At 36.4% G+C, this 72,089-nt stretch overlaps 5 protein-coding genes across 5 annotated transcripts; all 5 read left to right on the plus strand.

Moving 5' to 3' along the window:
- The first annotated feature begins 9,565 nt into the window (after positions 1-9,565).
- Positions 9,566-16,606, plus strand: LOC140139125 (uncharacterized). Its single transcript, XM_072160907.1, has 5 exons — positions 9,566-9,575; positions 9,759-10,217; positions 11,541-11,789; positions 13,278-13,588; positions 16,448-16,606. The coding sequence occupies exons 1-5, from the start codon at positions 9,566-9,568 to the stop codon at positions 16,604-16,606; spliced, it is 1,188 nt and encodes a 395-aa protein (XP_072017008.1).
- A 393-nt stretch (positions 16,607-16,999) lies between these two features.
- On the plus strand, positions 17,000-20,254 carry LOC140139460 (ficolin-2-like). Its single transcript, XM_072161207.1, has 3 exons — positions 17,000-17,142; positions 18,813-19,074; positions 19,557-20,254. The coding sequence occupies exons 1-3, from the start codon at positions 17,098-17,100 to the stop codon at positions 19,814-19,816; spliced, it is 567 nt and encodes a 188-aa protein (XP_072017308.1). The 5' UTR covers positions 17,000-17,097; the 3' UTR covers positions 19,817-20,254.
- Positions 20,255-28,456: 8,202 nt separating this feature from the next.
- On the plus strand, positions 28,457-34,622 carry LOC140139126 (hyalin-like). Its single transcript, XM_072160908.1, has 5 exons — positions 28,457-28,568; positions 29,303-29,560; positions 30,961-31,218; positions 32,863-32,976; positions 34,609-34,622. Exons 1-5 carry the CDS (start codon positions 28,457-28,459, stop codon positions 34,620-34,622), a joined length of 756 nt encoding a protein of 251 aa, XP_072017009.1.
- Positions 34,623-35,656: 1,034 nt separating this feature from the next.
- Positions 35,657-37,392, plus strand: LOC140139461 (fucolectin-4-like). Its single transcript, XM_072161208.1, has 3 exons — positions 35,657-35,715; positions 35,959-36,183; positions 37,327-37,392. Exons 1-3 carry the CDS (start codon positions 35,658-35,660, stop codon positions 37,329-37,331), a joined length of 288 nt encoding a protein of 95 aa, XP_072017309.1. The 5' UTR covers position 35,657; the 3' UTR covers positions 37,332-37,392.
- Positions 37,393-38,237: 845 nt separating this feature from the next.
- LOC140139127 (uncharacterized) lies at positions 38,238-38,612 on the plus strand. The gene has a single exon (XM_072160909.1). The coding sequence runs from the start codon at positions 38,238-38,240 to the stop codon at positions 38,610-38,612; it is 375 nt and encodes a 124-aa protein (XP_072017010.1).
- Positions 38,613-72,089: the final 33,477 nt, after the last annotated feature.

The following is a 72,089-nucleotide window of genomic DNA, read 5'->3' on the forward strand; positions in this document are numbered from 1 at the left end:
TGTAAAATGTACATAACTCATTAACAACAATAAATCAAGCAAGTTTTCAAAGTATATGATTTTGTAGAATGAACTTTTGCAAAACATCAGAGTGTTATTTTTCAATAATACATTGAGTTAGGTAATGAAAATCGAATTTGGTTTTGAAATGAGCAACATTTTCAGTTACACCTTTTCACTGTAAAATTAATTTTCTCGGCCAAATGAAAAGCAACAATTTTCATTTATTCAGTAAAATGTCAGGAAAAAACTTTTAATGCTTGGTACTGTATACTTTTTTTTTTCAAACCCTGTTGTTAAACTTAGGTATGAAATTTAGGCTTCTGGTGTAAGATTGTCGATTTTCACAGGCTAATGAAAGATATTTCCCAACTTTCTAAAGCACATAAAACTATTCATAGTTTTGTCAAAATTTTGGTTTGGTTTGCACCATTTTTCAATTCCGACTACCAATTTTGTCAAAATCAATTTGCGAATGCACCCATGGATGGATGATTTTCCAAACCGCAATAGATATTAGGAAATGAATTGCAGAAAACCTTCTGTTAATAAAATACTATGCTGAGCCACCAGCCTGGGTGGCTCACGCTCCAGTAATTTCAGGTGATTGAGCTCAGTAATACATCAAAGAATGTCTTCCAATTCATGAAATCAAATAGATAATCAGCTTATCGGATTAAAAGCTTAGAGGGAAGGTCTTGCTGCTCAGCGAGTGTTTGTAATTATCAGAAGGTTTTCTCCAAATTCATTCTCTAATGAAATATCGATTATTTCTGCTGGTTATATTAGAAATGAAGTACTGATTTGGACATTTTGGCAGTCGCAATTGAAAAAGGTGAAAAAAAACCCCGGATGTTCTGACAAAACTATAATACAGCGTGTAACAATAAAATTTATATAAATGCATTTTGACGTCTCAGGAAAAACTAAAAGAGTTATGGCACAAATATTATATGCAATACAATCAGTAATATCTTGGCTAACAGAAGACGTTTAGTTGGTTATGTCCGATTAACTAAATTGTCCAGAAAACGTGTTGGGCCACTTTTGCCATGTTTGCGCATATCAAGTTTTAACCGCGTAGATATGCTTATCGTGCATTGAACATCAAAGAACTGACACAAAAGAGTTATAAGTGGTGTTTCTTCATACAATTAACATGAACTTAATAATAATATGATATTTCTTTAAAATCTATTAATGAAGTCATGAAATTTCTTTCAAATTAGCTTATAAATAAAGTAATTTCTCATATCCTTTAGATATCATTGGTAAAATTGATAACAGTTTTTGCATCCATAAGTACAATTTTGAAATTAAGTTCAGCTGGGCTTCTAGCTGTTCTGGGGCGATCACTATTGCCAGCATTTCTGTTAACAAATTCTAGATAATTCTCATAGGTAAATGTAATTGTATGCCTTGGTGGAAGACATGAGTTTGGAAAATGAGCTATAAACAATCTTATGGTTTCTGCTTGACTCCATGTGCTACCGAATGTCACAACCATAAACATACGCTCTTCCAACGTGGATTGGGGTTGAAGTTGTTGAGCTGCAGCCACGATGTCTAGTAAATGAGGTTGTTATGTCAGTCCTTAGTTGTGACTTTCAAAAACGCAAAGAGATATTCTATTATGTAATCATTTCTCACCAGTTCGAATACCCCATTGTTTAAAACTACCTATCATAAGAGCACCGTCCAACTGGTCCATGGTTCGACTTTATTCAGCCACTTTTGTAACACTTAGACAAAAGTGGGCCAAGCGGTTTTAAGACTAGGTTACATAATTGCCCATATCTTCACTTGTACACCATCGATTGTATTGGAATAAAGCTTATCTTTTGGCTAAATAAATTATCTTGATAGATATATAAATATTAAGCCAAAAGATAAGCGGCTTTATACTTGTCTCATTCTATTTTCAAAATTGTACAAATTTTATTGTTACACCTTGTAAATAGACCACACGATGTGCCTTACAGAGGTGGGGAATATCTTTCTTTAGCCTACTATAATAGCTTGAAACACTAAAAATGAATTCCTAAAAAAAAATCAAAAATCTTACACTAAAAGACACAATATTTTCATGCCTAATTTTAACACTAGGATTTTGAAAAATGTATATCCAAGCACTATGTTTTTAACTGACATACTGAAGAAGAAAAATGCTTTATATTTGACCGAGAAAATTAATTCCAAAAAAAAAAGGTGTATCTCTGAATTGTGCTGATTTTAACATGTATCGATCGACTTTTAGCGCGACTATACATAACAAAAAAGAAGCTGTTGTCTAGAGTTGTCTAGAGTTCTGAGTGTTTAGTTGACATGAATTCTGTAATCTGATTGGCCAAATACTACTTGGATAAAAATACGTTTTATCTGCGTACTACTCATTAATATTTATGACATAGACATGGCAGGTAGTATTTTCCGTATTACTTGCTATAGACGAATCCAACGAGCCAAGTCATGGTCAGGATTTGGTCGGCCATTGACTGGGTCCCCGCAGCACCAAACTGGTGGTGTGACTGCCCAATTGGGTGGACTAAAGCCGCTTAAAATTAAATTCGATGTTAGATTCTTTTGTGTTGTAAACTGTCATCATTATTTTGTCCACGTGTAACACGGGTGATAGAATGCAGTTTAAAATACTCTCCAAGGCCGCATCATTTCACATTTTAGGTGAGATGGAGCCGACGGGGACCCAAATATGGCTGCCATTGAGGTGTAGGAATGATATAAAATTGGATTGTTTGAACCCAATACACAAATTTATTGGTCGAGCTATGAGTTTTAAAATATTGGACGAGACGAAGTCGAGTCCAATATTTTAAACTCATAGCGAAACCAATAAATTTTGTATTGGGTGAAAAAAACATCCAATTTTATCATTATTATGTTTTCAGAATCTTTTCTTGGTCAAATCATGACTTTTGGTAAAAAATGTAATTTTTGGTAAAAATTGGTCAAAAATGAGTTTTGGTCAAAAAATTGTACATAGAAAACAAAGTGAGCCTATCCAACACAGTCCAAGTTTTGAGTCCAAGTGTTGATTATATTGGACTCTTCAACTCTGTACAAAGTATAGGAAGGAAAATTCTGAGAACATAATAATGCGTGAAATTGGATTCGTCTATATCCTTAGCCGGGCGGCATGGCTGCACCGTGTTATTGAAAGCCAAGGAAGAAATGAGTCTACTTTTCACTAAGAATTTCAAACTAAATTCCTAACACGAATTCAACAAATCTGTGGTATTAAATCGAATAGAATTCATGTTCACTAAAGGAACAGGATTTAGCTATTATAGGATGTCTCCGGCAATCACAACATTATGCCTTATGATAGAAAATTAATTATCAAGCACGAATCACGTGGTTTTATTTGAAACAAACTCATATTGATCATTAGAACGAATTAACTGATTAATACAGCCGTCTTTCAACACGCGATATTCAAAATAACCGGGTGCCGAAATTGTCGAGTGCAATGACGTCCCAGTAATACAATGAAGGCTGACAACAATTAAGCACAAGTAATATTATAAGATTGTTGAAAGCTTATTTGAAAATGGCAAAATTACCAAGTATTCATACACTATTTTGAAACCAAAGGACGGACCTACCAAAACTGAGAGCTTTGGGATTGCCGTGTTAAATATGGATCAGAATACGGATTGGAATGAAGTTCACAATAATAACTTTTCTTGCAGTATTGGAACTCAACTTATGGCTTTTTACTTTAAAGTGTTTCACAGAGCACAAACAAGTTCTTTCATAAAATTGGTAGAATTGATTGCCCACCTTGTAGTTTTTGTAATAATTCTGAGGAATCCTTGGTGCATTTATGTTGTGATTGTGATAAAATCAAATGTTTGTGGAACAGTCTGACCCAATTTATTGAAAGCAAAACTGGTGATAATATTACAATTTCTTTCACCAAAAATGTTTGGGATTAATGTTTATGACTCTGAGCACAGCATTGTAATCAACTTTCTTGTATTATGTTTGAAGTTTTATATTCATAGATGTAAATTTCAAAAGACTTCTCCCAGTTTCCAAGCTTTTATGAACTTTGTGCGAATGAAACTTAATACAGTATTTTGGATTGTAGCAGCTAAAGGTAAATTGGGCAAACATTTTAAGAAATTTTCGTTTGACCTTAATGAGGATTGAGGTCACTTTGCCTGCCAACCTATTTTTATTTGCATTTCCTCTCCTTTAAACTTTTTTTTTTCACATTCTGCAACATGGGAAACTTGTCCTTTTGTCTGTTTCATTGTTGTCTGTGTTCGTTTTATTCTGTCCTTTCTGGTGTTAAAAAAATGTTATATCATAAAATCAGCCATCATTTATATTATGTAATTTGTTAATAAATCATAGACAGTAACACTATAGCTGTCGAAAGATAAAAACAAAACAATTAAGCACAAGTAACCATGACGTCATTGCACTAGACAATTTTGGCCGGCTGTTTTTATTCGTTTTTATGGTCAAGAATCAGTTGTTTAAAAAAAAACCACGTAATTCGTGCTTGATAATTAATTTTCTAACATATAAGGCAGATTGTTGTGATTGCCGGAGACATCCTTTAATATTATGCAAATAAAATAGGTGAAATGCGTCCAACTGTGAGTGGGTCATGTGACATTTGTGTCACCAACCATTGGTCTTGCATTGATAATGTTTTATTTGACTAGAATTATTATGTTTTGTTTAATTGTTTTATAGAGATCTGTTTGCAGCACACCGAGCAAACCGAGCAGAGCAGCACACACTACGACCTGGACGCGGGTTTTTCGGCTACTTCAGAGAGGGCTGTAGATGGCAATAAAAATGGCAACTTTTACGCCGGATCATGCGCACATACAAGTAGGTTTCCGTTAACGGCAGATACGTAGCTAATGGGGGGGTGCGGGAGATGTCGAACACCCCAAATTTACAAAATGGTCCACTTTTCAGGAATAAATAAGGTAAAAACAAAACAAAAACAGCAACACAAAAACAACAAAAAACAAAACAAAAGACAAAACAAAAAAACAACAAAACAACAACAAAAAAAAACAAACAAACAAAAACCAACAACAACAAAACACACACTACAAACAAATAAACAAATGAACCACTTATTCATATTAAGCCTTTCCTTTTGGATGTAACTTTTTAAAATTCCGCATCCCCCCACCGCAAAAATCCTGGCTACGCACCTGATTAGCAGCACAGTAATATCATAGTAATAAAGGTAGGCCTAATAATAATAATAGGGATAACAGGTCTACTATCATTATAATAAAAAAAATTCAAATTCTGTCAATTTCTTCTTTTCTTCTGCCAAAATGCCACGGGGGTGTTGCTTGGCCGTCCAAGCTTTCCGTCGCCATATGACTGTTGGCATTAAAGAGCTTTTAAATAGAAATAGAGTCGCAATAGATTATATAATCTTTTGTTCGTTAGATGCCGATTAGAAGTTGCGACAGGCTATTCATAAAAGTGGTACCATTGTTTCGAATAAAGGGGTTCCGCCATTAAATTGGTCACTGATCCGGCATCATATTAACGCTCTACACATCAGGCGAGTATCAATAAGTGACCACACTACAGTCATGTGTAAGGGCAGTCATGTGTAAAGTGGTACCATTGTACTCACGTATCCCAAATGTGTGCTTGTGTGGGTCTAAAGTCTATAAGGAGGCTTTAGCTGTCGATGCAATCATCTTTACCACCCACCTGACGTTAGGCGTTTCATTTAAATAAATTGAATGCTCTTGCTGATCGATTACACATTAGAATGTATGAAGGCTGCCATGTCCAGTCCATATATCTATATTATTATTACACTATAATGGTAATCGCTATACGTATACATGTAAGTATAAGTATAGGCCTATAAAGGTTGTTTTTAAGAAATTTCCATTTAATTTTATTTTAAGAAGGTGCTTGGTATAGAAATAGTGGCGTACCCAAAGAGGGGAGGGGTTGGGAAGGGGCAGATTGACCTCTGTGAGAAGTCTTGAGAGGGGAGGAGGGAGGAAGAGGGGAGGAGGGGATATGGAGAATGAGAGACGGCTGGTGGAATGGAGAAATAAAAAGATATAATAAAGACAAGTAGATAAATAGAAATATAAGGAAAATGATGGAATGAGAGAGGGAGGGTGAGAGGGGACAATGAGAGCGAGGGAGTGATAAAGTGTAGGCCTAGGAAAGAATAAGTACAGAGAAGGGAAAAGAAATGAATGATGAATACATTTAATAATAATTATTAGGCCTATATAATAACTAAACACATAACAGCACTGGGCAGCCATTCGATGATGTCAATGCCTTTATTCGTTACGTAATTAAAACGCCCAGTCAGATGTATTTCACACCTACCAAACACAAGTCACCCAATTTCGCAAACTGGACGTTGAATGTACACTCTCATGAATATTGATTGGCAACATTTTCCAATATGTCAGCGCTCTAATCGGAAACAATAGAACAATAGACCCTGCAGAGCGTTGGTTGGCATGATGATGCAATCGCACCACGTGGGATACCTGCTTGTGCGTACGATTTCTAAATTGAGTTTTTTGATGTTTGGTTCGGTTAGGGTTAATTGAAAAGTCTCCACGCTTTATTGAATGGAGAGGTCATCGGCTCCATTCTACCAGGTGGGGGCGGATGCGATATCGTCATATTTGACGTCGCCATTTGATTAACACATAACCACGAAATCTTCACAAACAAATTTAAATGTGTTATTTGGTGTCCAAGCAAAATTATGTTATTCTAAAACCGTTGGGGAACGACAAAGTACCCCACTGTAAGTATGTTAATTTTCCATTTATAACTGCTACCCGTCTATTTTGAATGGGCTGTCAGCCCTGTATCCTCGTCAGCCTCGTACGTCACGTGTCGCGTGTCCTATACCGCCTGCGTTCTACCTGATAATATGTGCATCAGACAGAGTTAATTTAATAGAGAGAATATGAATAATATATTAAAGGAGGATTTCGTGATCCTAGCATCCTCTTTTTATGACATTTTTCAGTAGATATCCATGAAAAAAGCTTATTTCCAAAATTTCAGTTGATTCCGATTTTGCGAGTTATGCATGATTATGTGTATTACACTGCTCCATAGACAATGTGTTGTAATTTCGTTCTGGTGCACCAGAACGAAATTCAAATTTGGCGATATTTTTGCTAAACGAATTAATCTGCAAGAAATATTTGATACATAAACATTATGTAGCCAGAGGTATGCAGTGGTGTAAAAATCTCAATTTTTTTTGGGAAAAGTGGGGGGATGAGGCTGTGGATCACGAAATGGCCCTTTAATGCTACGTTATGCTTTTCTTCATACAGAGGGAGAGCTCGGGCCCTGGTGGTCGGTGAACACGTACCAGACCGAATGTGTGGGAAATGTTGTGATCTACAATAGAGTAGATTGCTGTAGTAAGTGACGATTTAAGTGATTAATAAACGAAATACATTTAATAATATCGCAAAAATAACTTGCCGTGGAGGTCAGTTAGTTCAGTTGTATTTGATCACAAAACACATTGCAAAAAATAAAAAACAATATAATTACAGAGTAAACATTTTTGTAATAAATATATAAAATGCAATACATAATTAATATACAAATTAGCTAATTACAAAATAATACTATCATGTTGGGTTATTCCAGAAATTAAGTGCACACTCCCTATAAAGGAGTAACTTTTCATTAAAAGAAATGTCTGGATATCCAAGTTTGCTTTATGAAAACGACTGGAATTCCAGTTGTCAATGTCACTGGGAAAGACTTGGAAATGCATTTAAATGAATGGGGAATCACGGAACTGTCCAAAATAAGATTTCAAATTGAAGATTATATATTTTTTGCTGGATTTTTTTCTCCTTTTTACACTTTCCAACAACCCCAACTTGACTAAAAGTCTGGTATTCCTCTGTATGGGATATGCATCTATTTTCTAGAATACACCATTGTGGCGTTTGAGATGTGGGTGCCACAGAAATGCAGAGCGTGCATAATAATTGTGGCACACATTTAATAGTTACAGAACAAGTCTATAGCATTAATCCAATATATAACATTTATAAGTAAAGTTACATGCTATTAAGTATATGATTTATGGCTCAAAATTAAAACGGAACATATCTGAGAGTAAAAAGTAATATTTTATGTGAAAATATTATGGATATATCGTCGGCTGCATTCCATAGTGGCGTATAGTGAATTTTGATTTTTTTTGTAAATTGGCACATATATTTTTAATGATGTTCTCTTTCATTTTTATAAGTCTAATCAGTCAAAATTAGCTAATTAATTCGTAATTAATTAATTTAATGTGGCGTATCGTTACAAAGTATATTTTGTGTTTTCCATAGTGGCGTATCGACCATACGCCACTTTTTAAACACATTATATAATTAGGAAATATCGGCAAAAATGAAAAACATTGCATGTCATGGTGGTGTACACCTCGCTACATTCCGTAGTGACGTATCGGACCTATACGCCACTATGGAATGAAGCCGACGAAAAGTAACGCCATGGGGATTACACGGCGATCGAGGTGGCGTAAGGTTAACGTTAGGTTAGGGTATTGCGTTTTGCGTGTTTTCCATAGTGACGTATAGTTTTGTACTTATTGTTTTCAGTTTGCCAGCAATATTATGTATTTATTTCTTTTAAAAGCTATATAAAAATGAAATCTATTTAGTTTACTACAGAAATTTCACATCATTTATAAAATATGATGAATATCTGATTTACACAACTCGATTTTAAATTGGCATTTCTTTAAACCCGATTTTCTCGAAAAGTTGTTTATTCGTGGTGCCCCAATATACGCCACTATGGAATAAAGCCGACGATATTACAGATACTGCGTTAACATCGGAACCTTCAATTTGTATTATATATCTCATAAAAAGTTTCTTGTCATTTGATTTGTCAATTTCTATTAATTCTTTCTGCCATTTTTAGCGGCAAGCTGGAATAGGACTATTGCACTCCGCACCAGAACAATAGTCATTTTTCCATTGCACTGAAGCGGAGCTTCCATAGCAACGCTGACAGATGCGAGAGCGTATACCGTGACGTTTCCACCTCGAATCGCCAATTATAGGTGCGGTTGTTGCTTCTAAAATAAATATACATTTAGATATCTTTAAATTATTGGTCTTTCTGGTGATTTATAAAATTAAATGGAAGAAAGGAACTTGTATATGAGTTATATAAAACCAATATTGAATGTTTCTATTCCATCAATGGAAAGAATATTTCCATTCGGTGAAATATGAACTGTTTCTCAAAAGCCTTGTTGAATGGAAATATTCTTACCATTGAACACAATAAACACTCAATATTTGTATGTTATTTTCTTCTCAGAGTACCGTCTAGAAGGTGCAATTGTTCGCGTTGGCTTTGATTGTGATAAAGCTAACAATCCTATATGTGGACATGTGACTAGAGACATGATTGACCAGAACCAAAAAGTGGATGTGTTGTGCGACCAAGCCCTTATGGGAAAGTACATTAGTATTCACCTACCTGTCATACAGTTCCTGACACTATGCGAAGTTGTATGGTATACTGGCACATGCGAAGGTAATAATCTTATTATCAATGTGGACATTGTAATATATAAGACTTGTATGGACGAAGTAATAAGACCTCGCAGCAAAACTTCTGAAATCTTGCTTTTGTGACATGTCTATTATATTATCATTTTGAATCATGTTGTTGATTGTTTCTAATTCTTACAGGCAATGGTTGCATAGTAGGTTGGCCAATAGAAGACCGCGGAGGTCCAGACAGCAGTGGTTGGACGATTGTGTCACCCGATCAACCGTTTCTTTGTAGTGGCCATGTTATAACATGGACATATCAAGGAAAGTTCTCAGGAGCATTTCGAGCTATAGTATTCAGACCGACTGAGGGCTCTGTTACTGAATTCCAAATTGTCGGTATTAATAACATACCAGCAGGTGCAGTTAACACACCAGTCACTTATACAGTACCTGTAAATGAGCGCATTGCAGTCAGGGCCGGAGATGTGATTGGGTGGTCTTTTGGAGATGGTGTGATAACGTATAACAATGGAGGAAATTACAGTGTCCGATGGGTTAGCGAGAATCTACCTGCCAGTCTAGAAGTCAATCAAATAGTAGATTTCAATTATGGTGTTAAGCCACGGGAATACTCCATCGAAGCTACGGTTACAGGTAACACGTAGTACTTAAATTATGCGCCTTTAACTCAAGTGAACTTAAGATGGACACAGTCCATGTATAATGGATCACTGTGATCACTTTACTATATTGCATATAATCTTGAGAGAAGATTTACTGCCTGGCCAAATGGGCACTGGTCCAGGCCAGAGATCCCGGACCCGGATCCCTAAATTTGGGAGGGTAAAACAAATAAACTAGCGAAAAAGAACACTATGAAAATTTATAAAAACAGGGAAAATCTGTTCCAACTGACCAGCAGGGAACCAAAGGATGGATCCAAAAGGATACAACAGTGTCACACTAGCAATGGATAAAATTAAAAACAGGGAAAATATGACACAACATCCAAGGGGGAGTAACACAAAATATATAAACAGAGTTAAAAACCCGACGTTTCGAAAAGACAAAACGTTTCTTTTTCAAGCAGTAAAAAATGAGACCTGCTCTCAATATAGTGGAGACCAGCTCTGATCATAAAAAGAAGAAACTTTCTTCTTTTTATGATCAGAACTGGTCTCCACTATATTGAGAGCAGGTCTCATTTTTTACTCCTTGAAAAAGAAAAGTTTTGTCTTTTCGAAACGTCGGGTTTTTAACCTTGTTTATATATTTTGTGTTACTCCCCCATTGGATGTTGTGTCATATTTTCCCTGTTTTTAATTTGATAAAAATTTAGTAAAACACTGGTATGGTTTAGAATGAAAAAGGTATGTTACAGGGAGGGGGTAGAGTAGCAGATTTCAAACGTATGTATACAGGTGGATCCTAAAATTTACTTTGACCCAAGCCCTGAAAAAGGTAAGTGTCTGTAGCTCATAATTCATTAAAAGTTACAAATTACTTTTGTAATGAAAAATTATGATTATTTCAACGTCGATGGTTGATTTTGAGAGCTCCTTGTGTATATTGCATCATTGACTTGCACTCTTTTGATATTAGTACGTTTATGTTGGTTCCAAAAATTGATTTTTAATTTTGTCGAATCCGTAGGGGGGGGGGGGAAGTTACCCCTTAATCGAAAACATGAACAAATTTACCAAACTGTGTCCTGATTTATATTAGATAAATTATTTTAAATAAATTATTTTGGTAGCACGTCATAGGGGCAATTTTGCCATTTCGCTCCTCGTGAAATTAAATTCTGTCCAGTATGTCACTGCTACATCTGCATCTTTGAAAGGGCGCAGAGCTACCTTGCTGATAGTGCCCTTTTCTTTATATCCGCCTCTGACTGGTACCTTTTAACTTTATACACTGTCCACATGGTCTATATTATCGCACCATAATGAGCTATTTTTTCATGCGTTTTAACAGACAACGAAAAACCTGTATTGGAGTCATGTCCTGCAAACCAAACAACGAATGCAACTAGTGGCACCTGGACCGCAACGATCGTATGGCATGAACCTACCGCTACTGATAACTCTGGGAACCTACCTACAGTCATATGTGATCCGCCGTCAGGAAATGACTTTGCAATCGGGCAAACACCTGTTACATGCACAGCTTCGGACAGATCCAGGAATAGCGAAACTTGCTCATTCTACATTGATGTTGTTATTGGTAAGACTGTTTACTATATTTAATTTAATTTGAGTGACAGAGCGAGGGCTAGACTAAGGCTAGACTATGCCATAGTCGATTTTTGATAAATAAAAATACGTTATTAATCATGATGAACGCATTCAGTTGAACTCGAAATTATACTGATATTTATTACATCAAAATACTAGTATAAAATGGTTATGAAAAAGTTTATATAATTATATTTGTGACAGTAAAAGTAAAGTATACGTAGGCTTATATTATTGAATGCAACATATCATAATGGCATAACTATAATGGCACTTCAATACTGAACAATTCTAATTTTAGAATCTGCCAGTTTATTACGAGTTAAAAATCGACTATGGACTTTCACTTTTAAGCAGAACTTTACCCAGGGACTTCGTTCATGTCACACTGTCAAACACACTGTCAATCATACTTGTTTATCAATCAAATCTAACCACAAGACTAGGCATGGTGGTACAATACGCGCTAGATGCGTACGTTCATCCACCAACTTTCGCGCCAACACAAAAGCGCCGCATTCCAAAGATAGATGTGTACCATGTATAGTTAATGGTAATGGTACGTGTCGGGAGGATTTAAACAATAACGAGATCTGGGCGACCAATCACAAGCCAGATTCATTTAAAGATGCATTACATCATGACCAATTTTAGTTAGGCCAGAAATTGGCCTAACTCTCCATAGAGTCCCATGTTAAAAATGTTTACCGCAATCCAAAGTCAGTAGTCCACTTGGGAAGCTAACATACAGAGGGAGTACGGTGACTGAAAAGATGATCAGTTGTGAAAATCTATCAATTGTGCACAAATTAATTAAATCGGAGTTTTTAAGCTTAAATGCAATATCCAGAGTATGCACAATCATGACAATGGGCAAGTGGACTACGGAGTAGTCTAGACTAAGGCCAAAAAAGTCCTGTATGCTCAGACATGGGGTAGAAAGGAGTGTGTCGATAGGTCGATTTGTTTTTACGTGTTGCAACAAGTGGGGGTGAGAGAAAATATACGTAAAATATACGACATGCAGCCTTACATTTTGTACCTTTGACAACAAAATCTTGATAAAGATTCAGTAAAAATTCAGTATAAATGCATGCTTGTTGCAAGGGTGACAGGCTGGAAGCCTGTAGTACAAAAATCCCAGATCATACTTGCCATGATGTTGATTGATGGTAAAATATTGTTGGGGAGGGCTAAATGGGAAAAACGAAAGCTCTGATTGCCTGGAATATTAACTTTCAAGTGTCATTTGGCATATTTATAGGAAAAAATACCCATCATTTTCTTTATTTTTATATCATTGGTAAAAAAGTGTTTGATGTTTTTTGATTTTTTGGGTCGGTCGTGTCTGGGCAAACAAAGACTTTTTTGGGCTAATAATAAGAATTTGATCTTAAAAAGAAGAAACTGATTCCTAATTTGATCTTTAAAAAATGGAACTGATTATTATCGAGCATATATTTTTCTTTTTTTTTAGATAATTGCCAACATCAACTTGGAATGGAGGATGGACGGATACAAGATGGTCAAATCAGAGCGTCCAGTCAGGTAAACGGGGACCAGGGTGCTCAAAACGCCAGACTGCGTAATGCCAAACACTGGTGTGCATCACAGAGAAATGGTAACCAATGGATCCAGGTAGACCTACGCGCCGTAATGTGGGTTAGTGGAGTGATGATTCAAGGAAGGGCTATATACGCCCATTGGGTGACTAAATTCAAAGTGCTTTATGGAATCGATGGATTAGAGTGGATGTACATCCAGGTGCCTTATACCCAGACACATATGGTATGTAACAAACCTGGGGGAACTCCGATAGTAAAGTGACATGCACATTTCAAACTTATTCCATTAGGAAACGAATTTGGAGAAAACCTTCTGTTAATAAAATACTATGCTGAGCCACCAGCCTGGGTGGTTCACGCTCCAGTAATTTCAGATGATTGAGCTCAGTAATACATCAAAGAATTTCTTCCAATTCATGAAAACAAATAGATAATCAGCTTATCGGATTAAAATCTTAGAGGGAAGGTCTTGCTGCTCAGTGAGTGTTTGTAATTATCAGAAGGTTTTCTCCAAATTCATTCTCTAATACATTGCATATTTACCTAAACATTGAATTATACGGCCCGGCGCACAAAGAAACATTGATTGGGCGCACAACAGTTTTACTATGAGAAATAAAACATATCACTCTTCTTTTCCTCATAATCAATTATTTTTTATCATCAAAACTTTTAAGTCTTGGGTATTTGTGTGATTATGGAAGTCCATTCTTTCCGATTATGAAAGAATCCATTCTTTTGGCAATTTTAAGCCCTCATCTTTAAATGAAAATTATAATATTGCCTCAATACCTCAATATAAAATTGGTTTCCACTTTGAAATAAAACCACAAGACTTTTTGGTGCCAAACAAAGAAAGTGTTTGCGTAAACGGTAAGTTTTATGTCTCAATTACATAAGAATATTTAACATGTTCATGAATATGAAAAGAAAACCTCGTCATTTGATTAATCCAAAATTTATTTTATTATTATTATTTATTTTAATCTAAACCCATCTCCATTGCATCTAGTATAAGGTTAAATACCACTGATAGGCCTGGGCGATACATTGAAATACCACGAGTAACTATTTGTTTTCATTGCATTCAAAATGACTGCATTAAAATCGCTGAAATTGATCAAGTTATATAGCCAAAAAAGTACTTTTTAGAGTTTGATGCTTCAAAATGGTACTTTTCTCTCTTTATATATCGGTTTTTAGTAAATATTCGCCCTATCATATTGTAACTTTCAGCTTCGAGGGCGCACTGTCATTTTAAGGTGTTTACGGTTCAGTGCGTTAAAACAAGAAAAGTCTCAGGTCAATCTATGTTGATCTAAATCATATAGTTTCACCTGATATTAGTGGCATTGAACTGTGAGAGTTCTGAATATGAGAAAATTCCACCGAAATTAGGCATTTTCCCATTGAAACCCGTGTAATACATAATTAGTGGTATTTAACCATAAGGCAAGATTAGGCGTCAGATCACTTTCTTATAAATCAGCTAACGCTCTAGTAATTCCAAACTTGGGTGGAAAGGCTGTATAATAAGCAAGTCTGTGCTGACATGGAAAGGTTCTGAACATGCTGAAGGACAATTTAGCTATTTTATCAGAAGTAAAAAATTGTGCAATACTTTAAAATGTCCCATAAGCTTATGATATGTGACTGTACAACACGAATGAGCCGTAAATGTCCTAAATTGTATTCTGAGTTGGAGTGTAAAATGTGCATGAAGGTCGTTTTAATCGGTACCTCAAGTTGTCGCGACATCTATCTCATTTTATAGTCAAACACCATTCCATAATCCTATAGATAATAACATCACTGCTCTTCCCCATCTGACTCATTAGATCAGTTGGCAGAGCATCGGTCCGGTGATCCGAAGGTCCCAGGTTCAAATCCTGGATGGTCACTGAAATTTTTTCACTGACTGTCATTTATTTATGTGGAGACTTGTGTTAAAAACTTTTCTCATAATAATCCTATCGTTGAAGAGAATAATAAGCTTCTATCTTAGATGGCTATAGAATTTTTAATAGCGCTGGTCTTTGTTTGCTTTGGCTAAATCCTGTTCAAGTGGTGGGTTACCAGGCATTGTATTTTGTACATTGTGTAACCAAAAATTAACAGTGAGAGAACTTTCTTGAACCTCGTTGACTTGGGGATGATTTGAAATGACCGCCAATTATGACTGTTTGATATTTATTCAAGTCAAATGATATACTAGTTTAAAGCGTATTATGTATATTTTCTAAACACGAAATCAAACAAAATTGACCGGGGAGGAATTTACGGCTCATTCGTCGTGTATATGCGATCACAATTTTCAATATGTGAGTGTTTCGGGGGCAACATTGTGCGAATAAATGGTTTTCTTGGGGAAAATGTTAACTTATGAGGGTCTTTCGCAGCCAGGTGTTAAAATGGACCTTTCGAGGGAAGCTCCTAAAAATGAGTTCTTTTGGGGTAGATTATTAAAAATTAGGTCGTATGGTTGCAGAGGTTGTCATAGTAGGAATTGTTCATCAAAATGATCTTTGGAGCCAAATTTGGCTTGTGGAGGAAACAAGAAAATGATGGGGTCTTAGGAATAGGAGTCGTTGTACGAAAAAAATAAGAGGAATATGGGGTCGTGAAGGAAAACAAGAAAAAGATGGGGTCTTAGGGGCAAACGGGGTTTTAAGGAGTGCACATAATGTACATCTTAATATTAAGTACCCCCCGGAATGAACCCAAGGCATAGGCCCACTGAAATCATGGCCCGTGTTTAAGTCTCGAGGTTTTATCTGATATTTCAGATTATTTGATATTTTTACCTGGAATATTGATGCACGATGGATTTGCTTTTACCGCCATGTTTAAAATATCAAATGTTTTCCTTAACATGCTTTGTTGAATATGGTATAATTCATCCTGATTCATCCTGATTGGTATAGATTTTGTAAATTATAATCGTAAAATATAAAATACAGTGCTTGATACACCCGAGTATATTATTTAAATCATAATTATACAGGGTTACCCTTCAGATGAATCTACTATTACAGGGACCCTGTGAAAATTAAAGTTTTATTTAAAACATTATTATGTTCAGGTTTTTGATGGCACTTCTGACCACAACACCGTACACACCAGATTGTTTCCTTCACCCGTTCGAGCGGCTTTCCTCAGAATACATGCCATTGAGTGGCATAATTTAATCTGCATGCGTTTTGACCTCATAGGATGTGGAGGTGAGCAAAAACTAATTTGAAAACGTTTCAGTAAATCAAACATAGGCGTCTGAAGCAGGGGCGTATCCAGGTTTCTTGGTCGGCAGGGGGGGCAAAATAAATTGTCTAAAAAATTGCAGTTACAACATGCAATTTTTGTTTTTAGAGAGACTGTACATGTTTCGAGCTTCCCAAAAAGGCTTTATTGGGACGATGTGCGCGCGTAGATACGTCGCTATGTGAAACGCATATCAGTTTTCCATAATGACGAAAACTTTCGTTAGTGATTAATTAAAGTAAAGAAAAAATATTATTTATATTAATTTGCTATAAGTCTCTTCAGTAATTCCAACACTTACTAGCACCAAGATAATAGATTATGGTTAACGTTTATTTCCCCTAATATTTTGGTACCTTTTCTGTTCCAGAACCAGAAGATTGTTTTGAGATCTCTACCACCACATATGGAAGAAACCCGAGTGGTATCTATTGGATCTATCCCATTATAAGTGGTACATCTACACAAACACGTATGGAAGTATGGTGTGACATGGACACAGACGGGGGAGGCTGGACTGTGAGTTTTAAGATGTTCTTTATCTATTTAAAGAAAGAAAGAAGGAAAGAAAGAAAGAAAGAAAGAAAGAAGGAAAGAAAGAAAGATACAAACAAAACGAGATAATGATAATAATAATAATAATAATATTAATAATAACAATAATCATAATAATAATAATAATAATAATAATAATAATAATAATAATATAGGGTTCTTAGTAGGCGCACAATCTTCAAAAGCACTCAAGGCGCACAGTGTCATCATCCTGATATCTTCATGGCAGAAATCGCCATGATAGGTTGAATCAACATTTTGTTCCGGCCATTTTGTTCCGACCTGTTTAATAGTTTTGAGACGCATAATGGGTCGAGGGACATCCGACTAAGGCTATTGACAACAGATGATGGTGGATGCGATATCGCTATTTTGGACGTCGCCATTGGATTAACACATACTCAGGAAATCTTCACAAACAATTCTAAATTTGTTATGTGGTGTCAAAGCAAAATTATCTTACTCTAAAACCGTTGGGGTTCTGCAAAGTACCCCACTGCAAGTATGTTAATTGTCCATTTATAATCGCTAACCGTGTATTGTGAATGGGGCTGTCAGCCCTGTATCTTCGCCAGCCTCGTACGTCCGTGTTGCGTGTCCTATGCCGCCTGATTGACAATAGCCTGGTGACTGACCTCTGTAGATGTCAGTGAGCATGGTATACGCCATGATGTTATCTGCTTTTAGACTGCCTCCACCAGTGGCCTACGCTGCGCTATAGTTCGGCACATATATATAAAATCAGAATTTTGTCAGATTTGAGCTCAATACGCACGGTTCTTTCTCAATACGCAAGCTAACGACTACCGTATTCTTTCAACACATATATTCAAGTGCAAGCCTTGAAATCGGCTTCTACCCCGGTATCCAAAGATTTATCGTCTGAATATCAAATCGTGCATAGCACATCCTGGGTATTGATTTTAGCGTCTCTGCTGTACAATGTAATTATTTACCAAGCGATGTCGGTGTGAGGCGCACAAACAATAAAGACAAAGGAAAAGCACAAAGAAAAAGATGAGTTTTAAGTTGCTTTTTGAACTGAGTAAGCGAATGTGTGTTACGGAGATCATTATAAATCAATATCAAATTGCATTGCTAACTCAATAACAGCTTCATATTTATGACAGAGCAACATAGACTTGCTGTTATGAAAGTTATGGTCAAAAATAGTTTCCCACCATAAATATATCAAAATGTTAGCCGCTGCTATGACTTGTTTAACAATGGCCATAGAATGCATCAATAATTTTAAAAATCCAAGCACAAACGGGCCCAGACCACCGCGCATAGTTATATGACATGGCTGTAGAACATTTTGTTCTATAAAAAGCACCCGAAAATAATGTGAATTTATAGTATACAAACCTAAAGGTTTAGGAATACACAGGTGACACATGCCCCACACAAAGACACAAAAGTGACCCAAGCTATTCTAGGACTACTTTTCATAATTGGCCAAATATTCAGTTATAGACCACAAATTTTATTAAAACAAAGCTTATGCAGTCGCTTAAAACACTACCTTGACAACTGAGTAAACCTCAATACAATCAATAAGTCACACGTTTGCCTATTATAATACTATTTGTTAAATTGTATAAATATGTTCGTTACAACCTGTATAATGTCAGGTGTTTCAGCGACGTGTTGATGGTTCAGAAGATTTTTTCCGTTACTGGGCAGATTATAAGGCTGGATTTGGTGAACTTGCAGTGGAACATTGGCTTGGTAATGATAACATCTATGCCTTAGTTAACAATGGCAAGACGTACGAGTTAAGATTAGACTTAAGTGACGGAATTGAGTGGAAGTATGACTTGTATGCGTCATTTGTCATCAGTGACGAGGCGAGTGGTTATACATTAACGCTTGGAGCAAATATTGACGGAGACGGTAAGATCATGTGCATCTTGTGTGTGAGGATGGAGGATATTAGTGGGTCGTATAGTGCTATAGGTGCCCGAAGAGGTACCGATGGCACTTTTGATCGTACCCTGAACATTTGTAAAGTGCATTCATTTTGTATTTAAATGAAAAACAATAACACTATGCAACTGTTAATTATCATGCTTGATACAATTTATTACATCTCCAGGGAGTGATGTTAAGAGTCATCGGTACCTAACCGGTCACCGATAGTTCTATAAGACCAAATTGGATGTGGCGCCTAAGAGTGAAGGATAAGTTCAAATTGTCATTTTGCTACGAACCATTTGGCAAAAAACAAGGAAAACAACAGTAGCAAAGTTGAAGTCCCATTCAACACTTCGCATCTTGTTCATTCTTGTACTAACACAATATGCGAGTGTGTCTTTCATATGAACTTACAGTTGTAATAAATTAGTCACATATTTTGTTATGTTTGTTTTCTCCAGCGGGTAATTCATTCAGTAATCAGAACAGACAGGCATTTACCACACGTGACGCAGATCATGACTCTCGCGGGGGTGAAAATTGTGCCATCACGTACAAAGGTGGTTGGTGGTACTCGGCGTGTCATTGGTCCAACTTGAACGGACTCTATCTTAATGGAACTCATTATACCTATGCTGTTGGTATTAATTACGTGTCATGGAAGGGTCATCATTATTCATTAGCTGCAACGGAGATGAAATTGCGTCCCGCAGCACCTTGAAATGAATGACAATAAATCCCGGAGTGGGTACTCGCATGCAAAGGTGGTATGGGTATGTGCGGCGGTCAAGGGTGCCTATTCAGGCTCTCAAACAGTTCCTTAAGACCCATATTTGGATCACGTCCAAGTTCGTTGAGCCTCACACTCTTACAATTGTAGCTCTTTATTCATTCATTCATATTTTATTTTGCCAATTTATCTTAAATTTGGAAAATATTGGATTTTTTTTAGCTTCAAAGCCTATAATTTGGCCGAAATTTAGTTCACAAGACCCATCAAAAATATTGCAATTTCAATTCATCAAGCCCCTATTTTTCCCAAAACCAGTACTTATCCCCAAAGTCCGCACACCCCTACCAAAATTTGAGTTAAGTACCCCAGCCTGGCAATAAGTGGAATAACGGTAAATGTAGTTGTGGCATTAAAGAAGCAAGTATAGGTTGTAACAATGTATACAATTTATTAGGGCAAATATGTCACTTATCGATTGTATTGCATTTAATTGGTTGTCAAGGTAATTTAAACTACTATATATATATATGTTTAAAAAAAAAAATCGGTGGTCTAAAAGCAAAGATATGGCCAATTGTGCAAATTAGTCCTAGGATAGCCTGGGTAACCTTCGTGTGTTTGTGTAGCAAAAGTGACCGAATTAAGTTGAATTATGAACCATCTGGTCGGTGTTCTTAAGATGGGTAATTTTTAAACAATGAGGGGTTTGAATTGGTATATTAATCTCTAAATTTGAATAAATATCATATTACTTATTTACTAATGTCAATTACTTGAGATATTTGACGATTGGAATGCGAGTTTATACTGCGCGGTAAAAATTTGTTATGAGCGAACATGGCAAAAAGAGGCCTAACTCTGGCGATTAAGTAAAACCAGGCATATCATTTGAACCTGAAATAGGAAAGAAACTAAGTAAAGTTTTTCTGTTAGCCAAGATATTACGGATTTTACTGCATATCACGTTTACACCACGATTCTTTCTAAAAAGCAAAAATGCTATTACTATCACGAAAGTGGATTTTACGCTATGCAAGCTTGATATGCGTGGAAATGTCAAAAGTAGCCCTTGAGCATAACGTTGGAGCCCGAACTAGTAAAGAAACCAAGTAAAGTTTTTCTGTTAGCAAAGATGCTACTGATTCCACGGCATATAACATTGTTGCCATGATATCTTCTTTCTTCTAAAAAGAGAAATATTATTGCAATTGTATAATTTTTATTGTTACACGGCATCCGCGAAAGGGGTCGAATAATAATTTAACAATGAGAGTTGGAAAATTAGGATCAAATAATTTTAAGTTTTTACCGGAGGGAAGAGCAAAGTTATACCCCTACCAGAGATTCTCCCCAGCAAACACAAAAACTTTTTTCAAACATTTTAACGTGTTATATTTTTGGTTTTGGTTTAGATAAAAACATTTTAATAACATTAAATGTCGGGTTATATGAAGGTCATGAAAACGTTTTAAAAACGTTTTGTATGAAATCACACTGAACAATTTTTCTAAAATGTTTTCAAAATATTTTTGTAAAATATTTTTGGCAAACATGTTTTGCCAAATATTTTGTCAAAACTTTAATAACATTATGTTAGAATATTTGCAGCAGGTTATCTTTAAATGTTATAGAATGTTCTGAAAACATTTTATACCCTTTATAACCCGACATTTAAAGGTTTTCTGGCAACACTTTCTAATTTATTGCGAATGCGAAGTCGAAAACGTTTTGTGTTTGCTGGGTTCACATCACATGACGGGGAATACTTACAAAGCTACTGCCAAAATAGCTTTTATCGGGGAAATGCATTCCTCATGATAAGCACCATCTCTGCATCTCTGGCAGGAGTGCAGATTTTCCCAAAGTCGGCAATAGAACCCTATCTGGCTCATCCACTATAGAGTATTGCAAGATTAATGCATATAAAATCCATTATTATGTTTTGATGAATCCAAGTGTGTGAAAATATTGGATCCAAAACATAATAATGATAAAATTGGATGCTTTACGCCCAATATTTATTGGTCTCGCTATGAGTTTTAAAATATTGGACTCGACTACGTCTCGTCCAATATTGTTAAAACTCATAGCTTGACTAATAAAATTGGCTCAATCGATCCAATTTTATATCAGAATATGGTGTGTCCGACAAAACTTCATACAGGGTGCCCCCCCCCCCCGAAAAAAAGTGTCATTGCACCCTCTTTTCTCCTATTTCAGAAAGGTGATCAAATATATTTTGGTACGGAAAGAAACCTTCAATCGTTAGCTAAAATAAATAAATAAATTAATAAATAAATAAAGTAATTTCAAGCGGGTCACAACTTTTGAAGATATGCTCCGTATTTGTCTATTTCCACGGAGGAGGTTTGGCTACTTCAAGATTGAAAAGGATATGAATATCAAACATTCCTCAATGATAACTTTATATGATAACTTTATTTAGGAATGAGCTTTACCGGGGGCTTATGGGCTATGGATTTTGTTAGGTGTCATTTATTTGTGGGTAAAATGGATATGGGATGGGACTTCTTTTGCTACAATTGTAGCTACTAATTTTTGTCCATACCATTTTGTTTTATTATGCTTCTTACTTTGTTGTTTCTTGCTTTCTTTCTATTTACAACATAAGTCATTTCTCTTTCTCTGGAAAGGGCTGTTTGGTTTGCCTTTGGTTCTTCTGAAGTAAATTTACTGTGCTGCTCTGCCCTCTACCTAGTTGCCTCCTTGGCGAATACGGGTTTCAGCACTGGTCATTGCAGCAATTGCGTTGCGTACTATCCTTGTGCGCCAGATACTTGCGAATGCAGTCCTCGCTTATAGACGTCGCTTTGGATTTTGCCCCAAAGGAATAAATCAAGTGGTGAGAGGTCTGTTCATCTTGCAGGCCACTCCACAGCATGACCCTCCCAAGCACACTGTTTGCTAGCCGTGGACAGAGTGAAAAACGGATACTTTTTTTTAAAAGGGCATACCTTCAAAAGTTGCAAGCCGATTGAAATAATTGTTTTGGTTTATCAAAGCTAACGATTAAAGGTTTTTTTTACATACCAAATGAAATGGAAAGAAGTGGGCGCAATGAGGGTTCTGTTTTTTTGGACACCCTGTATGAACAAAACATAGAAATAAGATTATGTCACAGTTCAAAACTTTTAAAATGCTACTAGTGCCAGACGCTTGCACCGATTTCGACCATTATTATGTTAGACAAAATATGCAAATATTCTCATTAATATTCATAAATATGCAAATAACATGACACAAAACTATACAGCACATCAAACTACCATGACCAATCAAACCAAGTTTGATATAATATTGAATGGCTGAGCATGATACCATAACATATCGGATGAGTCATAAAAATATCGGACGAGCCAACGGCGAGTTCGATATTTGTATGACGAATCCAAAATGTTATGGTATCATGCGAAATAAGCCATCCAATATTATAATTATTAGGTTTTCTTAACTCCTAATAACCCTGAAAACATAATAATGAAGTTGATCGGTTATTGTGTTCAAGCTGCAGAGAGGATTAATGAAAAATTAGGCAAAATATGCAAATAAGCTCATGAATATGTATAAATATGCAAATAACATGACACAAAACTATACAGCACATCAGGCTACAAACAACCAGGCATGCAACCATTTGGATGATAACATAAGCCCCATATATATTATGTGGGGGCCAAAAAATCAGGTATGGTCGATTTCGCAGTCAATATTCGCGCTCACAAAGATTGCCACCAAACGGGCATGTAAAGGGTTGACATTTGACCGATGAGTTCAAACCACGTTTCGAAGCTGATGATCTATCATGCAATAAATCATAGTAGATTTCAATTCACCTTATGGATTGTGAAAAGTTTATTGGAAGTGAGATGATGTTTCCTAATTTAGCCATTTAACAAAACCGAAGTGTACTTCTTAACATTAATCTAATTGATCTTATGGAAACCAGCCAAGGAAGTCAATTATTGGGGCATTTTTATTTCTATAAGTCTTGCGGCTATTGAGTTAAAAGCAATAAAATTTAAAAAGTTTCCCCCTACCAAGAAAATGCTTGCACTATACTAAAATGCAGTAAACCTTTGACGAGCGCGTATTGTAAGCCTTAGGATACATCGCGTATTTACTGCGTTGGACGCACTTGTCTCTGATTGGCTGCTAAGGCGATATGTTGTTGCTGAGTGGAAATTTATGAATGAACTGTGCGCCGTACGCGTTGTTAGCGCCGAATTTGCAACATCACGGTAGTCGCGCTCGTCAAAGGTTTGCTGCATTTGACTATAGGGGAGGAAACTGATACCGCCTTATCAAGCCATGGGATCTCCTTTGTTGTGATTTGTTCGAATAAACACCGTACACCCCCTTCCACGCGCCTTAAATGGATACTTGTATCTGAAATAGGGAACAGAATACATGTATTTATGGAGTTTTCCAAAATATAAACAAGCATATAATCTGGTATAGTGCGGAGTTAATTAGTTTAAGAAATTAAGTTTCTAACAAAGAGTACAGACAAAGGTATCGGTAATGACGTCAGTCAAGTGCTTAGGCAGGATAACAGGAAACCACGAGACCAAAACCAAAACATATCCTAATATTCATAACTTGAACGACCGATTGGAGTATTGGGAAAAGGTTAAATAGGATTAGACCTCTACCAGTGTCCGAAATAGGTAACAGAATTAAGCATTATTGAACACTTTTTAACTGCATAGTGTGGAGTCAGTGAGCTCGTCAATTGATAATACCGTAATACCGGCACAAAAATAAAGCTTACTCCAAACAAAACAATATAAGTCAATGGCTAATTAAAAAGGTTGACCTTAATTAAGATGCCTGATTATAGCGCAAGATTATAAATATGAGCTGGCTTAATTTTTATGATCTCCTAATTTGCCTTTTATTGATAAATTTATTTAAAACTGCCACTTTGACTTTTATTGATATTTTTGAAAATAAGAGTTTTCGTATTCTTGATAACCTGGTCATTATCCAGCCAAAATAAGTACATTGACCATAATTAATTAAGATGTTTGTAATAGCGCATATAGGTTATAAATGTTAATTTGACTGTATTACTCTATGATCTCCTATTTTGACCTTTAAATTGGTTCAGCAAGGCTAGAGACAGAGCTACCTGGCTACCTGAGGCTTGATGATGAATAATGAATTATGAACCTTTATTGATCTATTAAAAACTCTTAATGGGATATAAAACTTGTTTATTAAATGAAATGTTGAAATTTTAATGAGCATCTTATTAAATGAATATTATATATATTATTTTCATTTGTGGTTATTGATATTAGCGTAGTAACACGGTTGTATATTCATCGTAGTAAAGAAACTAAACAATGTGATTATTGTGTTACTAATTTCATTTTAAGAACAATCTACACTATGAACAATCAAATCATTGTTTTTCTATTTGGTAAGTATACCCCGTTCTTCTTCTTCTTCTTTAATTTAAGCTCAAATGAAACGGACTTATAATTCGTGAAGCTGGATTCGTAAAGCTTATGTATTCAAGGTTAATTCCTGATTTCTGAGGTTCATCCGCTACAGTCCTTACGGCCCACTAGTCCTGGGTCCACTTGTCCGAAGGGTAGTTAATTTGTAAATTCTTCAGAACCCTAACCCCAACATTTTAACCATTTTTGGACTAATGGCCTTCGGACCAATGGACTGTTGCCCTAATATTATGATAGGTATGTCTCGTACTCTGACCCCAAAGCTCAGAATCTCGACACTCTAGTTGATAGGAAACTGTGTTGTTTCACACACAAAAAAAATCAATGATGCCGTTTTTTTTTTTTTTTTAATATCAGTAATATTCTTGCCAAATTTCTTACGCGGAGAGAATTGTTATGCTGGACAAGGCGTCATTGGAGACCACAAAGTACGTTGGACATTGGCTCCTGCGAGTCCGTGTGACTGCACCTATATGGAGATGGGAGGATTCAATATGAATGACGAATTTGCAATAAAAGAAGATGCCGACATACATGACATAATCAAACCGATTGAACATCTGGTTTGCGACATGTCTGGTAAGTTTTGACTTTTGTCTAAGCACCAAATGCAAAACAAAAACACCGCACAAAATATGATTTGGACGTCGGAGAAACAAGTTTAAAAAACAACGGATAGATGATACCCGGAGGATGTAAAAAGTATGCTAAAATTAAAGAAGCATTGTTACCAAGGAAACCAAGAGGAGATTATTTCCTGAATGCTTTGAAACTAACGTTTAAGCCAGCTGGGTGCAGTGATCCAAGTTTATCGATGATACGTTGTACGGTGTCCTTCCGAACCTCATCAGGACCATGCACTGAGCAACACCAGTAACTTTAATATTATCTTTGGTATGATTGTGAGCGAAATGTTGAGCAATTGGAAGGCCAGGCATTTTCAATCTAATAGAGCGCGAGTATTCTGTAAAGCGATCAGCCATTCTCCTCTTGGTTTCCCCGATGTAAATGCGAATAAAACAGCATACACAATATTTGTTGAAATACATGTGAATGAGTTGCGAATCTGAAGGCGATCATTTTTAGGACCTATAATAGAGTTCATAGATGTAATATGAGCGCAGGTGTTACAACGAGGGCTCTTGCAAGATGTGGTAGAACCAGAAGGGGAATCAGAGTCCAAAAGAGTCTAGTGTACAAGCCGATCACGGATATTAGTATCACGGCGATAAGCGCACAGTGGAGGCTCGGTAAAAATGGCCCTGGTGGACTGATCGGCTTGAAGAATGTTGAAGTTATTCTTGATAACCTTAGTAATCTTGGTACTGACGGTATGGTAAGTCACCACAAATGGGACGCAGTCACAAGCTGATGAGGTGGAAGGCATGCAGAGCTGAGTCTTGCGACATGTTGGCTGTGCGGCGAATAGCAGCATCAGTAACTGTAGGAGGGTATCTACGTTGATGAACAGAGCTTGTCATTAGGACGGCTTCCTCGTGGAAGTCAACATCATCACTACAGATACGTCTTACACGAAGTAACTGAGAGTAAGGAATGCTGTCTTTACACGCCGGGGGATGAGACGAGTCATAAGTAAAATAGGTATGGGCATCAGTCGGTTTGTAGTAAACACTTGTTGAGAGGTCTGAGATGGATAGCATTATGTCCAAGAAAGGAACGTGACTAGCAGATATCGTGGAGGTGAGTTTAATAGAAGGATGGAAGTCCCCGAAAAAGTCGATAAAGTGTTGTAATTCTTCTACGGGATATGATGTTGCCTACAACATAATCATCAATGTATCTCTTAAACAACTCGGGTTTCCTGCCCGTGTATGTGTTGAAGATCTGCTCTTCCAGATACCCCATAAACAGGCAAGCGAAATTTGGACCAAATTTGGTCATGTTGGTGCCCATACCAACACCAGATATCTGACGAAAGAACTGCCCGTGGAATTCAAAGGAGGCAGTATTGAGCACCAGTTCAGCAAGTCTGAGTAGTTGGAAATGCTCCGTTGGTTTAGGAAATAATGAAGAGCTAAGAGACCATCCTTAATCGGGATAGACATACATAAGGCAGTGATGTCCATGGTGAAAATGTGACGAAATTCTCCAGAAAACTGGAACCATTTGAAAGTTTGCATAGCGTCACTGGTGTCTTTGATGTATGTGGGGAGGCCATGGTTTCTCGCCAGGGTCAAATAGAAGGACTTCGCAGAAAATGCAGAAAGAAGCTCGTTGGACAGATGGAATCAAAGAATCCACTGGACTATCTCTTACGATTGCTTATCGTTTTGAATTGGACAGGCAGAGTCAGTCATGACCCATACGACGTCGACAAACAGTCATATAACAATCTTACATGGTTGGTTAAATCCACCTTGATGTATGCAGCCAGTTCGAGGCTCTCCTCTGGAACCATTCAATGGGCGAATAAAATCATTTTGTTTTCATTTTGATTTTCCAGCCGCGGGTGATACAACACCTCCAACAATAACCTTCTGTCCATCTGACGTTACCGTTGAAGTCAAGTCAGGGATAACCTCTGAGAGTCAGCTGTTGCGACATGGATAGAACCGACGGCTACCAACAATGTCACTCTTGTTAACTTAACCACCGTTATGTCGCATACTTCCGGAACCACATTCAATCTTGGCACAACTCTTGTTGTATATAATATCTCTGACGTGTTGCGACATGGATAGAACCGACGGCTACCAACAATGTCACTCTTGTTAACTTAACCACCGTTATGTCGCATACTTCCGGAACCACGTTCAATCTTGGCACAACTCTTCTTGTATATAATATCTCTGACGTGTTGCGACATGGATAGAACCGACGGCTACCAACAATGTCACTCTTGTTAACTTAACCACCGTTATGTCGCATACTTCCGGAACCACATTCAATCTTGGCACAACTCTTGTTGTATATAATATCTCTGACGTGTTGCGACATGGATAGAACCGACGGCTACCAACAATGTCACTCTTGTTAACTTAACTACCGTTATGTCGCATACTTCCGGAACCACGTTCAATCTTGGCACAACTCTTGTTGTATATAATATCTCTGACGTGTTGCGACATGGATAGAACCGACGGCTACCAACAATGTCACTCTTGTTAACTTAACCACCGTTATGTCGCATACTTTCGGAACCACATTCAATCTTGGCACAACTCTTGTTGCATATAATATCTCTGACGTAGCAGGAAACATGGCAACGTGTACCTTTAATGTTATTGTGCAAGGTATAGGAATGTTTATGCAAGAATTTAAAAAAATACATTGGCAATTTCAGACGAATATACGAGTACCATTTTTGACCATTTATGTTCAAGTGTGTTGTTAAAGGGATGTTGGGGGGTGGGGGGTTGTGTGTGTGTGTGGGGGGGGGTGGGGTGTGGGGGTGGGGGTGGGGTGGGGGGGGGGTGTGTGTATGGGGTAACCTATTGTTTTAGAATATGGAATGTCTTCAAACACGTCAGCTATCACGACCATGTTGCCTCTTCCAATTGGGAAGACTAAAAGTTATCGACAGAGCTGACAAGACCAACAGTTGGCTGAAAGAAGCCATCTGGATACGTCGAAAAGGAAAGTGGCATAAGGACGAGGGGCCTATTCACTCAACAAGATATTTAACCAAATAATTTGATTACATCTCGAGAAGAAATAGTGACGACCACGAGATGATAATTGTCCAGGATGAAGTAGAAGGACTTCGCAGAAAATGCAGAAAGAAGCTCATTGGACAGATGGAATCAAATAATCCACTGGACTATCTCTTACGATTGCTTACCGTTTTGCATTGGACAGGCAGAGTCAGTCATGACCCATACGACGACGACAAAAAGTCATGTAACAATCTTATATGGTTGGTTAAATCCACCTTCATGTATACAGCCAGCTCGAGACTCTCCTCGAATATGGTGGAACCATTCAATGGGCGAATAAAATCATTTAGTTTTTATTTTGGTTTTTCCAGCCGCGGGTGATACAACACCTCCAACAATAACCTTCTGTCCGTCTGACGTTACCGTTGAAGTCAAGTCAGGGATAACCTCAGCTGTTGCGACATGGATAGAACCAACGGCTACCGACAATGTCACTCTTGTCAACTTATCTACCGTTATGTCGCATACTTCCGGAACCACGTTCAATCTTGGCACAACTCCTGTTGTTTATAACATCTCTGACGCAGCAGGAAACATGGCAACGTGTACATTTAATGTTATTGTTACAGGTATGTAGGAATGTTAATGCAAGAATTTAAAAAAATACATTGGCAATTTCAGATGAACATACGCGTACCATTTTGGACCATTTATGTTAAAGTTTGTTGTTAAAGGGATGTTTGGGTGGGGTTGGGTAGGTGTGTTGGGGTGGGGGAGTGGTGTGTGTGGGGGTAACCTATTGCTTTAGAATATGGAATGTCTTCAAACACGTCAGCTATCACGACCATGTTGCCTCTTCCAATCGTTCTTTCAATTGGGAAGACTAAAAGTTATCGACAGAGCTGACAAGACCAACAGCTGGCTGACAGAAGCCATCTGGATATGTCGAAAAGGAAAGTGGCATAAGGACGAGGGGCCTATTCACTCAATAAGATATTTAACCAAGTAATTTGGTTACATCTCGAGAAGAAATGGTGACGACCTCGAGATGATAATTGTCCAGGATCAAGTAGAAGGACTTCGCAGAAAATGCAGAAAGAACCCAGCAAACACAAACACGTTTTTAAAACGTTTTAAATAAGTTATATTTTGGGTTTTGGTTTTAGTAAAAACGTTTTAATAACATTAAAATGTCGGGTTATATAAAGGTCATGAAATCGTTTTAAAACGTTTTGTATGAAAACACACTACAAGAATATTTTTTAAATGTTTTCGAAATGTCATTGTAAACTATTTTTGCAAACATTTTTGGCCAAACATTTTGTCAACACTTAAATAACATTATGTTAAAATATTTGCACCCAGCAAACACAGAAATGTTCTTGAAATGTTTTTTACAAAACGTTTTAATAACATTTAAACGTCGGGTTATATAAAGGTCGTGAAAACATTTTAAAAACGTTATTGCAAATATTTTGGGCAAACATTTTTTGCAAAATATCTTTTCAACCCCAAAATAACATTCTGTTTAGAATGATTTGTACCAAGTTTTTGGAATGTTATTAAAACGTTTTTATACCCTTTATATAACCCGACATTTAAATGTTTTCTGTAAAACATTTGTGTTTGCTCTGCAGTAAATTACCAAAAAATGTTATTGAATGTTATGAAAACGTTTTATACCATTAATGTGCCCTTTATATAACCCGACATTTAAACGTTTTCTGACAACCTTTTATAACTTTTTGCGAAAGATGTCGAAAACGTTTTGTGTTTGCTGGGTAAGCTCATTGGACAGATGGAATCAAAGAATCCACTGGACTATCTCTTACGATTGCTTACCGTTTTGCATTGGACAGGCAGAGTCAGTCATGACCCATACGACGACGACAAACAGTCATATAACAATCTTATATGGTTGGTTAAATCCACCTTCATGTATGCAGCCAGCTCGAGACTCTCCTCGAATATGGTGGAACCATTCAATGGGCGAATAAAATCAGTTTTGTTTTGATTTTGATTTTTCCAGCCGCGGGTGATACAACACCTCCAACGATAATCTTCTGTCCATCTGACGTTACCGTTGAAGTCAAATCAGGGATAACCTCAGCTGTTGAGACATGGATAGAACCGACGGCTACCGACAATGTCACTCTTGTCAACTTAACTACCGTTATGTCGCATACTTCCGGAACCACGTTCAATCTTGGCACAACTCTTGTTGTATATAACATCTCTGACGCAGCAGGAAACATGGCAACGTGTACCTTTAATGTTATTGTGCAAGGTATGTCGGCATGTTTATGCAAGAATTAAAAAAGATACATTGGCAATTTCAGATGAATACACGAGTACCATTTTGGACAATTTATGTTAAAGTTTGATGTTAAAGGGATGTGTGTGGGGGTGGGTGGGGGGTGCGTTTACGTAGGCAGGCAAACGAGGACACACACAAGGATACACACATGTCAAATGAGGACACCCGGTGACCGTGGAGGTCCTCGGTGTTTTAAATATATCCAAGACATCGCAAATAACGTAAAAATGCATTTAAAACGGGTCCACCTATGGGTGGTATAGGACGGTCCACGGTTGGATAGTACGTTGTCTGGTGTGTGTGAGTGAGGTCCACGGTATGGCGATTAAGAACGGATGTGTGAGTCCTCGGTTAGTATGTTTTAAATCAAGTGAAAAATTAGGTCCTCGTTTTCCTGCCTACGCGAGTGGGTGGGGGTGTGTGTGTGTGTGTGTGTGGTGGGGGTGCGTGCGTTTTCACCTACGAACGAGGACACCCACTTGACATTTCACTTATAAACTGCAGACACACACAAAAACGAGGACGTCCTCGTTTTTTTCACGCTTGCAGAGGGCGCTATACAGCTCAAAATTGCATAGGGGGTAGGTCCCCAATGCCGGTAATATGTCGAGGTCCTCGGTTAGTCGATTAATTGTCATGTTTTCACACAAAAGTCCACGGTTAGAATGTGAAAATTCAAATGTATAAGGTCCTCGGTTTTACTGTTAAAAGTTAGGTGTCCTCGTTTGGCGGTGGATACGAGTAGGGGTGTGTTTTGTGTGTGGGTGTGGGGATAACCTATTGCTTTAGGATATGGAATGTCTTCAAACTTACATACAATGTCAAACATATAGTCCCCTTCATGCATCCATGTGAAAAACGAGAACATTTTGGGCGTAAATGTGAATAATTAGTACAAACTAATACGTTGGTACATCGTATTGTGGTCTCGCATCATGTACACAGCAAAACTTGCGAATGTACGTCGTATTCCCGAACCGTAAGCCCCGTATTTAACTTCATTTGAAAAGACGGTGCACATAGAAGGAATATTGCCTCATTTATTCATAAATGAGTATAGTCCCAAAAAACTAAAGCGGTGTAAAACAAGTTGTGTCACAGCTCTTATGACTGCGAGTCATGCGTCGTCTTCAACAGGATAATGGGCAGCAAAACAATAAACACAAGCAAAGTTTTAAAACATTACGTATACATAACATTTAATAATGATGTATATTCATACGTAGCGGTAAGCCTAAATAGAAAGCAAAATTAAACTTCTACGCTAGTCTACTCAAATTGGGTGCACTCCCCACAGCTCTAATGACGTCACAGGTGTAGATGACGTCAAACGAGAAGATTTGACATTTGACCACAATTGTTTGTACTCCACATAAACACGGGATAAAACCGATGCACAAGTGCAAGTGACGTCATTGTGTTATGTAGTTTGAGGAAAGAGTAGTATTTTGTTAGTGGATATCACATGTAATCATATATTCGGCCATAATGACCTTTTTAATGACTATTGGTCATGGTCCAGTTGGTCATGTGAAATTTGTGTCACTGATTTATGGTACATTGAACTTGCATTGTGTTTTATTTGACTTGAATTATTATGTTTGGTTTTGACAGAGATCTGTTTGCAGCACACCGAGCAGAGCAGCACGCACGCTACTGCTACTTCGGATAAGGCTGTAGATGGCAACACTAATGGCAACTATAATGCCGGATCGTGCGCACATACAAGTAGGTTTTCGTTAGCGGCAGGCGCGTAGAAACAAATGGGTCACTTTTACATGTTAAATCGTCCAAATTAGCCGAAAAAAAACATGATATCTATCTTACGTAAAGATTTGCAATAATCCCACAAAATGCGTTGTCTCCGGTAATCACAACATTATGCCTTTTATGTAAGAAATAGAATGATCAAGTACGTATCATGTGGTTTAAGAAAATCATAGTGACCATAAAAACGAATAAAAACATCCGTCTCTCAACGCGCGATATCAAAATTCCCGGGCGCCGAAATTGTCGAGTGCAATGACGTCCAAATAATACAATGAAGGCTGACGACAATTGAGCATTAATAATCATTACGTCATTGCACTAAGACAATTTCGGCGTGGGTGTTTTGAATATCGCGTGTTTCGAGCCGACTGTTTTTATTAATTTTTATGGTCAATATGAGTTTGTTTGAAATAAAACCATGCGATTCGTGCTTGATAATTATTTTTCTAACATATGAGGCATAATATGTTATGATTGCCGGAGATTCCCTTTAATAACCGAATACACCAACGCTCTAAGCCTTTGCATCGGGGCCTGAGATTGGAATTCCAGTTTCCTTTCTCACGAAGTAAGGGCTAAGAGTAAAATTGTACAATTGTGTTTGGGAGTGGCCTTCTCTCTTTTCTCTTTTTCCTAGCTATTTTCTTCCATTTCTTGCTTTGTTTATCAAAGCTATCTAGGCCAACATGCATATATTAGCCTACACTGGCTATCCAGGCTTGTGCATTTGTATGAGCTTGGAACGGTCCATGGTTTTCCATGGATTAGCATGTGTTCCTCACGGACCAACCTGGGTAAACAAACAAACAAACAAACGAATGCGTTACAAATATCGGTCCGATGGGACTGCCAGGAAACATTGCCGGGCCAGGCAACACTTTGCTAACTCTTCCGAATTCGGCAGCCTATGCCCTGAATTGTTCATGGTGATTTTTTATAGAAGATCGGTGGAAATTGTACCTTTACACACGTGAGCAACATACAATTTTCATCAGCCGAAAAAATTTCACTTGGAGGAAAATAGTTTAAACAAAAAAGCAATTTCCATTCGTTCTGAAAATTTAATATAAATATGCAAATAACCTTTAATTTAATTGAAATTGATGAAAAATAACATTGATTGTTCATCCATTGATATTTACATACATGTAGTTCTTTACTTTTAACAAGAAATAAGGGTGTATAATATAATTAAAGACAGAGATAAAAGAATTTATCGCATCTGACGTCATCTGTCAATCAAACTCGAGCAGGGTTTGTTTACAAGTGTCGTGAACGCGGCGGTATAACCGGGCGCCTTATTGTTAATTTTGCACCTTCAAACATGCAAACCATCTCAAAAGTTAGGTTTTTATAGTAGGCAACTTTCTTTCGCGAAGGCACCATGTCAACAATGCCTAGAAAAGCTGCTTTTTGCCTTGTAAAAGTACGTTATTTTTCGCCATTTGCTGCTATTCCTTTTCTCCGATCAGCACCAGATAGATCGGTCTTCCTTTTACGCGCTATTAGTCTGTTTAAACCAATCAAGGATCGTAATTGACAGTGACATCAGACGTGATAAATTCTTTTTATCTCTGTCTTTAATTATAGGATGCGCTATTTAGAGACTTGAGCGCAAAAAGTATTCAAGTCCATAGTTATTGTTTTTAGTTACAGCCCTTCGTAAGTTTAGGAAGTTAATGGAAAGAGGGCCTCAAGGAAGAATAGATTATTAATTTTGTTTTCAAATATTGATAAAATCATTTAAAACAAATAAAAACAAAGAGATACATGACTGAAATTTTGCCAAGAAATAAGGGTATATAATAGGAATGTTTCCTGGGACGTGACAAAATGTGACCCGGGCAAACAGTTTTCATGGCTAAAAATCATCAAAGACTTGCTAAAATTTGTTATGTACTATACGTACAACATATTGTAATGCTGACAATTGATAACGAGATCGATGTTAGATTTCAACAATTTTTGGGCTCAAATTGGAGTAATACAGTATAAATGGCTTTGAATTTTGATACCTGCATAAGCGGTCAATTTTTTAAATGTAAATTAGCATTTTTCTCTACTTTTGTTTTCTACTTTTTTGATATGTTGTTGAAGAGGTTTTTAGAGATACTAAGACAAAAAACATTGATGTTCCAATTTTGTCAAATCAACCAAATGCAAATGCAAAAGAAAAAAAGAATATCACAACGTATGTGTTATGTGTTAAATAAAAATTCCTTTAAAAGGGATGGGCGCCCAATGGGAGCAATGTGATGAGCTGAAATGTCAACAACCTGCACAAAACATGCAGCCTGGTCCTGCCGTGAACAGTGAACTCCTTTGAGGAAACACTTTCTGAACTTTCAAACAAATCAACAGAAAATTAAAAGAAAATGAAAAAGTTGCCATGCAAGCGGATGAGTTGAATAAATTGTTATGTAAGCAGAACAAAACAACAATAGTCAATAACATCCCGCAGCCACAAAGGCTCTGATAATTGGGAGTAGCTATCCATTTAAGGGCCAATATCCCTGATAATATTAGCATCAAATGACGTTAATTAGAGAGATTACGAGTAGTATCTTAATGCCACCTTATGCAGAATAATCTTCTTTTCTTCATGCAGAGCTAGATCTCGGCCCTGGTGGTCGGTGAACATGAACCAGACCGAATGTGTGGGAAATGTTGTAATCTACAATAGGGTAGATTGCTGTAGTAAGTGATGATTATATACACCCCAACATAGAAAGAAAGAAAGAGAGTGTGTGAGAGAGTGTGAGAGTGAAAATCATCAAAATTCAGATATATTGACCTTTTTAGTGTCATAGTTGCCAAATATTTCATTTCAAAGATACCTAATGATAATCTAATGTCTTTTCCTTCACTTTTAGGTATTTGAACACAATTTTATTGTTACCACTTTTGCTGGGATTACTGAATGTATTATTATCTTTTCAGAGTACCGTCTAGAAGGTGCAATCGTACGCGTTGGCTTTGATTGTGATAAAGCTAACAATCCTATATGCGGACATGTGACTAGACACATGATTGACCAGAACCAAAGAGTGGATGTGTTGTGCAACCAAGCCCTTATGGGAAAGTACATCAGCATTCGCTTACCTGTCGATGTCATTGAGTCTATGATACTCTGCGAAGTTGAATGGTATACTGGCACATGCGAAGGTAAGGGAGTGTTCATCAATACTTTGGTGTGTGTGGGGGGAGGGAGGGGGAGGGCTGGTTTTCCTCAAATGTTTCACTCGAAAACTTTTTTGACCCCCCCTCGATGGACCGCTAAACATTTCTGACCCCCTCTTTTTGGCTACAAAGAAATAGGAGCGCTCAAGTTTATACTTTAAATTATGTTAAAGCCATAGTGTACAATAGTTATTTAAAAATTTAATTTTTCAGCATTTTTTAAAATATCGTTTTTAAGCATATTTGCAATATCCCAGCTTACACTTATTACATTGTTGTACTCTATGGCCTAAATATAATTATAGTTTAAAAACTATAACGCTCAAAAACAATATCTTTCAAGGTTGCCCCGCAGGGCTATAAAGAAGAAAGAGCGATCAAGCTTAAACTATAAATTATGGCATGATGAATGAGTAATTAAGAAATAAAGGGTAGGCAACAGTGAGCAACAGTGAATTACAATTCTTTAAGAATTACAATTGAATACATGAATACAAAAGCCACCTAAGTCCATGCGAAGTTATTTTGAGAGAAAAACCCGTGTATCATTTTAATTCCTTCAGTTAGATTTACCTGGTCAATATGGTAAGTTTTACGTGCAAATGAGTGGATTAACCTGTATTAGGTATGACGATTAGCATTTCAGGGACTTCGTGGGGTTCATTTTAAATTTTGGACTTAGGTGGTTTTTTGAATCATATACAAAGACAACAATGTTAGAATGAGATTACCACTAGTAAGATAATACAAAATAAAGCACACAGGTATGTATAATGTTGATAAGCATTCTGCCATGTAATATAAACCACACACTTTCCTTTATTAAACCCATTTTTTGTTCAAAAGTCATTCTCTAGCAATGAATGTGTTACAAGTGGACTTTTATACATACTGGATTTCAATCAATGTGTTACAAGACTCAAATCATGGAATTGGGTGATTCTTTCATACATGCTATTTTTCACATGCCCAATAGACACAGAGGATGAATTTGAGTTGTTCTTTCATGCATATGACAGGCCTATGTATAGCAACAATTTCCCATGCTAAACTCAATTTGGCCAAAGTATGGACTTAGGTGGCTTTTGTATTCATATATTCAATTGTTTGTGTATATTTTAATTGCAGGTTAAGTTGATGAGCACAACTAGTTGACCATAGACACCAACGGTTACAGCATATATGATTTTACGGGGAAAGAAGTTTCAATAATTTATAATTTATTAAAAATGTTAATGTCAAAACTCAATGGTATTAATATTTTTTGAAAAGACTTGATATCACAAGTATCACCTTTGTATCCTCTAGTCATTTAAAATTTGTATACAGTTACACCTGAAGCAACATCTTGCCCTGCCACAACTGTCAAATCACTGACGCGTGACCATTAATAAGGGACTATTGCGAATTAGACCCGCAGGTTTTTGCGGGTCGGACGATCAAGCTAGACGAATACATAATCGGGCCGTGTCCTTTACATCATCGTCCCCTGAAATCACTGAAGAACGAAAAGATCACATTCATAAAATAGATAATTGAGATGAGCGTCACGACCGCCCACCGCGATAATTGATCTTGTAAATTGCCGGTACTCGATGCTATTATTATAACTTCTAGTCCAGTTACGATCAATGTAATCTATGACCAAACTAAGTGACCACTTGAACAAAGCATGCACTTGGAATTGGTCACCGCAAATTGCTGTTTGAATGCACGATCGATCTTGAGGTCATGTCTCTCCATCCAGGTCTTTGAATTTCATCGGGTAGCTAAGCTTGTTTCGTCCCGGGTCGTCCCGGGCAGCTCTATCGGGTCTAAATCGCAACTCTCCCTATTTTAGAGAGCCAAGTTGAGTAACTGCATTTTTCACGACTCACAAAAAAGGCACTGAGTCCTTATTGATGGTCATACGCCAGTGATTTTACAGTTGTGGAATCACAAGATGCTGATTCAGCTATCAACTAAAGTATTTTGACCAAAAGCCTCATACTTTTTAATCTAATCAGAATATCAGTACCCTAGTGCTTGCTGATTTCTCCATGGCCTTTGATCTGATAAATCATAAAATTGTTGTTATCAAATTGATGAAATTAGGCGCTCCTCCCATTTTGGTTCAATGGGTGGTTGATTTTCTTACAAATAGAAAACAAAGAGTCAAGTACAAAGATACATATTCAGACTGGGTCTTGATTAATGGTGGTGTCCCTCAAGGCACCGTCATTGGCTCTCGCTCCTTCCTCGGCATGATCAATGACGCCTTGGATGTTCCAAACCACAAAGTGTGGAAGTATGTTGATGATCTTACCATTGGTGAGAACAGGGCCTATGGTGATGCCAGCACCGTGCAAGACAGTCTGGATTCTCTGTGTACTTGGGCTGATGAAAACAAATTGAGGCTGAACCCAGCTAAGTGACAGGCTTTGCAAGTGTATTTTGGCAGGAGGGAAGTTCCCGAGGTTAACCCGCATATTTCAAATCACCAACTTGCAGTTGTTGATAAAGTCAAATTAGTGGGTGCCATGATTCAAACAGACTTAAAATGGGATAGCCAAGTCGATAGCATGTGCACTAAAGCAAACCGCAAAATGTTTATGATGCGCAAATTGAAAGAAGCAGGGTTCACAGTATATAAGAGATACATGAGACCAGTATTGGAATATGCTGCCCCTCTTTGGCATTCTGGCCTTACTCAAAGTCAAGGGAACCAGATGGAGAACATCCAGAAGCGTGTTTGTAAGCACATCCATGGCAGGGAGTACATGTCTTACTCCAAATCTCTAGCAGATCTGGAGCTGGATCCACTCCACAGCGGGAGGGAAAAAATATGCAGAGATTTTGCCACAAAGACAACTACATCTGAGAGGTTCTCCACCTAGTCTCTATACATTAACTTACAAAGGTATTACCAGATGCATATCTATAGCAAAAGATAATACTTTTTATTTAAATACTCTACAATCCGTCGGCCGCATCACATACTGACGTATTTGCAAAATACTCATTTCGAGAAAATCGAACTTGAAAATCTAGCAATTTTCATTTGCCTCATAATCTTGTTTAAAATTTTATTGTCGATTAAAACCAGGTTAACAGTAATGCAAATATACCATATTTTCAAAATAGTTCACTTATCACTATCAGAGCATAACTTATTCTGCAAATAATCAATATTAAATAAAATATGTCACTATGTGAAAAGGAATAATGTCAATTTCACCGTTCAAATGACAAATACAGGGTGTCCCAGAATGATTTGTACCGTGTTTGCAAAAATAACTAAAAATAGAAGACAGGCAGTGTATCTATTTTTTTATACCAGTATTATAATGTTGGACATGTCTCCTACTTATTCTGTTAATTTCAGCACGCTACCTTTATTTGTTTTGGCGTGGCATGCAATAATGTAAAATCGATGAAAAACGACTCGCATACCTTTGAAAAATGGCACGATACGATTTAATGAAGAACGTGGGATGTTTGGCACAGCATTTCGACGACAACTACTGTTGGGGTTGCGCCTTAAAGCTTGCCGGACAGCTGCAATGTTCGCTCTAGTTCTTACAGTCTTACGAGTACCTGAAGCTTCACTCTGCCGATTCCTGACAGTTCCGTGCTCGTCAAACTTCTTTACGTTATACATTATCGTCTAATGAATCTTCTTTGCGTCTCAACATAGCTGCCGGTTTGCCAGTAAGTTTTTGAAAGAAATCCACGCTGCTGTACAGTAAATTGAGGAGCCTTCTTTTCTGTACCGCAAACAGTTCGATCTCTGCAAGCATTTCAAATGACATGGACCTCACACCACATTAACTATATTTAAAACTACCGCCAAAGAGAGAATGGGATTAGGCCACAAATCCTTAATTCCATATAATGATTGCTTCGTAACGTCATAAATAATAGATAGATTTCGGCTATTTAGTGGAAATATGAACAGGGCACAACTAAAATACCTGCATAACTTTTTCCAAATAACTTTGTGCTGAACGGTTAGTAATGTTACAGATTTTCAAAATAGGTTGCGTTGTCAAAACTTAGAATTCACCATTTTTACGCAATCTTCTATAACTTCTACTAAAAACGTCCAATTTTTAAAACCTAAAAAATCTGAGAAAGCTAAATATATGTAGAACTTAAAATGCAAAACAATATGACCATTCAACATGCCCTTCATACCTAAAAAATTCCATCTTTCCCGGTATAGATCATTCTGGGACACCCTGTACGTCGCGCAAATACGTCAGTATGTGAAACAGTTGCGCAAATACGCCAGTATGTGAAAAGGACAAAACAGCAATTTTGCCGTGAAATGACAGAGTCGCGCAAATACGTAGCGCAATACGTCAGTATGTGAAACGGCCAATTCTTCAAATTGCAGATACGATATACTGGGCTTGCGCAGTATAGGTGATCGGCAAATACGTCGTTATGTGATGCGGACATTTGAAGGTTTTGCAAATACGACATAATTAAATTAATTAATATCTTACTAATTAAGCCACTTTGAGGCATGGTATTTTGGTGAATATATAGATAGAACATAACAATCTAATATACCGATTTTTTCAAAAATGTTAAAAATGTCGAATACGTCAGTATGTGATACGGCCGACGAATCTATCATGCTTCAACAGCCCTATACATGTACAACTCACGGCATCCCAAAATACACTGCCTATTGTCCTGAAGGGTCAATGCTGTACTTCACTGACTATCATATAATTTACTTTGTAGCACATGATGCACTGCGGGATATCGTTATGCCAGCTTTATAAACCACAGATATTTTGTTCTTAGCCAGGCAAGGTAATAATCTTTTCAACAATCGTTGCAAACAAGCTATAGTTTCTATTTATATGACAAGAAATTCTTTGTTTAACACTGTTGTTCCAGTACTTTGGTTGTGAAAACTTTTTAACCATAATTCTTAGGTGTCGGTGACATAATATGGCTGGTTAAACTACTCGATATAACTCAACATTGAAAGAAGAAGCTTTTTAACAAATTCTAAGGTTATCCTATGGATGAGAATAAAACTATTACTAAAATAAGAATCCTTAAACTTTAACATTTCATTTAAATTTTCATCTTACGACAGAAAAAATAACTTTGATGATGGCTACCTCAGCTACCTGCATCAAATTGATTAAGCGTCACCTTAACACATGTATCATCAAATACCATCCGCTGATGGTGCAAGAAAGAAAGTTAGAATTATTTCTTGCAACAAGACACTGATTTGATCCATTTTCATATTCCGTTGACCTAATTCATCAGAGGAAGTTAGAAAAACGTCCTTGCAACTTATTAAACGGCACTGGTAAAATTATACTAGTATTTCCGTTTTCATATTATTTTGATCTAGAAAATCATGACATAAATCATGTAAATCGAATGTTGTCCATTCCGTTGTTCCTATAGTCGACATTTAAAAAAGTCAGGCATGTTTGATTTCGTTCTTAATATTCCCGCTCAGAAAGATTAACTATCAGATGGGCATATAAAGGGTTAACATTTAACCGATGACTTCAAAACATGTTTCTAATCTGATGATCTATCATGCAATAAATTATAGTAGATTTCAATTGACCTTAAAAGTAATTGTGAGTGGGACGGAGCCTGTTTTAACCATTTAACTGCAAAACTGAAACAAGCCAAGGAAGCCAATATTCGAGGCATTAGTATTTCCATAGTTCTTGCGGCTCTTGTGTTAAGGGCAATAATGTTTCCCTCCTGAGAAAATGCATGCACACGGGCCGGATCTCATAACATTCCTACTGTGTACTGGATCTCGAACATAGTGTGGAGTTAATGGTCCCTCGATAGATAATACAAGTTACTTTAACTAACAATAGGAATATTGTGTTACTGTTCTTTGAGTTTCGAGTGTCGAGCTTTTAATTTGTATTTGCCATGATGATTTGTAACATGAATAACATATACGCGGGATGACCAGGGGGTCTCTGAATATCCCCACATGTCCTCAAAAATCATGTAATTTACACCGACAACACACATACAAAATGAAACAAAGAACTACGTAAGTATGCAAAAAGTTAACGCATGGTTAACTCAAAACTCGAAACTCGATATTGACAACTCAATATTCTTGAGAGAAATAGAAGGCATCAACAGTACATCATGTACAGTGTGGAACCAGGGCATGGCATCCTAGTATTACGTAACAAACCGGAAGATGTAGTTTAAGTCTAGACAATAGGCGGATTAGCGGCCATTTTGTCTTCTACATGATTTTATTCACGTGTCCTTATACTTTAGTACACAAGTATATCGCGTTAACAGGTTTACAAGAAAATTATATTTTGTGTATACAATATATTCTGTAATAAATCGAAATGACAATGATTGTTCAGGTATTATATGCTTGATAGAATTAAATTGTCTGACCAGCTAGCATTCTCCTCCGCTCAAATGATTCCAGTCACTCCACGTACCGTGTTGCGAAGGTGGACTAAAGCTGTATTAGCGGAAACTTGAAGGGGTTAAAAATGATGAGTTTAAGTCGAACAATAGCGTGAAGTTTCCGGCATTGTTCCTATGCACTTTCACCCTCCTGGTGGAACACTGTGCCCATTACAGATAAAGATGTTGGGAAGTGGCTGTGGTCAGGAACAGATCAACTTATTATCACCGTTATTATCCCTCTGATGGTTACCATCGGGATCTCAGCTAATGGAGCATTTCTTTATACAGTTGTCAAGATACCAAGCTTGCATACCTTGCCTAACCTCCTCCTTTTCAGTCTTGCTATTATTGATACAGTAGGCTTGGTCAATGTTAGTATTTTAGACATTGTAAAATGTTGCTTGATTATCACATGTTAGAACTGAGTGATAACATAAAATAGATACCAATATAATTTTGTTGCAAGAATCTTCAGTTCTAATGCATAAAATGAAGTTTAAACCTCAAATAATGTTATGTACTGTATATATTGTTGTAAAATGTACCAATATAATGTTATTTACTTTAGAAATTAAATTGTGTCTTAAAAATAACTTTTAAGATGGCTGTTCCAATTTTTCTTTATAAAAGGTCCTATGTTTTTCATTTTGACCTACTTACCGGTGTAATTTCCTGTTGTTTACAGTACAACGATAAACCGACATAATTCCAAAAACGTGTGATTTTCTTTCCATTTCATTTCAAATGTCAATGTTTTTCACTTTAACCGTACTGGACACTACCTAAGAGACTCACATGATAAACATATTTCTACTTAAAAAGCGCTTCAAAACCATTTTCAAGGGATACTACACCCCTGCCCAATGTTGTGCCTATTTTTGCATTTTTTTCTTTTAAACTTGATGACAAGTTAGATATGTATATTATAGGGGCAAGGACTACAACTACTGCACTCGAAATTTTATTTCAGCACAGACAACAGTTGTGAAGTTACAGTAAAAAATGAGGGAAAAACAATATTTGATCAAAAAAACAATAACTACTTGCCTGGAGTTGCTGAATTTTCAGTGCAGTAGTAGTCCTTGCCCCTAAAATATCTTACTTGTCACCAATTGGCTATAATATTTGAGAAAAATGCAAAAATTGTCACAAAATTGGCCAGGGGTGTAGTACCCCCGTAAGAGTAGATATTGTTGGTCAAAGCAGCCAAAATAATTGATTTTCATTATCTAAATCAATACATTATTGAAAAATAAAACTTTCGATTTTGCTCTCAATATTCGCGCTCACAAAGATTAACTATCAAATGGGCATATAAAGGGTTAACATTTAACCGATGACTTCAAAACACGTTTCTAATCTGATGATCTATCATGCAATAAGCTATAGTAGATTTCAATTGACCTTAAAAGTAATTGTGAGTGGGATAGAGCCTGTTTTAACCATTTAACTGCAAAACTGCAGTGAACATCTTAACATTAATACAATTGATGTTATAGAAACAAGCCAAGGAAGCCAATATTCGAGGCATTAGTAGTTCTTGCGGCTCCTGAGTTAAGGGCAATAATGTGTCAACGCATTTCCCCTCCTGAGAAAATGCATGCACACGGGGAGAAAACTGATATCGCCTTATATCAAGCCACGGGATCTCATACCATTCCTACTGTGTACTGGATCTCGAACATAGTGTGGAGTTAATGGGGCCCCTCGATAGACAAGTTACTTCAACTAACAATATTAATTTTGTGCTACTTTTCTTTTTCGAGTTTCGAGTTTCGAATTTCGAGTTTTTTATTTGTATTTGCCATGATGATTTGTGTCATGAATAACACATACGCAGGATGACCTAGGAAGTCTCTAAATGTCCCTTAAAGTCTCTAATGTAATTTACACCGACAACACACATAAAAACCGAAACAAAGAAATACGTAAGTATGCAATATGGTTAACTCAAAACTCGAAACTCGATATTGAAAACTCAAAATTTGATACTGGAAGGTCAAAACTCGCAGAATAATAACTCAAATCAACTATAGTATAATATAAACACGGTATCGTGAAACAGAACACTGCTGGAAGGTATTATAACAGGTTCTTGAGAGAAATGGATGGCATCAACAGTACGTCATGTACAGTGTGGAACACTGTGCCCATTACTGACAAAGATGTTGGGAAGTGGCTGTGGTCAGGAACAGATCAACTTATTATCACCGTTATTATCCCTGTGATGGTTACCATCGGGATCTCAGCTAATGGAGCATTTCTTTATACAGTTGTCAAGATACCAAGCTTGCATACCTTATCTAACCTCCTCCTTTGCAGTCTTGCTATTATTGATACAGTAGGCTTGATCAATGTTAGTATTTTCTTCGGATTCACGTATTCGGGTTCTATTTTAAAATACAACAACCCATTTCGAGCATCTCTATCGTGTTTTGGACTTTATTTCACTTCATATCTAGCATTTTATTACTCTTGTTTCAATGTCTCTTTCTTGGCACTTGAACGATATATCGCTATATGTCATTCGTTGAAAAACCGAGTGCTTCATCGCAAGAAGAACTTAACAATGGTCATCACGATTGGTGTCATGACAGCTATTGTTCTTACTGGTCTGCATACATTTAGATCAAATAACTTACAGATGTACTGCCTTGTTTGGCCAGACACGAAAGAGTACCAATCTTATCCCAATGTTTACAGATCATGTGCTCCCACATCGCAAACGTGGAATCTCATTATTTTAATACAGCCAATTGTACTATATTTTAGTCTACTCGTACTGAACATATTTGCGTATTATAAAATACTTAAACAACTTGCAAATCGTCCCGTTCTTGACAACATGTCGGATGCCATTAAGAGGAATCTTGCGAATATGCAGAAAACTGTAGCTCGAGTATTGATTGTGAATGCTACTTTCTTCTTCATGTGTCATTTTCTGAACAGGTTGACGGGGATTATAGATATTTTGGGAATTTATGACATACATTTGTTAACCAAAGATAACACCGATTCATTGCGTACTATAGGTCGTGGACTTCTTATTCTACATAACGCGGTAAATCCATTTATTTATGGGTTTAGTAGTCGAGTGTATCGCAGGGCATTTTACCAAGCTTTTAGATTGACATCATGCTCTACATGTAGCACAGAGACAGACGCTGAAGCCAGAAGTCCAGGACAGTTGCGGCCTCGATAAAAGTCTTGAAGAAAATCATCATCTATATTTTCTTCATCAAAATATGGTTGACATTCATTTTATTTACAAAATTGTACCGTAAAATGGGGTAACTTCGGTCAGCAGGGTAACTTTGGTCGGTCAAATATATTTTTTTAAATGGTCATATTTTCGTACAGCAATATTGTTTTTAGTCATATTTGGTGTAAATTTGTTAAGAAATATGTTTGGAAGAAATAATAGTCGCTCATGTGTAATTTCCTTGAAATTTACGAAAAAAGCGGGATTTTTGACCAAAAATCAGCATTTTATTACACTTTTTTCCGAAAAAATAAAAAATCGATATTTGTGAGCAAGGATGTGTGTTTGATTAATTTTGCAAGGTGTCAAATGTCACAAAAAACAACAACTTGCCCATATTCAGCGAAGATCAATTTTTTGATTTTTTTTTTCCTTCATGGAATGTAATACTGTGACCAAAGTTGCCCCAAAGGCGGGGTAACTTTGGTCAGGTCATTTTTAACCCCTAGGGCACCCTTACAAAATTATTAAAAAATCTTTTTCAACTTCAAGGTGTAGAAGGGAACCCTATTGTCGCAAAAAAGAGTTAATTAGAAATATAATTGGTTTTGTTTGGAAGCAGTGGTTTAAAAACTCTGAAAAGTGCCCAAAGTTACCCCATTTTACGGTACTACATGAGACCATTGCAAAGGCATCTGGACATTTCGCGGACTATATAAAGTTTCTTCGTTTCTCTGTCATTGTATGCACTGGAAAAGGCACACGATAATTATCACCGCAGGCGACACTTTTCATTCCATTGAACAGCACAATCTTACTTATTGCATGCAAAGAAACAGTTGCCTCATCGCGTGGACGTCACTGACACATCAGGATGAAAAATGTTAGAATAATAAGTAATGTAAAATCGACAACATATTGGATGAATGTTTATAGTTTAACTACGTTTTTCAGCGATGTTGAAACACTTTTGGCCAGTGTTTGTACCGTAACGTTCTCTACTAGACTTGAAATAGACAAAATGTCTGTATTGAACTTACATGTATTTTAGAACTTTGCGTACGTTTGCGAGAATTCGATAGTGAAGTTCCCAATTGCTCTTCCACGCAAGCAGCTCGAACAATATGTGTCAAAGGACATCGTCATCGAATGAGAGACTTTAGCTGCGATATGGGCAGTTAGGATATTTGAACTACGTTTGTACGAATCATTTTAGAAACAGATCACCAGCCCCATTAAAATACTCAAAAATTAACTACATGGGTAGGTGTATACCCAGCAAACACAAAATGTTTGAGAGAAAACGTTAAAATGTCGGGTTATATAAAGGGTATAAAACGTTTAAATATCATTCAAAATACATTTTTGAAAACGTAATGCAAAACAATCTAAACAGGATGTTATTAAAGTGTTGACGAAATATTTTACCAAAATGTTTGAACAAAATATTTTACAATAACGTTTGAAAAACGCTTTTATGACCTTCATATAACTCGACATTTAAATGTTATTAAAACGTTTTGAATAAACGTTTTAAACGTTTTTGACATTTGAAGAAAATTTTTCTGTTTGCTGGGTACATGTAGTCGAAGGGTAAGAACCTGAGATTAGCCAGAGCAAAAATGTAGTGAAGCTAGCTGGTATTTTTACATTTTTAATTTTAATATCAAAGCAACTTAAGGGGTGGGGTATGAACGTTTTGACAGTATTTATTGTGGGACATTAGAGCACATCAGACATATCGAATTGCATTCTGAATACGAAGAATGTCTTTCTGATATCAAATAATTTTGATTTTTTGAAATTCGCAATGTAATACACATTTTATGGCAGATGATTAAAAATTGATATTTTTGATATTTAACAGTACTCGAAGTAAACTTTATAACCCAAAACACCAAAAAAATAAGGTCTTTTTGGAAAAAAAATCCATATCTTCAATATGAAAGGTCAAAATTTTCAATTGATCGTCTGCTTTTCCTCCCAGCTACATACACTTTAAGAATATGTCATTAGATTTTTAAAATTTACTTTGAGGAACTGCTATATATCAAAAATATGAAAAATATCAAATTTTAATAATTTGTCATAAAATTTGTATTATATCGTGAATTTCAAAAATGAAAATTATTTGATATCAGAAAGACATTCTTCGTATTCAGAATGCAATTCGATATGTCTGATGTGCTCTCATGTCCCACAAAAATACTGTAGAAACGCTCTAAACGCTCATTCCAGATCCCTTAAGGGAGGGGTGTATTTGTCAACACAGATACCAAAATTTGTGTAATTTTGGAAACTCAAACCTAATTGAGATAAGGTGATGAAAAAACCCCGTTTTACGGACGGACAGACTTTTCAAGTAGGGTCGATCGGTCGGATTTTTTTGGATGCTAAAATGACCTTAAAAATATTAAGATTTGATTTATTTTACACTTTTGGCATATTTTACCAAAACTGTTCAAAATCAATAAATTGTGGCCAAAAAATGGCTGATTTCACATGATGTTAGCAATTAAAAAACAAACGGTCTCCCAAAACATCAAATTTGGGTCGTTCATGCCCGTAAAACAGGGTTGTTTTTGTCACCTAATGGATCAACCTGTATCATCTGTTATTATTGTACGTCAAGTCACATCTATTTGATCCCACAAGAAAACCTCAGTTGAACACATCTCTCTTAGTGTTGCCGATGTCTTATAAGCAGTGAAAGAAGCACAAAGGCGTGGTGAATCAACAATTTACCTCACTGTCCGTTCCAAATGTCCTTGAGTTTTAAAATATTAGAGAGCTTGCGATTTTCGAAAGTCCGTATTATACGCCCGCGCATCTATTAAAAGTCCCGTCATATTAGAGTGATTTTGAATAGACGCACGGGTATATGACACGTACGTTTGGAAATCCCAAGCCAACGGAGAAACACTTTATTGATAACCCATCCAATACCTATTCGCCGTAGAAAATGACGTAATAATCGGATTAACTACCATAGCAATAGAGGAATACAATTTTTGAGCAGATCGCCCTGCACTAACAGCAGATTGCACTAATGTCAGCAAACATAGTTTGAATACAATACCGCTCTTTTCAAAGATACTAATCTTACAGGTGCGAGTGATCAGCCTTTCTTTGGCATCTATGGTTCAATGCATAGGTACCTCGTGAACGTTGTAGTGCAGGGCGATATATTCAAAATTGTATTCCTCTATTGCTATGGTAGTTAATTTATTTATCCGATTAATTACGTCTCTTATACGGCGAATTGATGTATCAACTCGTAAAGAAAACATACTTTCACACAATATCCAAAACCGGGCTAAAGTTAATTCATAACCTTATGAATATTCGCGATGCGTGTGATCCAATCATATTTTATTATTTGTAAAATAGCGAACGCAAATCGAGGTCATTAATATCTCACAATTGACCGCAAATGCGTACCCAGCAAACACAAAAACGTTTTAAAAACGTTTTAAATAAGTTATATCTTGGCTTTTGGTTTCGGTAAAAACGTTTTAATAACATTAAAATGTCGGGTTATATAAAAACGTTTTAAAACGTTTTGTATGAAAACACACTACAACAATATTTTTAAATGTTTTCAAAAAATGTTATTGTAAACTATTTTTGCAAACACTTTTGCCCAATATTGTGTCAATACTTGAATAACATTATGTTAAAATATTTAAACCCAGCAAACACAGAAATGTTCTTAAAATGTTTTATTCAAAACCTTTTAATAACATTTAAATGTCGGGTTATATAAAGGTCATGAAAAATGTTTTTAAAACGTTATTGAAAATATTTTGGGCAAACATTTTTCGCAAAATATTTTTTCAACCCCAAAATAACATTCTGTTTAGAATGTTTTGTATCAAGTTTTCAAGAATGTTTTTGAATGTTATTAAAACGTTTTTATACCCTTTATATAACCCGACATTTAAACGTTTTCTGTAAAACATGTTTGATTGCTGAGCAGTAGATTATCAAAAAATGTTTTTTAAGGTTATGAAAACGTTATATACCATTAATGTACCCTTTATATAACCCGACATTTAAACGTTTTCTGACAACCTTTTATAACCTTTTGCGAATGATGTCGAAAACATTTTGTGTTTGATGGGTAATTGTTCCAATTTTTTACACAATTGACCCGCGTTATTCCTGTAACTTGTTTAAAAAAAAAACACTGTTCTACGTGCACGACTGACCCATATTTTACGTTTTACATATTTTTTTAACTGTATCAAATTGAAAAATAGCCATTTCTTAGCCAAAATGGTTTAAATTTGACTGAATGTTTTTGAAAAGAAATTGTTCTTGAAGAAAATAGGCGGAGCTGGGAATCGAACCGGGGACATCCCTGTTGTAAAATTCAGTGCGTTACCACTGAGCCGACTGACTACTAGCTGTGAGAAGTTTGATAGTAATCCTTGATATTGCTGAATAGAATAAATCAATACTAATAGGCTTATTTATCTAATGTACGATGCTATTCAAAATTAATAGACGTTCCATAGGGGCCTATATACTAGGAATATAATGTGAAATGACTATCAATCAATCAATCAATCAATCAATCAATCAATCAATCAATCAATCAATCAATCAATCAAGTTATCAACAATCAATAATAAACCGATGCATCATGAAATATTACTAATTACTAACTATTATACCAAATAAATAAAAAATAAGTCAGTAAATAAATAAATAGGCATAGGCCTAAATAAATAAATAAATACATAATGCAGAATGCAGATAGTATTTTAGTTAAAAAATTCCAAACATTCTATTATAATTTTCTGCTATACACGCAAAGTACCTGTGCTTTTAATATTCGCGCTCCGGGTCCGCGCCTAATCAATAATAAATCTTTCACCATGCTCACACCATAGTTAAAATACTGTATCCTGTATGATTATCTACTGACCAGGTGCTAAACAACTCAATAAAGTGGATGCTATAACAGTACCCAATCAAGCGTACATATCAAGATCATAGCAGGGCATTATACAAAGAATGGTCAAAGATCAACGTTTCCAAAGAAGTATAGTATAGAGCTTTCGTGCGGGAAACATATGAGATTTGATACGGCGCTGAAGTCTATAGCTGTTCCAAAATCAGTTCCAGGCCCTATTTTCAGACGAAAATTTGCATGTTGTTACAAGGAATTCAAAGTAATTTTATCATCAAGTGACCCACATAGAGGAATACGACATCTATCGTGACACAATCTGCATTCTGTTGCCTGCAAAAGCCGACGATCAGGTAAAATGAAAAAGAAGAAAGAAATAAGCGCAGTGATTTATAGTGCGCTATTATGCACAGGCATAACGCCTAGACGTTGATCCACAAGCCTCAACACACTATGGCCCCACATGATTCCATAAACCATTTAACAACAACTCAGGGATTTTGCAGCTTCACGTGCGCACACCCTAGACATTCCTTTATTGACCTTCGCAAATAGGATCAGCTACCCGAGTTTCGTTCGGGTTACAACTAACAATTAGCAGTAAGAAGTTAGTTGCCTGTCCAGTAGAGCTTACTAAACCACCGCTAAAGTTCAAACCCGCAACCTCTCGCCCGGGCCTCTCGCACCAAAGTCGTACGCCTTATCGATTGAACTAACTTGACTACTTTAATAATGTATATGCTCAACCTTTGTTTACCTGTAGTATAGAAAAAGTAATGATTTGGAAAGTGTAAATATGTAAAGGTCTTTTCATGTATAGACATAAAGTTGCCTAGTATTACTCATGTAATATAAGTTCTGTACAAGTATAGAAAACTAAGTAAATATTTATCAATTTGTACGTATATAACATCTCTATATTCTTCATATTAATAGATGACATGCCTATATATTATATTTGTAAAAATTGTGATGGAAAAAATTGCATTGTATATAAATTGCACATTACAGAGATGCTTCATTGTGTGTTTACATGATAGTTAATTGGAAATTATATATACGCATGCACTTATATTGTAAATAATTATATTGAGATTAGTATCATTGTTAAAGTATACTGTAATGTCATATTAATGGAGTTTGAGAAAAATGGGTTAATTTGGGTTAATTTATTGAACGTTCAAAATCTTGACTGGACAATTCTACCATATATAAACTAACCATTGTAAAACTGGTACGAATCAAGGCCTTGGTGTGTTTTTGGTTGTACCAATTAAAGTGATGGATTTGTCCACCGTAACAGTATTCAATCTCTGAGAGATTCTAAGCGTCAGCTGCGACTTGGGTACCACTTATACAACTTCCAGGGCGGGTATGCAGGCAGATGTACCATTGAGTTGTCCTTTACATTGTAAAAGTTGTGCTTTAAAAACAGACGGACTGATCTGAAAACACTAAATAAAAAGGATGTAAATCACTGTATATAATATGAACAAAACTAAACCAACATTATTATTGGTTTAGTATAGTAGTGCCGTAATAAAATGAGTGAATTGTAAAAACAAATTGTGGAGAAGGTGACAAGAAAAAAAAACCCCTGTCCTACGTGCTCGACTGACCCAGATTTTACAGTTTAGGGATTTTTTTACTGTATCAAATTAAAACGAAAATAAGATTTCGAAGCGGACGTGGATTAATTTTATCTGATTTTTTAAAAAGAAAATTCAAACAATTTGCAAAATATGTTTGCAGATTAATTTTCAGATTTTTAAGCGTTTAGTGATTTTCTTAGGCCATTTACGGAAAGGAAAAAAAAAAAACGACTTATTTTTTTGTCGCCACAAAGACAATTTTGTCCATTCATGTACATGTCCAACTTTTGTGTACCCACTGTAGTATAGAATAAGTAATGATTTGGAAAATGTAAACATAATAAAAAATATACAGGCCTTTTCATTTTTGGACATGGACTTATTATTCATGTAATAAATATTCTGTACACGTATAAAGTAAATATTTATCAATGTGTATATAACATCTCTATATTCTTCATATTAATAGACGACATGCCTGTATATTATATATATATCTTTAAATTGCAATTAAAAAAAAATTACATTGTATATAAATTGCACATACAGAGTTGCTTGATTGGAAATTATAAATACTCATGCACCAAGTATTGTAAATATATTGAGATTAGTATCATTGTTTAAGATATTATGTCATTTTAATCGAGTTTGAGAAAAATGATCCCAACAATTGTTTTGGAACGTGTATTTTTACCACTTGGGTAAATTTATTGAACTTTCAAAATTTTGACTAGACAATTCTGCCATATAACCCAACCATTGTAAAACTGGTACCAACCATGCAAGGCCTTGGTGTGTTTTTGGTTGTACCAATTGAAGTGATGGACATGGCCACCGTAACAGTATTCAATCTCTGAGAGATTCTAAGCGTCAGCTGCGACTTGGGTGAAGTCACCAAAGTGTACCACTTATACCAATTCCAGGGCGGGTATGCAGACAGATGTGCGTACATCCTTTATGCTGGTTTCATACTTTCCTGCCGCTTGCCGCTTTGCCGCTCTGAAGATAAGTTTACTTCACTGCGCAATCTCACTAAAAACGCTAGCGGTGACCAGCGGCAAGCCGATATATCGATCACTCCACCGCTTTGCCGCGGCGGCAGCACCGCTGGGAGTTGAATTCAAGTCAACTCGGAGCGGTGCCGCTCTGACGTATGAGAACAAAATACGATTTTGGAGCGGTGCTGAGCCGCAAGAGTAGCTTTCAGAGTCATGCCGCTGCCGCTTAGCGGTGTGCCGCTCCGCTTGCAGAAAAGTACAAGCGGCATGATGAAGCGTCATGCCGCTCAGCGGCAAGCGGCAGAAAGTATGAAACCAGCTTTAGATTATAAAATTTGTTTTTTAAAAACAGGTGGACTGTTTTGAAAGTATTAAATATAGAGAATGAAAATCATTGTACATAATATGAACAAAACTAAACCAACATTATTACTGGTTTAGTGTAGTAGTGCAGTAACAAATTTAGTAAATTGTAAAAAAAGCAAATTGTGGAGAAGGTAACAAGAAAAAACACCTGTCTCTTACGTGCCCGACCGATCCAGTTTTTACTTGTTCTCTCTCTGTGTGTCAGGTGGCGCTGTGTAGCGCTGCTGTGGTCTTCACAAGAGTACGCCATCTCACTCGATCTGATGCCAAGTGCGTTGCACCTTGCATTCCTTAGTTAGAACCCAGCTTCACGTCATTAGTCCAAGATGTTGGTGGACGTCCTCTTTCTCGTCTGCCTTCCATAGCCCCTTGCAAAATCTGTTTTTCTACACCTCCATGTTTCCTGACAATATGGCCAAAGTACTTCAGCATTTACCTTTTAGGGATTTGTTTAACTGTAGCAAATTAAAAATGGCAATTTCGAAGCCGAAGTGGATTGGTTTTGACTGAATTATTTAAAAGAAAACTCAAACAATTTTCAAATTATGTTTGCAGAATATTTTTCAGATTTTTAAGCTTTCAGTAATTTTCTTGAGTCATTTACAGAAAGAAAAATCCTGACTTATTTTTTCGTCGCCACACAAACAATTTTGTCCATTCATGTACATGTCCAACCTTTGTGTTCCTGCTGTAGTTTAGAAAAAGTAATGATTTGAAAAGTATAAACATGTATAGGCCTTTCCAGGTATGGGTATTAAGTTGGCTATTATTATAGGATCTGTACAAGTATAGATTGTAAATTGTATATAACATCTCTATATTCTTCATTAATACGAAATGCCTGTACTATTATATTATTTTAAAACTTTTTAAGGGTCCATAGTATACAGGGTGTCTCAATAAAAATAGGCCCTGTGAATTAGGGGACGTATATTAAAATGTCGGCAGTAAAATCAAAACTTTTTTGTAGATTCAAGAACCATGACGTTTCGTCTTTAAGATGGTGTACAAAGCATCAAAATCCGTTCACGGGTCACTGAGATAATCGGGATTGTACAAAAAGACCCATTTTAGGACCGTTCCAATGGGGCAATACACATAATGAAGTAAACTCTCAGTCTTGCTGGGTACGAGTTGAAAACATCAACCCACCAACAAATCAATCGATATCCCGAAGAATGTTTTTCACACCGTTCTCTTTGGGTTAGAAATATATGAAAATATACCTTCTAAAATATACATTTCTCAAGCAACAACAGGGCCATGAGGTCAGTTAACGTTCATAATGCATACATGCGTGACCAGGAAAAAAGGTCAAAATGAATCGCGCGAATTGATATTCGCTAGTTGATGCGTTTACATAACTTTACATGGTTTAGGAGTCATTTATTGATCCCACTAATTTGCAGAGCATGTTTCCTCAACTGATTTGCACCAGGACCATCACTCAAACATTATAAATATTGGAAAATGATAAAGAAAACATATAAAGGGTGTATTATTTTTTAAATTCTGTATTGGTGCTCCCTTTCAGATAAAAAAAACCCTGCTTATTTGTTGTTAAATTGCGCTAAAACCTGTGTTGGGATCTTTATGCTGAAACGGATAAATCCTGTTTAGGCTATGTTTTGAAAATCACTAGTCGCGCATCAACTAGCGTTTTTGGGCCACTAAACGCCATTCGTGAGATTCATTCGGGGAAAGAACTCATTTTCGTGTTTTTTGGTCATGCATACTGTTAAACTTAAGTGACCGCTTATATTGTTGCTTAAGAAATGTTTGAACAACATTTTTAGAAGATATATTTTCACATATTGTTAACCCAAACAGAAATGTGTAAAAAAAACCATTCTTTGAGAGATTAAGGGCTGGGGTATGAACGTTTGGACAGTATTTATTTTGGGACATTAGAGCACATCAGACATATCGAATTGCATTCTGAATACGAAGAATGTCATTCTGATATCAAAAACTTCTATGTGAACTCAGCCTTACTATAACGCTATTTTGGTATGCCTTTTTTGTGTACTGGTTGTTTCGATCGTGGTTCATTACTTATGCGCGTGATCCCGTTGACATTGTAACATTACGTAACTTCGATACTGAATAGTTGTTGAGTGCACATAATATGGAAAGCCATTGGGGTATTGTGTGCCTTCCAAAGCGCCTTATAACATGTTCTCATTGTGTTGTGGAATCCTAGCCAGTATTCAATGATAGTCAGTCATTTATCTATAGACGAATCCAACGAGCCAAGTCATGGTCAGGATTTGGTCGGCCATCTTTGGGTCCCCGCAACACCAAAAAGCCGCTTAAAAATCGATGTTAGATTCCTTTGTGTTGTAAACTGTCATCATTCTTTTGTCTACGTGTAATTATTTCACATTTTATGTGAGATTGAGCCGACGGGGACCCAACTTTGGCAGCCATTAAGGTATAGGAATGCGTGAATTTGGATTCGTCTATAGAGGCCTTGCATGCGGTTTCTTCCCCGTAATCATGGCGCAATACAGTCCATTCAATCAAATGTTGTCATCAACCTATTTGATCGTAGTGCATTTTGTTATGTGTGTGAGACGAACTGTCGAGGTAGATGCAATCATGCTTTTGTTGAATGCATTTGAGTAGTCCGCCATATTTACGGGATGATACGTCATATGCACAACCTCTAATTGTCGTTGTATGATTTTGTTCGTTCACTCATTCAAATTTTATTTATTATCATTAGAAGACTGAGCCTATTCTGATACATCCTCCGTGGAAAAGTTTCAAACTAATATAGCTAGGGATTATTGGGGCAGAGGTTATCTTTTGAATCATCTTAGGGGGCTATCATTTTTTTTCGGAAGGGGGGTCCCAAATTTACAAAAAGTCTGCGTCAATAAAATTGCGCACCCCCTATTTTGGCAACAAAAAAATTATGATCCCCAACCCCAAACTGGTATTGAAATCAGTCTTTTTGAATAAAATAAACACACTATCTGTGGTCATCGTGTGACTCCCTACATTTTGGTCATGAAACATTTAATGACCCCCTCCTATTTTTCTTTCCAAGACTTTATGACCCCCGTATATTTAAGACCCCCCTTTCGAATAAAATGATATACCTCTTATTTACCACTGAAGCATAGGCAAGGACACTCGCGCGAATTGAAAGACTTGGCGCTCACGACAGTTCGTCTCACACACATAACAAATGCCTATACGATCAAATAGGTTAATGACAACATTTGATTGATTGAATGTCATATTAACTGTATAGCAAAAACTATTTCAAGGAATATTGGTGTAATGAACAAACTCAAATTCTTTGTACCAGATCGCATTCTTTATACTCTATATTGTACCTTTATCCACCCTTATTTGAACTATGGAATATTAATTTGGGGAAACACTTGCAAAACATATTTGGATAAAATTGTGAAACTCCAAAAATGGGCGATACGGACAGTAGCCAGTAGTCAATACAGAAGTCATACAGCCCCCTTGTTTGCCAAATATAACATTTTAGCAAACAATGACACCTATAAATTAGAATTGGGAGTTTTTATATATAAGTACAGTATTAATGAATTACCGAGCTTATTTGACAGTTTATTTACCCTACGATCTAATATTCATGATTACCAAACAAGAAACGCTAATAACTATAACTTGACTAAAAATAGCAGGGTTTTCACCGATCACGCTGTCCGTCCAGCTGGTCCTATATTATGGAACTCATTGCAAAAATCTTTAAGAGCGTCTTATTCAGTGATACATTTCCGGAACGTGTACAAAAGACACTTAATTTCAAAATATGATTAATTGACGAGCATTGTAGTTTTTTTTGTTGTTCTTGTTTGTTTGTTTGTTTGTTTGTTGTTTTTAATTTCTATTCTTTGCTGTTGAGTTTTCTGTTTGGTAACTTTTCTGTTAAAGGGGATGGCCATCTCCTCCATGATTCTTTGATGGTATTTTAATGCGTATTTTGTATTTTTATGTGAATTGTGGAAATAAATAAATGAATGAATGAAATGAATGAATGAATGAATCATGAAAAAGACACATAAAAGATAAAATAATAAAAATATATAAACAATGGTAAAGATAAAATCAAGAAAATAGAGAATAAAATGTCCTCAAATCAGAAAAAAACATTGACAGACATCATAATCTGTCAGAAATTACTGTATGAGATTCGAACCATCAATATTCTCCATAAATGGTTCTCTTTATCCTCGCACTAGAGTCTAATGCTCTGCTCACTGGGCCACAGCGTATCAGGTGAATGATTACCGCATTATCATGAACAAGTTTGTTTGATCTTGTTCATAATTGTATGTGTCGATAGGTTTCACCCTTTAACTACACGTATCCTTAATGATCAGTGATAATAGTCGGCTTTTACAGGGATGGCGCTCTCTCATTTCCACGAACTCCATAGCGCCATTAGGCGAACGTTTACGGTATGCAAAAGAAAATGGGACTCCATTTTGACGGTACTCATCATGCAGTTATTGTTAACCACATGTATGCACACAACACAGGGGGCACTCACATAGGCAATTGACCCGTACTGGTAGCGCTGTGCTGTGGGTATAGGAGATGAACTAGTTAGTGTCATACCGTATTCACTCGATAGTTAGCATATGTGCCTTCTATCGAGGGCTTTTGAAACAAGTTTTGTGGATAAAACTGCACTATGTTCCCCCTTAAAATTTCCAAGTTTATTTTCCTCAACTCTTTAATCAATTAATTCTCCCTAAATCGGAGAAATATGTATGCGAAGCCAAAATCGGAGTAAGTTGAAATATTTACCCCCGTGTGATATTTTACCTAAAGATAAGGTTTTTGTAGGATAACACAATAGGTCGTAGATAGTACAACCTATACATTTATTTAATCCTTGTAATCGGACGAGTAATGTGATATATCTTATCAAGATCGGATCATTTTCAATTTTCTACCCTTGTATGACCATTCGTGACCTTTAGAGGTCATCACTAGTCAAATCTATAATGGTTCTACGTCTTATGCATGTGTGGAAACTGTCAACAGAAAGTGTACAATGCTTCAGATTAGCATTATAGCAGCTGGATTGTCAATAAAAAACTATATTTTCTCAACAAAATATCAAATGTATGAAAGTAGTCAATCAAGTCAGGGATTCCAACATTTGGGTATTTGCTTTATGAGCCGGATGATGTTATTTTAGCCGAAGTATTTGATTATTGTTTCATCAAATATCATAATTTTAAGGGAAGGGGTATGAACGTTTGGACAGTATTTATTGTGGGACATTAGAGCACATCAGACATATCGAATTGCATTCTGAATACGAAGAATGTCCTTCTGATATCAAATAATTTTGATTTTTGAAATTCGCAATTTAATACACATTTTATGGCAAATCATTAAAAATTGATATTTTGATATTTAACAGTACTCAAGTAAACTTTATAAATCTGATGTTTTATACTTAAAGTGTATGTAGGTGGGATGAAAAGCCGACGATCAATTGAAAATTTTGACCTTTAGTATTGAAGATATGGATTTTATTTTCCAACACACAAAAAAAAAATTAGGTCTTTTTGGAAAAAAATCCATATCTTTAATATGAAAGGTCAAAATTTTCAATTGACTGTCGGCTTTTCCTCCCAGCTACATACACTTTAAAATATATCATTAGATTTATATAATTTACTTCGAGGACTGTTATATATCAAAATTTGAAAAATATCAAATTTTTATAATTTGTCATAAAATTTGTATTATATAGTGATTTTCAAAAAATGAAAATTATTTGATATCAGAAAGACATGCTTCGTATTCAGAATGCAATTCGATAGCTCTGAGGTGCTCTCATGTCCCACAAAAAATACTGTCGAAACGCAATAAACGCTCATTCTAGATCCCTTAAGGGCTGGGGTAGCGACGTTGGTCAGGGTAGCCCCTGTCGAAAAGTAAAGATGCCCTACACTCATTATCATGTGTGATAACTGCCATGGGTCAGTACATGTCATGTATACTCTTTTTTACTAACTTTTATATCTGGTCAGATTTTTGGGGCAAATTAGTGAAAAATCGGTTTTTTGCACATTTTTCATTAAAGAGAAATGTCAGAAACAATCGCTGTTGGACAGTTATTATACATACATACACACAACATTTCAGTATGGTTTTAGCACCTGCGAGTTTTCCATTTAAATATTACACTCGAATTTGTCTTCCCATTTTGCTGTTTTCTGTCGGTTTTATGTATGTTTTCGCATTAAGAATCGTTTTTCACAATGACATGCTCAAAATTTTGGTCTGACCGTCGGCATTTCTTGCAAACATTATGCGCATTACAACCGAATTTTATTCAAGTCACTCTATGTGTATATTTTGGTTGCTACCGAAGTTTGCAAGTGATATAAACACAGTGAGACACATGTAAAAAAGCGAGAAAATTGTTTCTCGTAAATTGGCAGTCTAGATGTTTCGTGAAAAACGTCGGTTTCTGGGGTAATTCTGATATTTATACTCACATTGTTTTTCCTCAGAGTGCCTGCAGTTTAGATATTCCATTTTCTTCTGAAATAGACTATTTTTATAGTCTATTTTGAGTTCAATTCTGGTAGAAAGTCGAGCTAGCTCGTATAATTAATATGGTTTTAAATGGCACGCCATTTTATTTATTCGTCCTTGACCCATGATGACACGTGATCTATTTTGAGGCAGAAAGTAATTCCTTATGACAATTCTACTTCAACTGTGCATAGTAAACCTAATTTGTATTGTTGCTTTTTGCAATATTTGCAAGAATTTAGAAAAAAAAGACATTTTTCAGCCATTTTAAAGCCCAAAATATAAATATTTATCAGTATCATTACGTACGATCTCAGGTCACGTCCTATTAACGTCCTATTGCGCTCAGCGTGCACAAGTAATATGAATGAGACTACATAGTGGGAATTTCCCCACAGAGGTCAAACATGCGAAGAAAAGTTAGATCACTCAGCTCACATCATGATCATGCACTATTAAGGCAATTCTTTCCTACTTTTCTGACTGTTTGCTGCTCAAATTTGTTGTCCAGTTATCCGTGAATGTTAGTCCCTATAATCATTCAATGGAATTATTTTGCCTAGCTATAGCATAATGTTCAAACAAGAATCACAAACGTTGCGATCAAAATTCGGCAGTCTTTATCATAGTTATTATAACATGTATAACCACACCAGAGAAGATGTTATAACCATTAAGACACATCGTTCGTACCCCGGCGCACAAAGACAAGGTCAAAAGGATGCAGAAGAAACAAAAACTTCAACCTGAACCAGGTAATGTTTGATTTTAATATAAAGCATGAAAATGAAGCCAGCTATGAATATGTGTACTATCAGTCTATTGGGGCTGTGCTGTGTGCAATATGGGGCGGTGGGATTTCTTTTGGAATACCCTACCTACCACTGCAGATTTTCAATGTCATCTTTTATGAACGACCCATACACATACACTGTGAATGTAAAAAGATGGTACCAGGGTATTCTAAAAGATGGCCGGGCGGTGCAATAAATTGTGAGCCCCGATTTCCAAACGGTTGCCAAAAATCGCTTGCCCCCCCCCTCTCGGCCCGCCAAAAATGTGCTTGCCCTCCCCTCCCCCCCACCCGGCCCGCCAAAATATCTTTGCTCCCCCAACTTTACACATGTCAAATTTTTGGGATCCCAATTTGCAAACCTTAAATGGCCTAGATCATGTTGCGAGTGCAGCGTGCTAGAAAATTTGCATATTAAAAGCGTTTCTGTACTTTTTTCCTAAGCCTTTTTAGAGCGTTTTATTTTAAAAGCGGCCCGGCATGAATATGTGCCAAAAATCGCTTGCCCCTCCCTCTCAGCTGGCCAAAATCCTTCCCTTCTTGGCTCAGCAAAATTGCCCCCCCCTCGGCCTGCCAACAAATCTTTTCCCCTTCCCCTTTGCACATGCCACATTTTTGGGTTCCCAATTTGCAAACTTTCTCAGATTTATAATTACATGATTAGCGAGCAGGAAATTGTACATTTTAAACGTTTCTGTAGTGTGTTGCTATTTTAGCATGTGTAATTTAAAGGGTGCTCTGTAAATGTATGCCAAAAATTGTACCTCCCCCCATTCCCAGCCAGCCAAAAATTGCTTGCCCTCTCACCTTTTGGCTCGTTAAAAAATCCCTCCCCAAAAAAATATATATACGGTACCCTCCCCTAGGGCTCATAATTATTGCAAAGCCTCTAAGTGAAACTTATGCATTCCCAGGCTAATAATAATATGATAATGGATTTATGGGGAAGATGTTTATTTTGTCAAGACCGTAACCATGATTCTTTGTGGGGGTGCTGATTGGGGGCAATTTTGTGGAAGTAGACTTTCTTCCACAAATTTTGACCAAAAAAGCTTTAAAAATCGCTTGCAAATTATTACATTTTGGGGCTTTTTGTATACTTTTGCAAATTGGGGGGCTGCCCCACCGCACTCCAGTCTAGCATAAAATTGGGCTCTGAGAGCTTCATTAGTTTACGATAGAGAACACTAAAATATCAAAACGGTAGGTGGTAAGTGCAGTCATTTTTACTCTGCGTTTCATGGTTTCAACACAGGAGAACTTTTGTGTTTATGTCAGAAATTTAGCAAAATATTGTGACAATTATTTTACTTGATCTTTTCGAGCAAATGTTGCCTATTTCGAGAAATTCAAAATATTTTGGTTCACTTTTCTCGCTGTAATCAACATTTCCCACAGATTGAGCAAACTTAGTGGCAAATTGAGTCATATACCCCTTTGTGCACATTGATTGAAACAAAAATCACACTCAGCAGAGTTTTTTTACAGTTGTCAGTCGGTCAGGTTAAGGGGTACTGCACCCTGGCCAATTTAGTGCTTATTTTTGCATTTTTCTCAAAAATTATAGCGCATTTGATACAAGTAAGATATGTATATGTTAGGGGCATACAAGGACTACAACTACTGCACTGAAAATTCAGCGACTCAAGGCAAGTAGTTATTGATTTATTGATCAAATAATGACTTTCCCTCATTTTTGACTGTATTCCACAACTGTTGTCTGTGCTGAAATAAAATTTCCAGTGCAAGAGTTGCAGTCCTTGCCCCTATAATATACATATTACTTGTCACCAATCAATGCGCTCTAATTTTTGAGAAAATACAAAAATAGGCACAAAATTGGGCAGGGTGTAGTACCCTTATAGACAAACTCACCTATATGTTAATTTCTCGCATCACAAACATTGCATTTAGGCTAACACATGGAAACCCTTTGTTTGGCAATATAAGCAGTTTGGTCGGGAATTAAAATTTTGAGTTTCATTTTGATAATGCTGGCAATATTTTACACATACACTGAATCGCATTTGTTTTGTATCTCAAATGCAGTTGCTGACATGGACACAAGCAGTGATGAGGATGTACTCCCAAGAAAAAAAACATCTACTTGCATATAACGGTTAAGTATTTGTTCAACTGAACAGCCACAGCAGCACTCCAAAGATGAGCTGTCACATATTTGCATTGTCTGCAACAAAGTGAAATACCCTGCCACAAAGGAAGCAGATTGAGATGCCAAGGGGCTCTGACATCTTGTACTTTCATAAGACAGAAATTGACGAAAGCCGTAGATGACAAATCATAGCAAAGACTGAAGGTGCATGCAGCAGCTTACAGGACCGGACAAACTGTGTTGTGCTAGGGGTTTGAAGTATCATGCAACATGCTACAGGGATTTTATCCCATATTAATTACCAACTCAACTTCAACTCCCAGGAATAATGTACATGTAGAGTATACTTTGTAGATACAGCAATCCAGCTGTTTATGTTTGTGAATTCATGTGTTCAAGAGAAAGTCATAAGAGCCTCAAAGACTCAAAAAGCTGAATAAACTGTTCGTAGAGCAGGTAAAAGAGACAGACAGAGAAGATATTTCTTCTTATAAAACAACAATAAAGGCTGCAGCAGACATTTTCAGTTCACAGCTATGCCGTGTAAAACCACATCAGCACAACTGAAGTGAAATGGTGTATATGACACTTTGTTGATGACTGGCTTTATGATGAGTGTCAATAGTTAAGGAATTGCAGATTCTAAGTGAGACAATTCAGTGTTCTTCAAGTGATGTAAACAGACTCGGAGACATTAATTATGTATTATATTTATAGGAAGTTTATTGACATTTGACACACTGCTTTGGATAACCATGAACACATTTCAATTTTGATACTTGGAAGTGTATGATTACAGACATCAAATAAATGTCAGGGCCGTCTATTCTTCTATTATTCCCCCCCCCCCCACACACACACACCAGGGGAGGAAATAATTTTACCCCTTTGAGGAAGAATTTGGTTTTTTCAAAGAAAAAAAAGCTAGTTTCAAGGAAGATTAAAATAAAATGAATTATTATGTTATGGAGATGGGCTATGTAATTGGATTGGCTGGCAGTGACCGCTCTACAGGGTATGCAAATTATCAAGTGTCATTTAGGAAAGAATTATAATGGGTTTATATCATTTTATACATGTAGCAGTCTGTGGCTTTTACCCATCCCCATCAACAAAAATAATGATTTTGTAGGAAAACCAGGGAATGCTTAAAACAGGACAGTTGGTCAGTAATTTGTCCTCGCCTGGGCAATAGTGATCACTTATAATAATAATAAAGAGCCTACATATACCCCATTGTGGCCTGCAGGGGCATGTACACCATCTGCAATAATAAAAACATGTACAAAGCGCAGCATTCCGCAGCTACTGAGGCATGTTACATGGGTAGTACGCACAAGGTGCTACAAAATTACAGTTGCATTTGACAAATTTCAATTTGCATAATCAATTAGGGCCACTAATTAGAAAAGTTGATTAGGGTCCTAATTATTTTATGCAAATGATGGAGATTTGCCAAATACATCCATAGGTTTGTTGCATTTTATGTGTATAGCCCATGTACCAAGTTTCAGTACTACCATACCTCTTATAATTGTATCTGAAAACTTTACTTTGCATAATTCATGCATATATAATGAAAAAATTATCTGACAACACTTCATGCCAAAAATAAAGAAAATTATAAAAAGAAAGTTGTTGCCAATTTGTTGGTTTTGTACCATTTTGACAGACCATATCTTGAGAACCGAATGTCCGATTAAAATCAAAATTTCAGTTTTGTAATCAGGAGAGCATGGACTTTTAAATTAGAAAAAAAATCTATATAATAGTGTTACCTTAGTTAAAACGTATTGAATAAACGTTTTAAGAACATTTTTGTGTTTGCTGGGAACACATTGCCCAGAGGTTTTTTTTAAAGATGTGTCTCAATTTCACTTAATTGTTGACCAAAGTGAGAGGGTGGACCAAATATTTTCTCCTCCATTTTTCCCCTAGTAAATACTTCTTATTACCACTGACTCGTGCCCCCACCTGGCCCCCCCCCCCCCCCACTAGCTATGGCTATATAATAACATGGTTCATTGAACTTCATTCCCATATTTGAAGGGTATATTTTTGTTGTCTATCGCTACAAGATGAAAATAATTCTCAGGTATATCAAATCATTTTAAATGAACATGTACGTTTTCAAGATTTTGTACACATTACACTTTGCACTTACAATTTCAAACGTCCAACTTTAAGGGGGTACTTCACCCCTGCCAAATTGTGTGCCTATTTTTGCATTTTTCGCAAAAATTATAGCGCATTGGGGACAAGTAAGATATGTATATTATAGGGGCAAGGACTACAACTAATGCACTGGAAATTTTATTTCAGCACCGACAACAGTTGTGGATTTACAGTCAAAAATGAGGGAAAACCAATATTAGATCAATAAATCAATAACTATTTTCCTTGAGTTGCTGAATTTTCAGTGCAGTAGTTGTAGTCCTTGCCCCTATAATATACATATCTTACTTGTCACCAATGCACTATAATTTGTAAGAAAAAAATGCAAAAATAGGCACAAAATTGGGCAGGGGTGTAATACCCCCTTAAGGTTGGTCTGAAACCTGGAATTATGGAAACTTTCGGGCCTCTAAATTGTTGGTCTAAAGTATATAAAAGTATACATATTTAGAATGGCAAAGACTTGATAAGTTCATCTGTGAGGTCAAATGTGGGCCAAAATGGCGCTTTTGGCCAAAAATACCAAAAATAACGGTTTTTGGCCCACTTCTTTTTTGTGCACCGTAACAAAAAAATTCTTGGGCCAAAATTTTGTTTTAAATTATTAATATTTAAAAACTTGAATTCAAAATAATAAAAAAATGGGTCCTAGATATTTTTAAATTTTTATGGCGCTGGATAGTACATTACCCGGGAGATTACCCCACTGATCTCTAACCAATGTCTGTGGTTCACATACATGGATAGGCCTCCCAAAAAGCATTTTTTTCAGAAAGAAAAGTTCTGGTAGATTTTTGTTTTGCTATTAAAACCAGCTACATGTGTGTATGACCTATAATATAATAATAAAGGAATCATGGGTTTTCATTTGTGTAGTTTCATTTTTTTTTTCGCCTCCAAAGGCTAGATATTTTTTTTTTTAATTTTAATGTATACTTTTATACAAAGTTGGTTGGGGAATTTTTTTTTACTCATCAGTGAGGCAAAATTGGTTTTTTTCGTCTCACTAGCGGGTGAAGTTTTTTTTTTTCGTCTCACTAGTGGGCGAAGTTTTTTTTTTCACTCCCATGCCCCCTGGAAATCTAATGGTGCGCCCCTTACCAACATCGTAACCTTGATATCGTCTTCTTGACTGATCTGTATTCAGGGAATGCTGAATTCCATTACCCCTCAGTGACTCAAGAATGTAGGCCTACTATTTTCCTTCTACCTTCAGTCTTGGAAAATAGTAGACATTATACTCTCCAGATCACCTTGGGGTAATAATTTGCACACTTTCTATCATGAGCAGCCAATATTCCCACCATCCACTTGGTCATTGGGCTATTCAGTTTAAATCCACACTACCCCTGTGGAAGATTTAGCCAAAGTCTTCCACAGATGGAGTATGAGTTTTCGAATAGAATAGACAGTTGGGTAACTTCCATTTGAAATACTCACTCCATCTATGGAAGATATAGACCACTTGACATGTGACGTCATTACCCGGCAGTATCGCGCATTATGGCACTTTCCATTGTTCTTTGCCCTGCATTGTGCGTGCGCATCGTAGTTTGCTCAGGGCGTGTGTATTTTAAATCTCCCACCACATTTCATATGGTACAAGAAAGCCATTGAACTGTGAAGCGGTTCGTTCGAGCAAATCAAAAGACCAATCCCTCGCCTTTGTTGATAAACATTGATGTCAAGTGATCTATAGGTAAAGCCATAATGCAGGGGGTGTATGGGTTTCAAAATAATTAACCCTGACCAATTACATTTGAAAAACATACTCCCCCTGTGGAAGGATTGTAACTGGAATAGCCCAATATGAAGATATGACCTTAATCTCCCAGGGAGTGTGAATTTCAATTGTGGTTACCTGAATGGGTGACTCCACTTGAAATCTACATCACCTGTGTCAAAGATTAAGGTCATGTATTCCATAGGGGGTGTATGGATTTCGACTGGAATAGCCCATTTGGTGTATAACAATGTGTTTGAATAATAACAATGAAAAACACACTTTATCACAAGTTTGTACTTAATCATTAATATCTTTTATTTGCTAAATAAAGTTATCTCCATTTGTAATAAATGTGTTTGTTGAATATAAATTACTGACATCATTTGCCACTTGTATTGTATTACTAGTATATCATACTGTTATAACATGACAGAGTGCGAATAACAACTTACTAAATATATAACTATAAAGCGTCCCCATTTGTTGAATTGCTTCCCGGGAGTGTTTCAGTTAATCGCTTGAATTCGAGATCAAGTTTTTATATTGTTTTATCATGTCAACAGACTCACCACAGGACTAGCGTAGATACCCGGCCCCCAACTCAACACAAAAGTTGACAACCATGAGAGTTACCAAATCTTTCAAAAGCCCCTTTTGCAATGATTTTCATCAAATTACCCCCTTTTTCATGCAAAATCGAGGACGAAATATGGCCAAAAACAACCCCTTTTTTGCGGTTTTAAATGACTAGAATTTCAAACATCCGCTTTCAATGATTAGAATTTCAAACACCCCTTATCAATGACACTAAATATTGACATAAAATTTCTGGATTTTCTCAATTACTTTTTATCAAAATATCGCGGACAGTGCAAATTAAATACCCCTATTATGCTAATTTCACTGTCAAATTTCACGAAATTTTGCCAATTTCAAGGTCCTTGCTACTGGTAAAAAAATAACCCCTTTTCCACGCAATTTGGTAACTCTCATGGTTGTCAACTTTTGTGTTGAGTTGGGGGGCCGGGCGTAGATATCGAAACAATATGAATTTAATACACCCTTGATGCCATTTTCCAAAAAAATGCTATGTCTCGGAGCTTGCAAACATTTCAAAATCCAATGATTTCAGTTCATATGCACTACAAGTTGCCATATTTGGCTGAGAAATAGCACTATTAATCTAGGCTATGGAGCCATTTCAACAACACCTTGCATTCAGTGGGAAAAGGTCATTGAACTTTCAAACTTGATCATAACCCATTTAAGGGGGTACTACACCTCTGTGGTAAATTTGTGACTATTTTTGCATTTTTCTCAAAAATTAATAACATATACTGGTAACAAAAGTTATGTATATTATTGGGGCAAGGAATCCAATTACTATACTGAAATTTCAGTGAATCAAGACAAGCGGTTCAGTAAATATGATAGGAAATGAGGTACATCCTAGCGGTACATGTACCTCATTTTCTATCACAAGTATCAAACCGCTTGTCTTGTGTAAGCTTTTAAAAGCTATTTGGTTGAATACAATACTTGCACTTAAAAATTATGAATGATTAGAGTTTTGCCTTTTCACAAAGAAACAAACAACTGAAAAATGCCCATTACGGGCAAAACCTAGGTGGTACTACACCCCTTGATAAATTTACGATTATTTTTGCATTTTTCTCTATAAGTAATAACACATTGGTAACAATTAAAAGTTATGTATATTATAGGGGCAAGGAATCCAGTTACTACACTGTAATTTAAGTGACTCAAGACAAGCGGTATGTTATTGATGATAAGAAAAGAGGTACCGCTAGAATGTACCTCATTTCTTTATATAATGAACCACTTGTCTTCAATCACTGAAATGTCAGTGAAGTATTATACATAACTTTTGTTACCAGAGTGTAGTAATTTTTAAGAAAAATGCAAAATTAGTCACAAAATTTATCAAGGCGTAGTAGTACCATACCACCTTAAAGCCTTCAATTTATAATGTACATCAAGGTTTAGGTGTAAGTAACATTAAAGGAGGCTGGTCAAATTTCATCGCATGATATTTCTACCATGGATGAATGATCTTGAAGTTAATACTACTGCCTATACCTCTTGGGACAGAATATTCCTTTGTTGCTACATCATAACACAAAAATACTTTTTTTATCTTGAGACGACATTCTAGAAACAGTTTTTTTTAATTTTTTTGATATCGGCCTTATTAACAAAAAAAATAACTTAATAAATTTCACATATGCCAATATGCACAAAATGATGCATAAAATCAGAGTCTCCGGCAATCATAGCATTGTGCCTTTTATGTTAGAAAAATAATTATGAAGCATGAATCGCATGGTTTATTTAAAACAAACTCATATTGACTATAAAAACGAATAAAAACAGTCGGCTCTCAACACACGATATTCAAAATTCCTGCGCTGAATCTGTCTAAGTGCAATGACATAATGGTTATTTGTACCAGTACTCAATTGTCATTACACTCGACAATTTCAGCGCCAGGAATTTTGATATGTCTCCGATGAAGGCGGGTGTTTTTAATCACTTTATAGTCACGATGAGTTTGTTGTAAATAAAACCATGTGATTCGTGCTTGATAGTTATTTTTTTACATATAAGGCATAATGTTGTGATTGCCAGAGACTTCCTTTAAAGATACTACAATGTAGGCCTAGTTCACCTGTCAATCAAACTCAGAAACAGTTTGTTTGTATACATTTTTTCTTGATGATTGAAATTTCTAACCCATCGGGAAACAGCATGCCCTATGGTTAGTTTTTTACCTTTAAACATACAAACTCTCTAAAAAGTTAGGTCTTAGTAATAGGAAACTAATGCTAGAAAACAATTCCTAGAAAAGTTGCCCTTTTCCTTCCTAAAGTTCAGACATCATTGGCCATTGTCTCTGATTGTGTGCTTTTAAAGTTAAACATATCACAGGCCGTGGTGAGGATTGACATGATCGTCAGATGCAAAATAGTTCACTCATTTCTGACTATCATTATGAATGCATGTTTTTGAAGCTCCTAAAAATGCAAACCATGCAATACAAACAAAATGCCCTTTTTAATATGATACATGCAGAGAGCAGCATGCACTTTGCTCAGTGTGCTACACTATATATGCAGTATGCTCTGTGTGATACAAAAATACACAATTACTTTACTATCAACAATAGCATTGACATAACTACACAAAAGGGATATACAGGGTGTAACAAAAAAGTTTACCATCAACTTTTGCTTGTAAAGTTGACCAGGTGCATATAGCCAGGATATGTGGCTGCTAAGGGGCTGTTATTTTCTTCGGGCAGGGAGGGCACCTATGTTTCAGATGGACATTTTATTTTTAAAAAGACCATATATATACAATACATAAAAAATATTTCGTATAGCCCCCTCACGAAAACTAGTGCATTGCATTTGTGCTTGCTCAATTAGCATTTTGTGCAAATTTTAGTACACAATTTGTTACCGTTCTTTTTTTATGGACCTTTTCATTTTACATGTAAAGTCTATGGAGATTAATATTAGAGAAGGCTGTTAATTATGGATGCTATAGCCTCATTTTAGGCTATTTTAAGAACTTACAAGTTCATAAAAATGGCAACAAATTGTGTAATAAAATAGAAAATGCCACTTGAGCAAGTCCAATTAAAAATACGTCTGGAGTGGGGGCTATAGCTAAAACAAAAAATGTCCTACACCTTAGGCCAAGTAAAAAATAAACATATTTCACGTCCGGTTTTTGAAAAAAAGGAGGAAGAGGGGCCTTTTTATTTTGTATTTTTTATCGCAAAATCAGTGTAAATACCCATAATTAGAGCTGTTTTAGCGTATACAATAATGCCTGGAAAAAGGAGGAGGCCTCTTTTTATTTGTTGTTCTGAGAGATAGGCCCCCTCTAACTATCACAAAACCTTTAGACTATAGAAAGCATCTCTACTTCCTAGACATATTTTTTGAAAAGTAGTAACTGAATTTCAAAAAATAAAAATATAATTGAAGAAACCTCAAAAAAGAAAACGGGAGATGACGTGGAACATGGTAATTTTATTATTTGGCCTTAGTGGTTATGAAACAAAGGTGAGGGGTCATGAATATGTCAGTGGGCAGAGTCGCTTTTTATGAACCCCTTCCATCGTGGGCTGAAAATTTTGTGACCCCCTATCTTTGGCGGAATATTTTGATGACCGCCCTTTTGTGCGCATACCAGAGACAAATTTCCAAAAAAGTTAAGAAATGTGTGTTTGATGGAAAGGTGTGCACAGTACAGAAACATTATTTTGTCATTGTAACTAAAGATTGTAAAATTTGTGATGGAAAGTGTAAATGTGCTCAAATAGGGCACCCACATTTTTTAAAGTCACACGCCCTTTCACTCGTTTTCAGAGAAGAACGGCAGCCCTTGCTCAGATTGAAGCGAATGCCCTGTTATTCTGTTAATGAGCGACATATACAAGGAGCTTTGTTTGTGCAGACCAATGTCTAAGGCGCGTAATCGGCCAATCAAATTATCACGTCTGTAGTTATGTTTGTCAGACGATTGAATCAGCCAATCAGAACCAGTGCCGTAACTACCGGGGCAGAGGGGGCAAGCGTGCCCAGGCGCTACCCTTAAGGGGCACCAAATTGACCAATTCAGCATCGATTCCGCGCCCCTCCAAGCGATGAAAGTCAACATTTTCAGCACAAAATCTATTGAAAGAACATTTTAAGACCGATATTCAACTTCTAGTAACCAAAATTAATTAGTGGTAGGCCTTATTTGCCCAAAATTTTACGCGTCCCAGCAAGCAAATGTTTAAAAAATTTCCCACGTCTAAGATATTCTGGGGGTGTAGGGCAAATTTTTTTCTTGCCCCAGGCGCTACCAAACCTAGTTACGCCACTGATCAGAACCCTACTACCGTGTTTACACTGTGCCCACTCTCAAAATGTAAACAAGTGCCATTCTTCTTTGAAGGAAACTGTAGTAATTATAACCTCCTTTTTTGGTGTAAAAAAATTATGACCCTCACT

Source organism: Amphiura filiformis, chromosome 18 (genome assembly GCF_039555335.1).
Source record: "Amphiura filiformis chromosome 18, Afil_fr2py, whole genome shotgun sequence".
Classification (NCBI taxonomy): Eukaryota; Metazoa; Echinodermata; class Ophiuroidea; order Amphilepidida; family Amphiuridae; genus Amphiura; species Amphiura filiformis.

What these genes read in the sequence shown, in the direction of transcription:
- LOC140139127 (XM_072160909.1), top strand. Translation starts at nt 38,238, where the DNA reads ATGGCCTTTGATCTGATAAATCATAAAATTGTTGTTATCAAATTGATG.
- LOC140139126 (XM_072160908.1), top strand. Translation starts at nt 28,457, where the DNA reads ATGTCGCATACTTTCGGAACCACATTCAATCTTGGCACAACTCTTGTT. An exon ending in CTTTAATGTTATTGTGCAAG is followed by an intron (nt 28,569 to 29,302) that starts GTATAGGAATGT and finishes TGGTTTTTCCAG; the next exon opens with CCGCGGGTGATACAACACCT. An exon ending in CTTTAATGTTATTGTGCAAG is followed by an intron (nt 31,219 to 32,862) that starts GTATGTCGGCAT and finishes TGGTTTTGACAG; the next exon opens with AGATCTGTTTGCAGCACACC.
- LOC140139461 (XM_072161208.1), top strand. Translation starts at nt 35,658, where the DNA reads ATGAACCAGACCGAATGTGTGGGAAATGTTGTAATCTACAATAGGGTA. An exon ending in CAATAGGGTAGATTGCTGTA is followed by an intron (nt 35,716 to 35,958) that starts GTAAGTGATGAT and finishes TTATCTTTTCAG; the next exon opens with AGTACCGTCTAGAAGGTGCA.
- LOC140139460 (XM_072161207.1), top strand. Translation starts at nt 17,098, where the DNA reads ATGGAAGTATGGTGTGACATGGACACAGACGGGGGAGGCTGGACT. An exon ending in CAGACGGGGGAGGCTGGACT is followed by an intron (nt 17,143 to 18,812) that starts GTGAGTTTTAAG and finishes GTATAATGTCAG; the next exon opens with GTGTTTCAGCGACGTGTTGA. An exon ending in AGCAAATATTGACGGAGACG is followed by an intron (nt 19,075 to 19,556) that starts GTAAGATCATGT and finishes TGTTTTCTCCAG; the next exon opens with CGGGTAATTCATTCAGTAAT.
- LOC140139125 (XM_072160907.1), top strand. An exon ending in CTACATTGATGTTGTTATTG is followed by an intron (nt 11,790 to 13,277) that starts GTAAGACTGTTT and finishes CTTTTTTTTTAG; the next exon opens with ATAATTGCCAACATCAACTT. An exon ending in CTTATACCCAGACACATATG is followed by an intron (nt 13,589 to 16,447) that starts GTATGTAACAAA and finishes TATTATGTTCAG; the next exon opens with GTTTTTGATGGCACTTCTGA.